Here is a 72,089-nt window from a genome sequence, read left to right as displayed (position 1 = left end):
TATTAATATAATGGAAAACATATTTAGTTAAAATTATTTTTATTATTATTTGAATCTGGGAACTAAGAGGTTTAATTTTGTTGGAAGGGCTCCATAAGTAGCCTGCCTTTCTCACAGTATAACAAAGCAAATTCAGTCTTTCAAATAACAATGGGATAGTCCAAGATTTCAAAGCCAAAAATACTGGCTCAAACCAACTGTTGACCCAACTGTGACATCCATAAAGCCAGCTAATAAATGAGAATTCAGTTGCAGTTTAGCTTCTGCCATTCTTCCAGCACAGTAGCAAAGACATGGCCTTCATCCTAAAATACCCACCTCTGTCTTCCGGATCTATTCCACACGGAGCAGCTTGGCAGAAGATACATTCTAGGCAAGATCTGAATTATGTGGAAGATTGGAAAGCCAGGTCCTCAACATTCCAGTCTCATGCACAGTAAGGCACATGACAGTGACCAATTAGCAGTGTCTATTGCATAAATGTTTTTAAATTGCTTCTTTTGGCTTTTATGCCTATATGCAGTAGTCTGCAACTAATTCTGGAATTAAGCCTAAATGTTAAAAATGTCACAGTTTCAGCATCCACACAATACCTTAGTTATAACAGTCCATAATTTATTCAAAATTTCTTTAAACAGTATGCTAAAAACCTGACTTGTATTTATTAATTTTGAACATTAAAAATATCTGGAGCTAAACAAAGAAAATGTTCAGTTATTATTCTAATGGTTAGTGATAGCCCAGATTTTGTCACTAAGGAGCTTAATCCAGCTCCTTGTTAGCTTTTACAAAGTAGCATACATTATGTATTTTTTAATCTCTCATATTAAAAAGCTACTTATTTCTGTATTTATTTAAAACATGGAGAGAGACAGAGAGAGGGTGAGAGAGCCCCCATCTGCTGATTCACTCCTCAAACGCGAAAGCCAGCAGCTGTACTGAACACATTGCAGTTCTCACTCATGGGTGACAGGAGTTCCACAACTTCAGCCTTATTGCTGCCTGCCTCCTGGGATCCGCACTGGCAGGAAGCTGGACTCAGAAGTCAGAGGCAGGAATTGCACTCACTCACTCTAATACTCTGATATGGGATTCAGGTATCACATCTGCTAGCCTAAATATTCACTCCACACTTTTTTTTTTTTAATTGTATTTATTTTAAAGACAGAGTTAAGAGAGAGGTAGAGACAGAGGGAGAAAGTCTTCCAAATGTCAGTTCACTCCCCGGATGGCCACAACGGCCAGAGCTGAGCCGATCTGAAGCCAGGAGCCAGGAGCTTCTGCCGGGTCTCCCATGTGGGTGCAGGTACACAAGGACTTGGGCCACCCTCTGCTGCTTTCCCAGGTGCATTAGTGGGGAGCTGGATAGGAATTGGAGCAGCGGGGTCTCGAATTGTTGCCCATATTAGATGCCAGCATTGTAGTCTGGGGCTTTAACCTTCTCTGCCACAGTCCTGGGCCTCACTCTTAACATTGGTATCTTGTTTTATGTACTTGGTCTTCAGAGCAAAATGTAATGGAAAGGCTAGTTTTAATAGAAATGATTCTGTGTCAGAGGATTCAACGTTGAACTCACCACTTCGTAGTGCTATACTTATAGCACTTAGCAATGACACTACTATTAGCACTATAAGAGCTACTTGAGTTATGCTAAGCATTTTTAAGGCCTTATACTTCAAGTCAAACTTACAAGAGGTAATATTTTTAATATCCTGATTTTCTTTATAAATAAATGCATATAAAAATTAAATATCTTTGACAAAATCATAGGTTGGTAGTAAAAGGAAGTGATTTAACCAAATTCCTGTTAGAGCATGTGTTAATTCTCTTTTGCAGAATGACAAGTTATACAAACTGAATGATTTAAGACAATACACTATTTTTTAATAGATTTATTTATTTATTTGAAAGTCAGAGTTACACAGAGAGAGGAAGAGACACCCAGAGGGAGATCTATTCCCTGGTCACCCCCCAATGTGACCACAATAGTCAGGACGGGCCAGGCTGAACCCAGGTCAGGAGCTTCTACCAGGGGTTCAGGGGCCCAAGTGCTTGGGCCATCTTCTGCTGTTTTCCCAGACACATTAGAAGGAAGCTAGATCAGTAGTGGAGCAAACGAGTCTTGAGCAGGCACTTTTATGGGATCCTGGTATCACAGGCAGTGGTTTTACCCACTATCCCACGATACCAGCCTGACAATACACCTTTATGATCTCAAAACTTTTGTTGTTGGAATCTAGTCAAGGATGAGTTAACGTTCAGAATTTCCAATGGCCACATTCAAGGTAACTGCTATAATGCAGTTTTATCTTCAAGCTTGACTAAAAGTAACAGCTACTATTAATAAAGCTAATTTCCTTGGGAGAGCCACTGTTTGTAACTTTTGGGGTATGATATTGAGAAAATTTTGTTTCTATACTCCATCAGAAACTTCTGTGCCTGGGCTTTACTGATAATATGCTTTATCTGATTTTGAGTACCTGAATCATAGTAATGTCACAAGTGAGAAATGGTCTTTCATACAGCATTTCAAAGAGTCTAAGTTTTAAGGTAGCCTTAGATGCCTTTCTCATCTTGAAGGCAATGGACAATAGCTTAAGCCATAATTCCTAGGTCCTTTGGCAAAGCTTAGCCAGATTCTTTTGAAGGCTATGATTAGCTTTTTTCAACTTTGAATTATCACTGAAATCTTCAAGAGGCACTGAGATGATAGGGACCCCTTGAGCAGTGGCTATCTGTTGAGTAACTTTAGAAAGAAAAAAGAATCCATTGTTATTTTCTAGTGAACTTAGGAGGCCAAACAGAAGAATTATTTATTATAGCAGGACTTTAGAGACTTCTTACACCTTTTCTGTTTGAGTTGGAAAACGTCTACCTAGCCTGTGACAGTATCAATGAAGACTAATAGATAGTTGTAATTTTTTCCTGGGAACAAGTTAGTGAAGTCCATTTGCCTGTCTTCACCTGAGTATGGTTCTCTTCTTTATACAGGGATGAATAAGGGGATGGCCTTATGTGATCAGTAGGGTTATTGGTAAACAGAGGAGAGAGGACCAAGTTACTTCCCTTATAACAGTATGTAGTCCTTTTCTTCCAAATACCCAAGAAACTATTTGCATTAGGACTCCTTAGAGTCATGTATTTACTTAATAATGTTCCACTGAATGGCATTGGGAGCATGACACTATGACTTAAAGGTCATCAATCATTCACAAATTTGGTCTGACCTAATTGCTCAACCTATTCTAGTTCAGGCTTAGTGTAGTAAAGGTTTTTTGTTGCCTCCACAGGGTGAGGTATCAGAGCCAATTTTAAAACTTCACGTGCAGTGGCATGTTTTGCCACCTTATCTGCTAGTACATCTACTTGACTGTCATGGTTCCCTTCTGTGTAGTGTCCCCTGTAGTATATGACAAGCCACTTCTAGTTGTTTCGGTACTGATTGAAGGAGAGCTAACATCGTGTCCAGATTTTTTGTCTGGATTTAATGGGAGAATTCTTTGCAGTCAATGAGTCTCTTTCTCTCCAAATTGCTGGATGTGCGTGCACCACACAAAAAACATACCTGGAGTCTGCCTAAATAGTAACTTTTTGTCCTTTTACTAATTGTAAGGTCCTAACCAAAGCAGTAAGTTCAATCTTTTGATTTGAAGTGCTATATGGCAATATCTGTGTTTCTATTCCATGAATAAAATCCACTAAGGCATAAACTGCCTTTCTAACTACTTCCTTCATGAAACTAGTGTCATTAGTATTTGCATGTGAATTTCCAGGAGGTTCAACTTGAAGGTCAACTCTGATAGAATAGACTTGTTCTATAGTTTCTACACAGGAGTGAGCTAATTCTGCAGTACATTCAGATGACAAGAGAGTGGCCAGATTGAGGACTTGGCTTACCTTGAGAGCTACCTATGGTGAGCCTAACAAAAAAAATCTGATGTTTTGCAAGGCATTTTCCTGCTAACCACTTTATAATTTCTAGAATTCCCTCACTTGGTGTGAAATTTGGACTTCAGTGACCTAACGTCAGTTTGATGATTTCCTCCACCAATAGCATCATAGCAGCAACTATCCTTAAGCATGCACCATCTTTCAGCCACTGAATCTAATTGATTAGAAAAGTATGAAACCAGTCATCAAAGTGGACCTGGTTTCTGAATGAGTATATTCAGAGCTATGCCTTGATTCTCTGCACCAAACAGAATGGTTGGCTTGTCCAAGTTAAGGGACCCTAATGCCTGAAAATCTGTTAATAGTTGTTTTTTTTTTTATCATTTGGAAAATTTCCTGTTGTTCTCATATGCAGTGAAGTAGGTCTGTATCAGGACCCTTCAAGGACAAATGTAAAGTTTGGTTACCAACCCAAGCCCTGGAATACATATTCTACAAATCTGCCATCCCCAGGATTGTCCTTAGCTGTTGCTTTGCCTGTGGTGGTCCTATACATATTATAGTTTCTTTTCTTCTGATTAGGAAAATTTGTATCCTCACTTCACTAAGAAGTTTAAGACTTGGATTATATTTTCATCTGAATCCTCTTTGGAGGGAGAGAAAATAAGAATATCATTTACTTATTATAGAATGGCTCAATGAGTCTTTAATTGGAGATCCCAAATTCCATTCCAAGAGCATTGACAAAAAGTGAGGCCTATCTATAAAGTTTTGAAGAACTGTCCATGTATAATCACAGGTAGACTGTTAGGGAAGTAGGACTCCATCTTTGAGAAACATCACCAGTGGGTTGTAGTACCCATCTAGCTTCCAGTTTGTTGGGGGTACGAATGCCAATGAGGAAATGTAGTTCTGTCCTTAAAGAGGGCATAGCCCATTCAGGTATTCCCTGATCCTATAATAAGTATCAATTCTTTTCTTACGTTAGGAATATTACTCAGGCCAGGATCTGACTCAGAGCTTACTAACATCATAACATCATAACAAATTCCTTTTTAAAAAAATATTTATTTGAAAAGCAGAGTTGCACAGAGAGAGGAGAGATACACAGGGTGGGAGAGAGATATATTCTCCATGCACTGGTTAACTTGCCGAAAGATCACAATGGCCAGAGCAGGGCTGGTCAAAAACCAGGGGCCAGGAGCTTCCTCTGGGTCCTCAACGTGAGTGCAGGGGCCCAAGCACTTGGGCCATCTTCTACTGCTTCCCCAGACCATTCACAGGGAGCTGGATCAGAAGTGGAACAGCCAGGACATAAACCAGCACCCATTTAGAATGCTGGCATCTCAGGCAGCTGCTTAACCCACTACAACACAAAGCCAGCCCAACAAATTAATTATATTGGGGAGCAATTAACCTGAAAGAAGCACCAGGGAAAGATAGTAACTCCTATGCAAGAAAAGGAATTGAATGATGTCTGATGATGTCTCTCCAACACACATCAGAAAGATTCTTCACTGAGATCAAGTGGAATTTATCCCAGGAAATGCAGGAATGGTTCAGCATTAGCAATTCAATAAATGTTATACATCACATTAACTGAAGAACAAAAAACTATTTGATTATTTCAATAGATGAGAGAAAGCATTTGATAAAATACAACATCCTTACATGATAAAATTTTAAGCAAGCTGGATATAGAAGAACATTCCACAAGACAATCTAGGCAATTTATGACAAACCCACTGCCAGCATCTTATTAAATGGGAAAAATTAGAAACATTCACATTGAAATCCAGAACCAGATAAGGATGCCCATTCTCACCAATGCTTTTCAATATAGTGCTAGAAATTTTATCCAGAGTCATTAGGCAAGAAAAAAGAAATCAAAGGGATACAAATTAGAAGGAGGAAGTCAAGCTATCCCTATTTGCAGATGACATGATTTTATATGTAAATTATCTAAAAGACTCCCAGAAAGACTATTGGAACTCATAAAAGTGTTTGGCAAAATGGCAGTATATAAGGTTAACACACAAAAAATAAATAGCCTTTATATACACGGAAAATTTCATGGCTGAGAAAGAACTTCAAAGATCAATACCATTCACAATAGACACAAAAAATTAAATACCTTGGAATAAATTTAACCAAGGAAGTCAAAGATCTCTATGATGAAAATTAAAAAAACATTAAAGACAGAAATAGAAGGAGACTCAAAAAATGAAAAAAGAACTGCCATGTTCATGGATTAGAAGAATCAGGTAATCAAAATGTCCACACTACTAAAAGCAATTTAGATTCAATGTAATCCCAATCAAAATATCAACCACATTCTTCTCAGATCTAGGAAAAAATAATGCTAAAATTCACATTGTGTTTAAGAGACCCTGCATAGCTCAAGTAATTTTATACAACAAAAACAAAGCTATAGGCATCACAGTACACATTTCAAGACATTCTAGGGGTAGTTAATCAAGAGAGCCTGGTATGAGCCAAAAACAGACATGTAGACCATTGGAACAAAAGGAAATTCAAGAAAGCAGTCCATGTGCATACAACAAATTTATCTTTGACAAAGGAGCTAAATTCAATCTCTGGAGCCAGGGCAATCTCTTCAACAAATGGCACATGCCAAAGTATAAACACTCAACTTACACACACAAAAATTAATCTATGACCCAACACAATCAAATGGCTAGAGGACATTGGAAAAACACTACAACACATTGGTATAGGAAAGACTTCTTGGAAAAGACCCTAGAGGCCCAGGCAATCAGTGCCAAATTGACAAATGGTATTACATAAAGCTGAGAAGCTTTTGAACTGCAAAAGAAACACTCAGCATAATGAAAAGGCACTGACAGAATGGGAGACAATGTTTCAAACTTCATAACTCATAAAGAACTAATATCTGAAATCTATAAAGAGCTCAAGAAACTCAGCAACAACAACAACAACAAAAAAATCCAATTAAGAAATGGACAGAGGAATTGAAAAGAGATTTTTCAAAAGAGGAAATTCAATGATATCACAAAGATATATGTTCAGTCAATTTTATACTCATAAGATTAACTCTACATGAATTAAAGAGTCCAATAAATAGTATTAAGAAAAAACAACCAACCAACCAAAAACACTTTTTCTCAGCAGTTGAGACAAAGGTTAGAAGAATCAGGTAATCAAAATATCCACACTACTAAAAGCAATTTACAGATTCAATGTAATCCCAATCAAAATATCAAGCGCATTCTTCTCAGATCTAGGAAAACATGCTCAGGATCACTAGCCATCAGGGAAATGAGAATCAAAACCACAATGAAGTTTCACGTCACACCAGTTAGAATGGATGTCATACAGAAATCAAGAAACCACAATTGTGATGAGGATGTGGAGGAAAAGTTACTCCAATCCATTGTTGCTGGGGATATATGTATATTGGTGAGCCACTGTGGAAAACAGTATGGAGATACCTAAGAAATCTGAATATAGACCTACCATATGACAGTCATCCCACTCATGAGAATTTACACAAACGAATAGAAATCAGCATGTGAAGAGTGATTTTTATTGCATTTCAATTAGCTAAGACATGGAACCAGATGTCCATCAACTGAAGACTGAATAAAGAATTTATGGTTTACATACATGATGGGATACTACATAGTCATAAAAATATGAAATCTTGTTGTTTGAAACAAAATGATGCAACTGGAAAATATTATACTTACTAAAATAAGCCAGTCCCAAAAGATAAATACCATACGTTCTATCTGATCTCTGGTAACTAATAGAGTACTTAAAAGGTAATCTAAAGAAGTGAAATTGACACTTTGAGATGCAATGATTTTGGAAAACCTTTGTCTCAACTGCTGAGAAAAAGTGTTTTTGGTTGTTTGTTTTTTCTTAATACTATTTATTGGACTGTTTAATTCATGCAGAGTTAATCTTATGAGTATAAAATTAACTGAACATATATCTTTATGAAGAATAAGAATAGGAATAGGAGAGGGAGGAAGATCAAGCTTGAGAGTTTGAACAGTTAGAAGGAAACAATGGAAAGTATTCCTGCATCTGCGTATATGAAATCCGTGAAATTTGTATACTTTAAATAAAATATATATTAAGTTCCAGAAAAAGGGATTTGGATATTGAGACATTATCAAAAACTGGTGAGAAATAAGAACATCTAGCATTTCAAAAACTAAAAGCAAATTAAACCTTTGAAATCAAGGTTTAATATCAACTTCCATAATTAAACAACTTTTTTGCAGATAGTGGTCCTGCATATGATGTTAGTATAGAGTAAGTGGCTCTAGTGTCAACTGAATATTAACACCTTTACATTGATTTCAGTAATCACATTGGGCTCCTGCCATAGCATGCCTATGTTATGGAATCCTCCAGAATCCTCATGCCCCTCTAATATTCAGATAAGGTCAAGAGAGAAGTCAGAGTCCTAGCTTTCCTCTGGAGCTGAGGCCAATTCCCCTTCTGAAGACAATTTCTCTGACAGACATTTCCTTCACAGATGGATATTATTTATGTCTGTGTCTTAGCTTTTCACAGCTGACATGCACTCCTGTGGGTTTTTAAGCTAAACCATATGCCTCTTGGCTATCTCTGAGATTGAGGTCACTGGGCAATGTTTAGATCAGCTACTTCCCTATGAGCCTGATGGCTGGACTGGTTCCCAAGTTAGAAAACACCTTTCTCAGCTCTGTCTCTATTTTTAAAGACTGGAAATTCTATGTCTATCATCTTGCTCTTGGGAGTCTTGGGTCTCATGGCCTTTTTCTGAAATTGTTACCCAAAGCTGAAAGTCTCCGTGTAACCTTGGAAGACAAAAGGTAGAGGTGGATCTCTGTAAGCAAAGCTGTGCTCAAGAAAGTGACTTGAACCTCTTGTATTAGATAAGATCTAGCGTCCTAAGATTGCCTTTTTGTACCCCCAGACAATGGTCCCAACTGCAGCCCTTTTTGGAACATATTAAATCTCGTTCTAGACCTGGAGTCCCCCCAAATAAAAAGCAAAACAAAACAGTTGTGATGTGTGCTTAATATTTTCAAGGCCTTTTTCACCATGCCTAGGATACCTAGCATCTACAAGGTACCTCTGTGCCTAAGATTCCAGCAAACCAGTAGAGACATTTGACACTTGCCTGAGATGCATATCTCAAGAACTTTTTCCAGGCATCATAGATATATTTATGGTATTGTATCTAGGATTTTCAAACTCTAGGAGGCCATAAACTCAACCTATAGCCTATGCTTCAAGGTATGGACAGAATCAAAATATGTTCAAATGTTGGAGCTGAGAAATCTTAGTGATTGGATTTCTTAGAGCTGATCCCGTAGTGATACATTTAGGACTTGACTAGAATATTAAGCCCCAGCTGACTAGCAAAAGCCATATCCACATGCTGGGAACAGAAGCCACCTCACACTTTAAACCTGCCTTCCTTGCCACTTCTGGTCATTCCAGAGCAGAGAACTTGGAGTGGCTATCAAACTTCAGGCAGACAATGTGTAGGCTGACTGCTGCCCAAATATGATAGATATTGACCTAGTGTTCTGCACCCCAAGCATGAGTTTAATTCCTACTATAGGCCCTGGTGGCCGGATATAGCTACTTCCACCTCAGTAGGAAGTACTACCTCTGGTGACCAGAGGTAGCTACTAGATAACAGAAAATGCTCCTACACTTCCATTAAGCAAAATGGAAGAGTTAAGAAGCCACACACCAAGCTGAAGACAATATGGAGGACATAGTTGAGTCATCTATGTGTAGCCCATCAGTTATCATCAATGCTAAAAACAAGCCTGTGTCATAATAAACACTAGCTCTAGAGACACATGACCACCAGACAGTTGGTATTCATGTGCTACAAGTGGGTGGTCAAGGGCTTATATTTCATTTCCACATGTTCTGCATATGCCTTCCTATGCATTGTCACCAACCTTAAGGCTTCCAGCCTGTGGATAATCTCCAACAATTACTAAGACAAAAAAATCCACAGTAGCCAGGCTTGCATCCCAAAGGTCCACCCAAGACCTCCCCCAGTCAAAGAAAATTACTTTTAAACTAACAAGGTGTTTCTCCAAAATAATAAAAGATTGAAACTGAGGGGGAGATGGGAGTTAGTTTTTTTTTTTTTTTTGTGGTAAATCTTATTTTTAAACTTTTATTTAATGAATATAAATTTCCAAAGTACAGCTTATGGATTACAATGGCTCCCCCCCCATAACGTCCCTCCCACCCGCAACCCTCCCCTTCCTCACTCCATCTCCCCTTCCATTCACATCAAGATTCATTTTCGTTTCTCATTATATACAGAAGATCAGTTTAGCATACATTAAGTAAAGATTTCAACAGTTTGCTCCCACACAGAAGCATAAAGTGAAAAATTTTTTGAGTACTAGTTATAGCATTAAATCTCAATGTACAGCACACTAAGAACAAAGATCCTACATGAGGAGTAAGTGCACAGTGACTCCTGTTGTTGACTTAACAAATTGACACTCTTGTTTATGGCATCAGTAATCACTCTAGGCTCTTGTCAAGAGCTGCCAAGGCTATGGAAGCCCCCTGAGTTCACTAACTCTGATCATATTTAGACAAGGCTATGGTCAAAGTGGAAGTTCTCTCCTCCCTTCAGAGCAAGGTACCTCCTTCTTTGATGACCCGTTCTTTCCACTGGGATCTCACTCGCAGAGATCTTCCATTAAGTTTTCTTTTTTTTTTTTTTTTTTTTTTTTTTCTAGAGTGTCTCAGCTTTCCATGCCTGAAATTCTCTCATGGGCTTGTCAGCCAGATCCACATGCCTTAAGGGCTGATTCTGAGGCCAGAGTGCTGTGTAGGACATCTGCCATTCTATGGGTCTGCTGTGTATCTCACTTCCCATGTTGGATCACTCTCTCCCTCTTTTATTCTACCAGCTAGTATTTGCAGACACTATTCTTGTTTATGTGATCCCTTTGGTTCTTAGTCCTATTATTATGATCAATTGTTAACAGAAATTGATCACTGGGACTAGTGGGATGGCATTGGTACATGCCACCTTGATGGGATTTGAATTAGAATCCCCTGGTATGTTTCTAACTCTACCGTTTGAGGTAAGTGAGCTTGAGCATGTCCCGAATTGCACATCTCTTCCCTCTCTCATTCCCACTCTTATATTTAACAGTGATCACTTTTCAGTTAAGTTTCAGCACTTAAGAATAATTGTGTATTGATTACAGTATTCAACCAAAAGTATTTAGTAGAACAAACCAAAAAATACTAAGAGAGATAACATATTAAGTTGCTCATCAACAGTCAGGGTGAGGGCTGATCAAGTCACCATTTCTCATAGTGTTCATTTCACTTTAACAGGTTTCCTTTTTGGTGCTCAGTTAGTTGTCACCTATCAAGGAGAACAAGTGGTATTTGTCCCTTTGTGATTGGCTTATTTCACTCAGCATAATGTTTTCCAAATTCCTAACAGGGATCACTTTTCAGTTAAAACTTAAACACCTAAGAACAATTGTGTGTTAATTACAGAGTTAGTTTTTTTTTTTTTTTTAATGTATTTGATGGAAGGGGAGAGGGATTGGGAAAGGGGAGGGTTGCGGGTGGGAGGGACGTTATTGGGGGGGAAGCCATTGTAATCCATAAGCTGTACTTTGGAAATTTACATTCATTAAATAAAAGTTTAAAAAAATGTATTTGAAATGTAGAGTTACATAGAGATAGGGGAGAGAGAGAGATAGAGAGAGAGAGAAAGAGAGAAAGAGAGAGAATTTTCCATCTTTTCATCTGTTGGTTCACTCCCCAAATGACTGCAATAGACAGGGCTGTGCCAGGCCAAAGCCAAGAGCCTGGAGCTTCTTCCAGGTCTCCCACATGGGTGCAGGGGATCTATCACTTGGGACATCTTTCACTGCCTTCCTAGGTATACTATCAGGGAGATAAATGGGAAGTGGGGCAGCACTACCTCAAATAGATGTCCATATGGGATGCTGGAATTGCAGGAGGCAGCTTAACCCACAGTACCACAATTCTGGCCCAGAGATTGGGGTTATTCATTTTACTTTCATTTTAGGGATTACTGCAGGTTCAAGTCTTTTAAACTGCTAACTGATGGCTCACTAATTATGATGCTGGCCCCGACTGTATTTCCAATTCCATTTCCTGTCTCTTGCAGGGATTGAAATCCTAAGTGGAGACCACTGTCCCTCAATAGGAACAGTATTCATTTAACAGTGAGAGCATAAATTTACATTCACACCCTGAATGTGGACCACTCCACATAGAGAAGTACCCATCATAGTTGGACCAAGGTTTGCCCATTAATAAGAGATAGAGAATGAACGCAATACCTCTAAATGAATTTTAGGTTGGTATGTTTGAGAACAAATATACAAATGGGATAGCGTCTTAACATACGCCCTTGTCCCAGATGCAAAAAGAGCATTCTGGGGATGAAAGCATATCAAACCACCAAAAGACAGCATTATTTTGCAGGTATACAAGAATTTCAGCTCACCTAAACTTTAGCTAGATGTACCATATCACATAATTGTGTAAATTGATTGATCAAAGTCTCTCTCTGAATGTGTGTGTGTGTAAGCAGAACCCTATGTGCACTCTTTTTATAAAGCATCATAATTTAATCACAGTGACTCCATTCTTGCAACAAAATTGATCTGATCACTTACCAAGGTCCCACCTTCAGACAACATAATTGGATTAAGTCCCATTCTTATTCTGTTAACACAAGACCCCAGGTATCAAGCCTTTAACACACAGTCTGTGAGACTCGCCTAAACTATCATCCAAATTATAAGGGATTACTACTTGTTTATACCAAAATATAGTTTAAATCCATTTTCCCACAGACTTTTTTTAAAAAGATTTATTTGTCATTTGAAAGGCAGAATAACATACATGGAGATAAAGATTTGTGTCTGCTGGTTTACTTCCCAAATGCTTGGAACAGCCAGGTCTAGGCTAGGCTGAAAGCAGGAGTCAGAACTTCGGGGTCCCACATTGGTGTCAGGAACTCATGAACTTCAGCCACTGTTTAGTGCCCCCAAAATGGATTATAGCAAGTATTTGGACTGGAAGCAGGGAGTAGCCATGGCTTAAGCCAGTCATTGTGATGTGGGATGTGGGCATCCTGAGAGGTATCTTAACCTGCTATGCTACACATCTTCCCCATCACAAACATATTGAAATACCCTTGTGTGTTTGTTTGTGTGTATCCTATTACATTTCTCGAAAGAACCTTGACTAATATATCATGTAATTAATATAAAATATTGAATTATTTTAAATTTTAATATTGCCATCAAAATACTGTATATGTTTAAAACTTACAATACATCTCTATTAAAAGTGACTACATTTTCAGCATTTGATAACCACATAAGATTTATAATGGGTACTGAAACAAATGGAACAGGTCTGCGTTATTTGGAGTTTGTGCCTTTCCCTCTTTGTTTCTCCTCAATATGTTGTAATTATTTCTTTACATTAACAAGTGCTCATGAAAACATTATCTTCGTATCTCCTAGTATTCCATCATATGAATGTAGCATAATTTATTTTTAATTTTTTCTTTTCATTATTTAAAATGATTATCACATTTGAGTTGCAAATACTTTTTGCCATCAAAATGTTATGTAAACTGTTATACTGATTGATTTTTTGAAATATAGCTTTATTGATAAGGATCACCCTCATTTCAATGCTATAAATAACTGTAGGAAATGGACCTCAATGGCCATATTCTTGTTACTTTACTTTAGAATGAGGTGATTGTAAAATACCATATTTTTATAATAATTTTTATTAGAGTTCTTTAAAAAATGTTTGGAAAAATTAACTTGTAAAAGTTTAGGGGAGTAACTAGAATATTTTTCTCTAGTTAGCCCAGACTTGAGTGTACATAATTGTACCCTGGAGATATAGATCCAAGTCCCTGACGTTCACAAACCAGATGAAAGGAAAGCTCAAGGAACCGAAGGTCTGATAAGCCTGTGTTGCATTTAAGAGAACCTAATGCTTTCCCAAACTAATAAGTGGAAGTCAATTTTCATTTTTCTGTGTCAAGAAATGTTGCCTATTCAGCCATAATTTTTTTGGAGATGAAACACTGATGTTTATTTTATTTTTCTAATTTTTCTTTTCAGGAAACTTAAAATGAAGTCATGAAAATTGCAATCTATCACTTAAATAAACATGATAATTAGAGAGTATAAAAATCAAATGATGACATTTATTAATTGCTCCTGATTTTTTTAAAGATGTATTTATTTATTTGATTTTCAGAGTCACAGAGAAAGAATTAGAGGGGGAGGGAGTGAGGGAAGAAGGGAGAGAGGGAGAGAGGGAGAAGGAGAGAAAGAGACAGACAGATCTTGGAGGTGTGGGCAATCTTACATCCCACTAGTTCACCAAGTGGCTATAATGGCCAGGACTGTGCTACACTGAAGCCAAGAGCATGGAGCTTCCTCCAGATCTCCTACAAGGGTGCCAGTGGCCCAAACAGGTGGGTTATTCTCCACTGCTTTTCCCATTGGGGAGTTGGATCAGAAGTGGAGCAGCCAGGACACAAACTGTGGCAGGACACAAAGTGGCAGCTTTACCCATTATGCCACAAATCCAGCTCTTGCTTCTGAGTCTTATCACCGTGAAAACTGTTTATTTTTTTTAGAGTTAAAATATGCAAGAAAAAGACAAAATGAAAATGTCTTGTTGATCACAAGACAGTTTTCCAAAACAAGGCAAATCATTCAATAGCTTAGACTACAGAAATAATTAGCAAGAAGAAACTTAAACACATGTTATTCAGTTATTTTTTATTATTTAATATCAAGGTCATTGATTTTTTTACTATTAAAAAGAATGTCAAATTTAAAAAATCAGAATTTTTAAAAACTGAATAATTTTGGATGTATGCTACATGACAAACTTTCAAGCAAAACCACTATTCCCCAAGATCCTTAGGATCCATTGACCACTGACTGTTTTTATAGGTCACTTGTTTCACTTTCCAAGTACTTTTATGATGAACAACAAGTGTGGCTATCAAGTATATTTTATTCTCAATATTTCGCTACAGAGAGGCACTTTACAGCCTGGCTAAAATCATTCAGAATCTCCAGCAAAATTCTTGGGTTATCTTTTATCTGGAATTTTCTTTTTAGATAGGTTTATCTTCCTCAGTTCCTCATGCATCATTCTAGTTTTATTATCAATTCAACTATTTCTTCTGTACCAATTAGTACCACCTGGATGCTCTATTTGATGGTTGTTTACTGAAAACAGTGTTTACATAGAGCAACATTCACCAATAAGAAGTGGGGAGGAATTCTGATTATAAAAGCATTACAGCAATTTTGACTGAAGAAACAAGACATTCAACCATTCTGTGTAAAGTTTATTTTGCAGCGTGTGGTTGTAAAGTATTGTTGATTCAGGGCAGTTAAAGGAACATGGTCTCAGAAGATTGTACAAAACCATATAGCCTCTCAGTTACAGATGTTTTCTCAAGCTTAGAGCATGCTAAATATTTAAGTACACACCAAAAGTTTTTCTAGTTTCAAAACACAGGCAGAGTGGACAGTGAGAGAGAGAGACAGAGAGAAAGGTCTTCCTTTTCCGTTGGTTCACCCCCCAAGTGGCAGCTATGGCTGGTGTGTTGCGGCCTGCGCTGCGCTGATCCAAAGCCAGGAGCCAGGTGCTTCCTCCTGGTCTCCCATGCGGGTGCAGGGCCCAAGGACCTGGGCCATCCTCCAGTGCACTCCCAGGCCACAACACAGAGCTGGACTGGAAGAGGAGCAATCTGGACAGAATCCAGCGCCTGTACTGGGACTAGAACATGGGGTGCTGGCGCCGCAGGCGGAGGATTAGCCTAGTGAGTTGTGGCACTGGCCCAAAGACATGCTTTCAATTTACTCTGTAATCACAGACTTATTTCAACAATTATCATAATATTCAACAAATAATAAGTAGGAAGACCACAGTTCCATAAGAGTATAAACAAGCGCTAAAAATAACAATTATAACAGAAGATGTCTATTTTATTTCTACACTTTTTTTTGATTCTATGTTAACTGTCACATAACGCAAAAAATATGATTTTTTGGGGGGGGGACTGGCTCATTTCACTAAGCATAACGTTTTCCAATTGCCACTTTGGTGCATAAAACATTATTTCATTCTTTTTTATGGCTGTGTAGCATTCTATAGTGTAAATATACCACATTTTCTTTATCCATACATCAGTTGATGTACATCTGGATTGATTTCATATCTGAACTATTGTGAATATATATACAAATATATATTAGTATACAAATAACGCTTTCAGATACTTATTTCATTTCCTTTGAGTAAATTTCCAGGAATAAGATGGCTAGGTCAAATGGTAGATTTCATAGGAATCTGCCTACTGTTTTCCATACTAATTTTACTAGTTTATGTTCCCACCAACAGTGTATTAGTGTACCCTTTTACCATATTACCACATGATTTTTGGAGAAGAACCATTCTGACTGGGGTGAAATATAGCCTCATGATTTTTATTTGCATTTCCTTGATCGCTTGTGAACCTGAGCATTTTTCTTGCATCTCTGAGCCATTTAAAATTTTGTTTGAAAAATGCCTGTTCATGTCCTTTGCCTGTTTCTTAAGTGGATTATTTGTTTTGCTGTTGCTGTTGAATTTCATGAGTTCTTTATAGATCCTGGACATTAATCCTCATCGGTTGAATAGTTTAGTTTGAAATATTTTCTCCCATTCTGATGATTGACTCTTCATGTTGTTGAGTGTTTCCTTTGCAGTGCAGAAGCATCTTAGCTTGTGGTAATCCCGTTGATCTATTTTACTTTGATTGCCTTGATTCTGTGATCTATTTGCCTATGCAAATGTCTTGCAAAGAATCTCTTGAAATTTCGTGGTATCAAATCATAGATATAGAGTTGAATTTTGTATAAGGTAGGGGTCTTGTTTCATACTTCTGCAAGCATAGATCCAATAGACTTCAACACAAAAATTGTTAAAAGACACAAAGAAGGACCTTATAATGATTAATGGACGAATTCAACAGGAAGATGTGACTAGTCAATACTTATGCACCTAATACCAGGGCACCATTCTATTTAAAACTGATGTAGGGGCTGGCGCCATGGCTCACTTGGTTAATCCTCTACCTGCAGCACCAGCATCCCAAATGGGCAGCGGGTTCTAGTCCCAGTTGCTCCTCTTCCAGTCCAGCTCTGTGCTGTGGCCCGGGAAAGCAGTGGAGGATAGCACAAGTGCTTGGGCACCTGCATCCGTGTCAAAGACCAGGAAGAAGCACCTGGCTCCTGGCTTCAGATCTGCATAGCTCCGGCCGTGTCGGCCATTTGGGGGGTGAACCAATGGAAGGAATACCTTTCACTCTCTCTCTCTCTCTCTCTCTCTCACTGTCCAACTCTATCTGTCAAAAATTAAAATTAGAAAAAAAAACTGATGTAAATTTATCTAAAGGGAACCATAAATTTTAATGCAATAATAATGGGAGACTTTGACACCCCACTTTCATCAATGGAATCATGCACTTTCAGATCATTTAGTTGTTGTCCTTCCAATTTCTTGATGTAGGCACTAAAAGCTATAAATTTCCCTCTTAACACTGCTTTTACTGTATCCCATAAGTTTCATATGTTATTCTGTAATCTTCATTCCTTTCAAAAATTTTTTTATTTCAATTTTGATTTCTTCAATGATACACTGTCCATTCAGGACATGTCCTTCAGTCTCCATGTGTTTTCATTTACATATTTTCTAGAGTTTCTTGTTAATCCTCAGCATCATTCCATTGTGGTCAGAAAAGATACATGATATGACTTCAAATTTTTAAGAATTTTCTGAGACTTTCTTTGTGATTTAGCATATGATATACTCTAGAAAAATTTTCATGCAATTATTAAAAGAATGCATCTTCTGCAACTGTGGTTTGAAATGTTCTGAAGATAGCACTTAAATCCACTTGGTACATAGTTTAGATTAGCTCTGTTGTTTCTTTTTGTGAGTGTGTGTGTTTGTATGTGTGTATGTAGCTGTTCTCTTCCTTCATGACTGTGGTTTGTCGAAGTTCCCCATTATAATTGAATTGGAGTCTTATTTCTTCTATTAGATACATTGACATTTGTTTTAACTAGGCTAGTCCCTTGGCATTGGGTGCATATACATTTACTGTAGTCACATCTTTCTGTTAAATTTACCCTTGATCTTTATATACTTCTTTGAGTCTTTTAACAGTTTTTGTCTTAATGTCTATTTTGTCTGATATCAGGATGGCTACTCCTTTTTTATTCTTTTACATTAGCATTGAATATCTTTTTCCATCCTTTAACTTTCAGTCTGCATATATCTTTGTTGGTGAAATGTGTTTCCTGTAGATAGTAAATATGGGTCTTGTTTTTTTTATTCATTCATTCATTCCATCTATATCTTTTAATCGGAGAATTTATGTCATTTACATTCAAGGTTATTATTGATAAGTATTTACTTCGTCTTGCTATTTTTTCCACAAATATTCCTATTGTTTGCTTAGCATTTCCTTTGTACTTTTGTAGGAAATATTTCTGCCTTCTACTGCTTTCATAATGAGGACTCTGTTTCTGTGTGTAGCACATCAGCAAGTATCATTAAGAAGGCTGGAAAAGTGGTGAAAAATTATTTAAATTTCTGTTTGTCTCTGAGGTCTTTTTTAGCCTTCATTTATAAATGAGAGTTTGCAGGGTATGGGATTCTTGATTGGCAGGGATTTCTTGTTTTGTTTTGTTTTAGAACTTGAATTGTGTCTCTGCACTCTGTCCTAGCCTATGGGATTTTTTATGAGAAAACAGCTGTAAGTCTAATTGGAGATCCTCTGAAAACCATTTGAAACTTCTGTTGTGCTATTTTAGAATATTTTCTTTATGTTTTACTGTTGAAAGTTTGAATATAATGTGTCATGATGAAGACTTTTTCTGGTCATGTCTATTGGGAGTTCTATGTGCTTCCTATACATGAATGTCCTCATATTTCTCCAAATTAGGGAAGTTTTATGTTATTATTTCACTGAAAGGGCTTCTATTCCTTTCCCTCTTTCTGCACTTTCAGGAAATCCTAAGACCTGCATGTTAAGTTATTTGATAGTGCCCCATAAATCTCAAATACTATTTTCAGTTTTTCTCATTCCTCCTCCTCCTTCTTCCTTTTGTTGAGATATTTATAAAGCTTTTTCTTCTAGCTCAGATAGTCTCTTTTCTGTTCTGTAAATCTGTTGTTATGGCTTTCTGTAGTATTTTTTATTTGACATACTGAAGTTTTCCTTTCTAATATTTCAGTTGATTTCTCTTCATTATCTCTTTCTCCTGGCAAAATTCTTCATCCATGTAGTGCAATGGATTTCTTTAACTCATGAATTCGCTTCTTATTGCTTTTGAGTAATCTCATGATCATTCTTTAACCTCTTCATCTTCACATTCTAATATTGAAATGTTGTTGTGTTTCTTTTTGGTGACCCCCATTGTCTCTTTGTTCAAGGTTCTTGCATTGCTAATTTTTTTGGCATTTATGAAACCACATGTTCATTTTCTCCTCTGATTTCTTTTATCTTTGAAATGTGTCCCTGTGGCTTAGAGAGAGGAGTGTCTGTTCCTTCAGTGTTTTTTTTATAGGCATGTACTGTGTGGGACCAGGAAATTCTAGTTAATGCCCAGGGTGTGATGCAAGTGTCTGAAGTGACCCCCATACATGTCCTCTACGGTCATCAGGGTGGATGGTATGACTATGTTGGCTGGCAGGATCACTGCCTCACTTCCTCTCTGCCAAAGTGATCAGTCCCCAGGGTGAGCCCATAGCTGCTACACACCAAACCCATGCTGGTGTATAAAATACACAAAGGATGTGGGCAATCCTCGGTGTGAGAACAGCATCGGCAATGACCCATCACAGGCACTTAGGTAACTCGGAGCCTCTGCAGCCAGACCCAGTGATTGTCCAGAATTGCCACAGTTATAGCATGCGGGGCTCCCAGAATCAGGGGAGCAGGGGGATCTACTGTCAGTCCCATGAACCTTATCCATCAACAGAGAGAGCTGAGACATTCCCAGACACAGATTCTTGTCAGTGTACAAACTTGGAAGTTTGAGTATAGGTGCCAGTGATAGAGTGAAGTGAGGGGAGCACCTTACAGTCCTGAGTGGGCACCCCACCCCCTACCAGGCCAGACTCAAAGGCAGTGGGGACAGTGGATTTACCCCTCACGTAGCATCCCCTAGTTGCATGGACATGAGATTCAACAGTCTGTACTCATTTTTTTTTTTTTTTATTTGACAGGCAAAGATATAGACAGTGTGAGAGAGAGACAGAGAGAAAGGTCCTCCTTCCATTGGTTCACTCCCCAAATGGCTGCCATGACCGGTGACACACCAATCCAAAGCCAGGAGCCAGGTACCTCCTCCTGGTCTCCTATGTGGGTGCTCGGGTCATCCTTCACTGCCCTCCCGGGTCACAGCAGAGAGCTGGACTGGAAGAGGAGCAACCAGGACAGAATCTGGTGCCCATATGGGATGCCAGCGCCACAGGCAGAGGATTAACCAAGTGAGCCACAGTGCCGGCCCCTTGTACTCAATTTTTTAAGATGGAGTTTTCTCACTGCTAGTCACAAGGACCCCTTGTTTTGGGAATGGGAAACAGACAACATACTCTCCCTCAATGGGGTTAGGTGGGCACCCTGCCCCTTGATATCAAGTCATGAGGAGAAGCCAACTTTTTAGACAGAAATGAGAAAACTTTGTAGCAAGAAATGTTAGAGTTGGTATTGCCTGAGGGAGACCTTGCAGACCATATTGACTTAATGTCACTGGTGCTGGTAGCAGCAGAACAGAAGCACATTGCCCTTCATTTTACTGTCAAGTATGTCAATCTGTGGGAGTGGGGGAGGAGAAAAGCAAGATGGCGCCTCTGCTCCAGCCCGAAGTAAAAATCAGTGCGTTACTGTAGAATTCCCTCGTAGCTAAAATCCGAGTGTGTGGTACTTAGCAATTGCTTCCTCCCTTGAGGTGGTATGATGGCGGCACACAGCTGACAGCTGGATGCATGATGTGGCTTGCTGCAGCAGTGTCTGCCTTCTCCCATCTTGTCCCGCGGTGTTTTTTACTTCTTTACCAAACATTTCCATCAGTCACATAATGGGAAATGCAGTCTCTCCTTTGTTCTTTCCACATCCTAGAGCAGCTGAAGTTAGTGTGGCTACACCCTATTCAGCCATCTTGGATTTCCCTAAATGTTTAATATCTGACCTGATAGCAATCACTTTTCTTTTCTTCTTGTGACTGTATGAGGCATTCGTAAAAGCCCAGAATTCTGTGTTGCTCTTGTTCAAGAGCATTATGAATTCTTTTTGTTATTTACCACTGAAAAATGACATGAATTTCAGATTTAAACCCACATTTGTAATTATTTCTACATGTTTATTGGAAGGCTATACCACAAAAGTTTTATGTTATTTTTATATAAAAGAAAAAGCATTATTACCATATTTATATTTATATTCAGAAAATATTTACACTAAATTATTTTTTCTAAATCATTTCAAAAACTTCAGGGACTCAGTAATCCTCTCAGGGGATTAGCCTACATTTTAAAGCTCCAGTGATCCAGATAATCTCTTTGGGGAATTCAGCCCACTATTTAGTGTTTCAATGATAACACAACATTTCCCTTAGAAAATAAGATTTTATACAAAAAAAGCCTTATAAAAATAAACACTATGCCAGCTTCAAAATTAGTACTTTAAGACTATACTTCAATAATATTATAAACATACTGTCTTTATTCCAAATATATCTTTATGTTTATTTTTATGTTTAATACATAAGCCCATGGGTTCACCAGTTATGTAAATATGACAGAGATTTAGGACATTGTATGTTATTCTTTGTAAAGTACTCAGAAATGAATTCATGAGAATGAAAACCTCTAGGGGCTTAAAGACTGACAGTGATTATTTTCCTAGAAAAAAAGTATGGAGAGAACGTGTATATAATGAAATGCCAAAGACTGTATTTGAATTTTACTTTTGTTCTCCTGAACACAAACCTAGAGAACCTGTCCTGGAATATTTAAAATTCTAAATGAAGCATCAGAGAATAAATCATCCCCTACTGAGTTCCACACTGGTTTCCAAATACCAGTGTATAGATAATACATGGGTTCATAGAAAAAAGACTGCAGATGATGGTGGGATGAACCAGTAATAGGGTGTTATACAAAACCAGGTACCTTTCTCTGAAAGGAGGAGAGAACACCTACTTTGATTATGGCGTTGTCTTAGTAAGGTCAGAGTTTGTGAACTCAAGAGGCTTCCATAGCTTTGGCAGCTCATGACAAGAGCCTCGGGTGATTACTTATGTCATAAATAAGAGTGTCAATTTTTAAATCAACAGGAGTCTGCACCTGCTCCCCATGTTGGACCTCTGTCCTTAATGTCTTGTACTATGCAAATTAACGATAAAACTACTACTCAAACAGTACTCTATACTTTGTGTGTCTATGTGGGTGCAGTCTGTTGAAATCTTAGTATGTACTAAGTTGATCTTCTGTATATAAAGATAATTAAAAATTAACCTTAATGAAGAATGAGATGGGAGAGGAATAGGAGATGGGATGGTTTGTGGGCGGGAGGGTGGTTATGGGGAGAAAGACTGCTATTATCCAAAAATTATACTTTTGAAATTTATATTTATTAAATAGACATTTTCTTAAAAAAAAAACCAAAACCTTCCATACATATTCAAACACCAACAAGTGCAATTAAACATTTTTTTGAAATCTGCGAATTTGGCATTATTTAAAAAATTACTGTGCTATGACTAATATCTGTGAATTATTTGCTTTCTATTAAAACTTCTAAATTATTAAAATTGTGTATTACCAAATTTTGTTGAATGAATTAGTTCAAAGAGAAAATAAGTTCCAGCTATGACAATTTTTATTTAGGTTAGACCCCCTAGATAAAGGAAACTGAGATAAACAACTGGAAATATCAAGGGCAATACTCTCAGGAATAACATCTTCAAAGGAGTGAGGAGTGTGGAATTGTAATGCCATCTCCCTTTTATGGAGAGTTTTGGACATGCAGTACATTTTCAAGGTGTCTCAACTTGAAGCAAGGATATGAGCCTTAAAACCATGCATGGACTTAACATTGGATGTGGGCTGCTCCACTGTGATGATGAAAGGACATTGGCTATGTGAGTATTCTCAACAGAAACAATGCTCAGAAAGTGAACTCTGACATTCAGTGAATAACACGCCTGGCAAATGAAGGCAGGAGAATCTCCACCATGAAAGGAGATCGGATTTGGGCACTGCAGCATCCACTCCAGTCTTCCCCTAGAAGTGCTCAAATGCATTTCTTCTAATAATGAGTTGTGAAAAATGTTTCCCCAGGACACTGGAGAAGCTCACTCTGGGAACTTTAGGAAAAATGAGATAAGTTGAAGAAACTACCTTTGAATTATCAATGCAGCTATTCTGAAGATGACAATCAACATCTGTCATCTTTCTGCTCTATCCATTGGAGACATTGCTAATCCTTGGCTAGCACTTCTGTGGCACAGAGCTGCAGTAACAAATAACCACAAATTTATTGGCTTAAAACACAAGAGTTTTATTCTTTCTCAGTTGTAGAGGCCACAGTCTGAAATTAAGGTGTTGGCCAAGCCTGGATCCCTCTAAAGGAACTAAGGAAGAATTTTCCTTTATCTCCCCTGGATCTGAAGGACTTTTAATCTCCTTGGCTTGTAGTAGCATAACTTCAGCATTTGACTGACTTGGCCTTCTTCACCTTTATTTTGTTCTTCCTATCCTGTAGACAAATATAATCAATGAATTTAGTTTAAGGGACACCCTAATGTAATATGGTCTATCATATTTCTTATCTTAATTGCACCTGTAAAATCCTTATTTCCAAATATGGCCTGATTCTGAGGTTAAGTTAGACATGAATTTTGGAGGAATGTTATTCAACACACTGCAATCTCCTGTCTGCCTCAATCCTGATTCATACTCCTTTCACATGAAAAATGTATTCATGCCATCCACAATTCCTAAAAATCTCACAAATCTTGGTATTGGCTCCAATTTGTAAAGTAAACCCCTAAAGTTCCAGATCTCATCATCTATACCATGTCAATTTTATACAAATGATTGTCTGCATATGGGACATCATGGGAAAATTTCTCCTCTGTGGATCTGTGAGATCAAAACAGGAGTTGTCTTCTCCAAAATACAGTAGTGGTACAGGCATAAGATAGGCAGTTCTGTTCTTAAAGACAGAAATCAAATGAAATAAAGAGATCATCTGTATTTCAGCAATTCCAAAAGCAAAAAAAAAAAATGGTGGTGAGCTCACACTCCTTTGTGTATTAAGTGTGTCTTTTGAGTTGCATCTATTTTTATTTACAAAAAGATCATATTTGACACATTTCTATGCCAAGTACATGTCTGTAACAGTACTCCAGAAGGTCCTCTTGTTGAGTACATCATGGAACTGTCTAAATCCCAGGTCACCTCATGTCCATTTTCTATCAACATTGGATAAAAACATCATCAAGGGTTTCCCCAGTGGATCAACTGTGTGCTGTGTGTATGGTTCTCTGCCAAATGTTTAATAACAGTTCTAGAACCTCCTGCAAATCAGACTTAATGATGTCTTCCAGGAAGAGAACTCTGCTCTTTGCCTGATACTTTTGGTCAACAGGCTCCAGAATGACTGGATATCAGTAGTAGTCGAAAGGTCAGTAGTGGTTGGTTAAAAGTGTGCTCTCAAGTAGAATTATTTCCAGCAAAGAACTATCAACTGTGGAGCTCTGAGTTGTGAGAACTTGGAACACATTTCCACACCTCAGTCACTGGGACAGAGGAAAGTTATACCAGTCATAAATGAACTGTGTTCCTGGAGACATTCAACAAATATGGCTCCATATAAAGCTCATTTGTTTCAGATGAACAGCATATACTTGACAAAGATATGCCAGCTTCACTGACTATCTGCCAGCCAGACTGTTAAATGAACCTTCAAAAGGCCATTCCATCTCTCTAGCAGGCCAGAAGTTTCTGCATGGTCTGTGACATTATAAAATCAGTTATCCTCTGTTCATGTACTCCCTGCAGCAACTCATTTTTGTTGAGTTCTTTGGTCTGTAATTTTCTCTCTGGGATTCTATGCTACTGGACTAAACATTGCATGAGTCTTCAGAGAGTGATGCTCATTGAGACACTGTTGACAGAAAAGCAAATCAGTATTCCAGATACTTGTCATTCACAGTCAAGATAAATCATTGTCCCTTTCACACTGAAAGAATCAATATAAACAACTTGTCACCAAGTGACTCCTAAAATTTTTGATAGATGGTGTCACATTGAGGGCTCAGCATTTGTCTCTGTTGACTGAAAGTAGGACAATGTGCAGTCTCAGCAGTTAGATTACCCTTGAATGAGAGTTGATGTTCCTTGGACTAGAAATATTCCCCATCCATCTCACTATGGCCACTCTGTTTATGCACACACTATGCCAGCTCTGTGGGGGTTGAAGACAAGGGCTGCTTATGACTTAACAATCCAAGACATTATATTTACTTGGACATTTTCTCTAGTCTGTGTTACATGATGGATGTTAATGGTGATATAAAGATGATACAACCTTGAAGTTTGGGATAATGTTTTCTCCTTGAATAAGAACCAACCTTGCTTTAGAGAAGGTGTGTTATCCAAAGTCAGTATTTCTTGGTTCCAAGTTATGCACAGTGCATGTTTAATCTTTTTTATTTTCAGTCACTCTAGGACTTGGTAGGATAAGAAGCATCCATGCTAATGTGAATCTCATGTATCCTTCTGTGCTATAAAATGCCCTTGGTCACTGTGTCAAGACTCTCATATCTTCAGGCAGCATCAATAAAACAGAAACAAGTTAACACATAAAGTTGTAGTTAGTTTAAATTCCAGATCCCTGTCATTTGTTAATGCAAATATATTTGCCCTTTTCTCGGCTTATGATTAATCTGCTGGACACTATGTCTATTCCATACAATTTGTTGATGGGTTCAGCCATCTTTATGATTTGTTAGTCTGCATCATCAATCTTTTGATAGGCACTCTGGTTACATTATTTGCCACAATCAAGTGCTCTGCCTTGAACAGAACCTAATAAAATTCCAGGTGGTGTTAAAGATTTTATATGATTTGCATAGGTAATTTTGACTTATTTCAAAACCTAAAGGATAATGAATATATGTTATGAAAGTGTATATTCAAGTATACTGATGTATCTATATTTATATGGTCTATATCTCTGCTTATAAAAGGAATGAACTGAACACATTATAATGGTAAACTCTTCAGTATTGTGTTGATCAGCATTCTAGAAATCTCAGGAGACTTTCCTGATTCATTAGGATATCCAGAAACTAACAAGTTTTGGAATTAAAGAATCTTAACTGCAGAAATTTTAATAGATAGTATCTAGGGATCCCCTGATTAATATGCATATCTAAACTCAAGCAGAGCCATTTATGAATTCATCTTATAATAAAGAAAATTCATTTGCCATTTCATTAGTATAAGGAAAAATGGAAACAAAATGGAAAAAAAAATCTACCCAGTGGTATAAGGGGTATATTATTTCTTTTTTTTCCTAATTATCTCTCTACTTTTGCTTCCAATCTTCTATATTATCTAATATATAATATGCTTTTGATTCTTAATTTATTAATCACAATTTCAAGATAAGAAATACTAGAATTTATATTATTACTATTAGAAGGAAAATCATTGTAAGAAGAAAATTAAGAAAATGGTAAGAAAACACCATAGAACTTCTAGTAATAAATGAACAGGGAGTAGAGAACCCATGGTTTGTAATCACATTCTTATTTGAGAATACAAAGCTTTCAAAAAGTCAACAAATATGTAACAGCGGACACTAGAGACACTAGGTCAATGGTTGCTTGGAAGTGCGAGAGAAAAAAGAAATAGAAGCAGGAAATATGCTGAAGATCATGTGTATGTTCCATCTTCTGACTATACTTGTAGTTTCACAAATATATCTGCTTCTGTATATATATATATATATATGTATATGCCCATATCAATATATTATTACCAAATATGAACAATTTATTTTTGTAACATAATCATTATGATTATAAATTTTCAAAAAATATAACTTAAGGAATCTTAAACTTTTTCTTAACTGGACCCTTTTTTGTTTTTCTTTCAGAAACTACTTATTAACAATTAACAAGAATGGCATGGATAAATGATATCTTGGTACTGAAGTGGAAAGAGAAGTACTTGTCATTGAGACAATAAGATCAACCTCAACCCAGATGCTACACAAAGATCTATGGGAGCATATCTCAAGACATTTGATAGATATATTACACAGTGTAGACACTTTTGGATAGAGACAAGACATAGCAACATTCTACCTGAAAATGTTGAGTAATGAATTGGCGATAGACTTTGAGTCACTCAATACAAAATTTGAATAAGCTGTTTGTGGTAATGTAGATGTGCAAAATGATGAAGGAAGTGCAAATGCATAAATGATCAGTATTTTAATTTATTTCATAAATGTTTTGTTTATTTCATATTAGGTAAGCTGAATGAAAACAAAATCTATGATTTTATGGAACTTGAATAGTTGCATCATCTTAATTTTTCAACTAATAAGTGATAAATATTTTACTAACATAATCTTTACATTTCTTAAATATGTTTATATTTTACCTGTGCAAATAATTTGTGAATTGGAGATAAATATGTACAATAAATAGTCAATGACTATTAGACAACATAATATGACATAAATATGACTTTGGTGCCTGAGACGATTCCAGATGAGTCTTTAAGAAAGTAACTATGCAGTAACACTAAGTGCTGTTTGAGGAAGATCTCACTTATGACTTCTATGTCCTGCAACTCATGAAAGTAATTGCTTTTGGAATTAGTTGCATGATCAAGTGATTGTGATACTGCATACCAGTGTAGTGTCTTTTATAACATAAGAAGGAACAGTCATTTTGGCCTATCTGATCCACTTATTTTTTTCACAACCTTTGTATTTTGTTAATTACATCTCTATTATCTCATGTCATCCCTCTGACTTATATTTCATATTGTATTTAGCAAGCAAATAGATAATAGCTCTTAAGTAAAAAAAATATACAAAATAATGTCCTAATGCTGATATATTCACTTTTATGGATTGAAACATACTGTCTTGTGCCAATATGATATGTTCTATTTTCTACAACATTGAGAAAAAATGTATTTATTTGCATTTTTATGTGCATAAATAGATTCTCACCTATTATTAGTTTATTTCATCATCCTTTTTACAAATATTATACAGGAATGCGTATATATATATACACACATGTGTATAGATGTATATATTTATATAATTTCTGCTAATGTTTTTAGAACTTATAACCAAGGGAGAAACCTGGTACATATTTTCTCATAATGATTAGTTCACTTCTCAACTTTCTCTTGTGTTATGCTTAGAATAAAGTTATAGTATCCATCCTGTAGTTGTAAATATAATCTACTTTGAAAAAGTAATAACACCCTAACTACATGGTCAATTATTTTCAGATATTCTATAAATAAATATTTCCTGGGCATTTTATTGTTTGGAAATAGATTTTTGAAAATTTATTTATTTATTTGAAAAATTTAGAGAGAGAGAGAGAGTTGGGGGTGGGGATATGGCAGTAGGGGGCTTCCATCTTCCACAAATAGTCTCAAATGGCCAGACCAAAGCTGGGATCCTGGAACTCCATCTGGGTCTCATTTATGGGTGGCAGGATTCCAAGGATTTTTTCCATAGTTTGTTACTTTCCCTGGCACATTAGCAGGGAGCTGGGTCAGAAGTGCAGCAACCAGGACTCAAACCAGTGCTCACACGGCATGCTAGTGGTACAGTATATGACCAGCTATGCTATAATCCTGGTGTAGAAAGAGATTTTAAATTTAAATATAAATCTTCTGAGCATTACGTATAATTCATTAGATTGAGAATTTTTGCATAGGCAATGGTTAAGAATATTAGTTGTTCATCCTCTATCTCTATGTTGATCACTTGGAATTCACTGTGGGCTACAATGAGTCAATGCCAGCTGGCATTATCCACAATTCTATATGAAAAACATTAACATGTTTGGCTTAGCTACTGGGAAACAAATATGTGATAATTTTTCACTTTCTTTTCAATACAAATCGATAATAATATACTTTCTGATGTAATTAGGAAATTAGAAAATATGCAAAGAACTTGAAACAGAACAACATGCTCCTTAACGGACATTGTATCATAGATGAATTCAAAAGAAAAAAAAAATTCCTGGAAACAAATGAAGATGACAACACAGCATATTAAAACTTATAGGATACAGCAAATATTGTTAAGAGGGAAATGTATTGAAATTAATGTCTACATCAAAAAATTAGAGAGGCATCAAATAATTGATCTGACATTGTATCTCAAGGACCAATAGAAACAAGAACAAATGGAACCATAAATTAGTAGTTGAAAAGACAAAATTAGTGAAGAAATAAACAAAATCAAAACAAACAAAACAATGCAAAAGATCAGTGAAAGAAAGAGCTTGCTTTTTTAAAAAATGACAAAATAGATATACAATTGGTCCAATTAACCATAAAATGTGGGGAATGCAAAACCAACAAAATCAGAGATGAAAAAGGTGGAGTTACAATGGATACCACAGAAATAAAAAAAAATGAGACATACTACATGGCAGTTATAAAGAAAACAGCCTGGTACCAGTAGAAAAACAGACACATGGGCAATAGAACACAGTAGAAACATCAGAAATTGATCCACACATCGATAACCAACTCATCATTGAACATGAGGTAAAAATCAGTTACTGAAGGGAGAACAGCCTCTTCAACAAAGATGCTTGGAGAATTCTATCCATGCATGTAGACCTGTGAAACAAGACCCCTCCATTCCACCTTTTAGAGAAATCAACTAAACGTGGATGAAGGATATAAATCTATGTCCTGACACCATAAAATTTCTAAAATAAAACACTGGGGAAACTCTGAATGACATTATTACTTGTCGAAGATTAGTGGGAAAAAAAATGGAAGCGTAGGCTATGAAAGCCAAAATAGACAAATGGGGTTGCATCAATCTAAGAAGCTTCTGCACTGCAAAGAAAACCCTCAACAAAGTAAAGAGAAAGCAAAAACAATGGGAGAAAACATTCTCAAGTGTGCAATTGATAAAAGAATTGGTTGACCAGAGTTCTGGCATAGTAGATTAAGCCTATGCCTTCAGAACTGACAACCTATATGAGCACCCATAGAATTCCCAACTGCTCCACTTCCAAGCCAGCTCCATGGTAATGGTCTGGGAAAGTAATGGAAGATGGTCCAAGTGCTTGGACCTCTGCACCCATGTGTGAGACCTGGAAGAATTTCCTGGCTCCTGTCTTCAGATTGGCCTAGCTATGGCCATTGCTAGCCACTTAGGGAGTGAACCATCATATGGAAGAAGTCTCTCTCTCTCATCTCCATCTCTCTTTCTGTGATTCTGGCACCCAAATAAATAAATAAATAGATAGATAAATAAATATTTTTGGCCTGGGCTGTGGCTTAGTGAATGAAGCCACCCCCTGCAGTGCTGGCATCCCATGTGGGCACCAGTTCAAATACTGACAGCTCCACTTCTGATCCAGCTCTCTGCTATGGCCTGGGGAAGCACTAGAAGATGACTCAAGTCCTTTGGCCCCTGCATCCACATGGGAGACCTGTAAGAAACTCCAGACTCCTTTCTGTGGATTGGCCCAACTCTGGCCATTGCGGCCATTTGGGGACTGAACCAGCAGTTGAAGACCTATCACTGCCTCTGCCTCTCTATAGCTCATCCTTTTGAATAAATATTTAAAACATCTTTTTTAAAAAAGGAATTGATGTGAAAGCTCTATAAAGAACTCAAGAAACTCAATAACAACAACACCCAAACACTCCATTTAAAAATGGGCAAAGGAAACATTTTTCAATGAATGAAATTCAAATCATCCAAAAACACAAGAAAAAAAATGCTCAGGATTACTAGCCATCAAACAAAAACCACAATGAGTTTTCACCTTACCCCAGTTAGACTGTTTCTCATACAGAAATAAAAACAGCAACAATAACAAGAAAACACAATAAATGCTGGTGGGGATGTGGGGAAAAGGTACTCTAATCCACTGTGGGTGGGAAGGTAAACTAGTAGAACCATCATGGAAGACATTATGGATATTCCTCAGAAATCTAAGAATAAATCTACCATATGGCCTAGTCATCCTACTTCTGGGATAAATTCTGGGAATTTATCCAAAGAAATAAAATCAGTATATGTATGAGCTATCTGTACCCCCATATTTATTTCAGCACAATTTATAATAGATAAGATATGGAATCAACCCAGATGTGAATCAATGGATGACTGGATAAAAAAATGTGGTATAAATAACCTAGGGATAAAAATCAGCTGGAAAAATGAATGACATACTGTCTTTTGCACAAAATTAATGCAACTGGGATTCATTATGCTTAATGAAATATGTGAGTCTCCCCAAAAGTAAATATGGTCTCCTGGATTTTTAGTAACTACTATACAGAGTACAAAAATGTAATACATTTGAGGCAAATTGACATTTTGACTTTAGAGTATTGTTTGTATCTCCTTTTTATACTCTTGAGGAACATTGTTTTTTTTTTTTTTTCTACTTACTACTTGTTAAATTCATTATTTAGTGTATGATTAAGCTTCACATTATAAAATAAACTGAAGATATGTCATTGTAAAAGTTAAAAGACAAATTGAGACAGAGGGAGGATGGAGGGTGGGTGTATGGGTGGGAAGGAAGGAAGGGTAGGAAGCATCATTATGCTCTAAAATCTGAATATATGAAATACACCAAGTATGTTCACTTTATATAAATAAAAAAAATTTAAGTAGAAAAAAAGTAAAGGTTTCTGAATATATTGACTTGCATTGAGGCAGAATTACTCACTGAATATGTAACTTGATCAAACTAATATCTTAGGCACTAAATTCTAATATACATTATTTTGGAGAGTATAATCAGTAGTGAATATTAAAAATGTTAACCTATGTAAATGATTAGTAGAATGTCTTGTACAAAGATATGAAGCCATCTTATGTTTTGCATGCTATCAGGTTACAAAGTATCATGTAGATAAACCACCAAGTTGTTGTAATCCTGGAATGATACTCTATGATTACAAAAGTTATGCAAATGCTTGAAAAGAACTCAGAATAATTCAATATATCTAAACTCATGTTTATTTTTTCTAGGAAATAACATTATTATTTAACAATATATTTTTGCAAAAAATTAAAATGTCCTTGCCATGCAAAGTAATTTTATATCAGAGAAACATAACAACCACACAGTTATGGAGACAAAGTGTGAAATGATAAAATTGGGCTACATTTTTATTTAATCATATAAGAAAAGAACCACTGGTGTATTTTCATAGGACTTAGCTTACAGTTATTGCTGTCATGAAACTAGGCTTCAGTAGCACCTGGGATAGAGTTACAGAAACGCCAAAATAGGTTATTACTAAACTGACTTCACACACCTTGCACTTTGCCTGTTCTTGTAACCAACTCCCCCAACTATGTCTGTAATCAGTAGCTACAGGACCCCTTTATTACGAGTTCCTTGTTTCAGACTAAAACTGTAGCTGTCAAAAGCTCTGTCCTGGGTATCATGCTCACTACAAGTCCCCTCTCTTTGTTGTCTCTTCTCCTAACCCAAACCAGGCCCCTCCCTCCCTTTTCCTATCACCCAACAACTGGTCTGAGTACCCACACCCCTATTATCCTGCCCCATCTTAGGTGTTCCCTGGGTTTAGATTTTATCTCCCAAAACGCACAGTTAATGAAGAGCTGGGGAAGGGACCTCTGAGTGGTATAAAAAGAACTGAGTTTCTGTGGGGGGTGCCTGCTTCCACCTGCTGATCACTGCTCTCCAGAATCAATAAATGCCTCACTTTCTGCTTTCTACATGTTTCTGAGTCCATCCTTTGGTGCGTAGGCTGTCTCAGCTGGGCTTGTCTCCCTCAATCAGGAGCCAAAGAAAAACATTTCAAATGCCTGTGGCTGAGAGCGTGAAAACTCTTCATTTTTCCCCAATTCAGTTTTTTTAGAGAGAATGCACACTGTTGACAACCCTGTTCGTTGTGAATGTCTTTGAATTATAGAGTTATAGTTCATTGGGAATAATTCATGATGTGTGTAAACATACAGCCCACTTTACATGAAAATAAACACTAGAGGCAAGATCTTAATTTTCATTTATTTTCCAATTATTGGTGCAGAAATAAAACCATTTTCAATTGAAAATGTGTAATACAGAAAAATTCTCTTTTTAATCTACCAATTGTGACTGAACTGGCCAAAGGAAATACAAACATACTCATGCTATGAAAACATCATCTTAGCAATTTCTCTGGAATCAGGTGGAATGAATCTGAGCCTCAGCTGCTGCCCCCTAATCGGTCTGTTTAGTAGAACTTATCTGTTTAATCCTTCATGATGGATCATGACACAATAAGCACCTTGACATGAACTCAACTTGACATTTGCCAAATTAATTTCTGATTTTCTCTCCAGAAACAAGAAACGTTGTTAATTTGCAACATATTCACAGCGTACACCAACATTTATCTAATTATAAAACATATGGCAAATGGTAAAATGGTCCATAGGAAATTGTAGTCAAAATTATCTCTAATTCACGTAGGAGGTAGATATCCATACTGGCTAAACACCATATATGTTTCTAGTAAAATATTTGCTGTTGGATACATTTACTGTTGTTATTCTGGTTCTTTATTTTATTAATTCCTTATCAGTCAAGATAGATTATTTAATTTATCAGTTTTAACACAAAATTAATATATTTTCATTTAAGATAAAGGTATAAAATAAAACAACAAATAATAATAAAATATTCTACGGAAATTGTTTCTATTTTGGTTTTATGTTGAAAGTATGTTAGTAGAAAAGAAGTACGAAATATATAGGTATGAGACTTTTCAATTATGTTCTTTTGAAAGATAATTCTGATACAAAAGTGACTTAAATTGACAATGTATAAAAACACACTAAAATTTCTATCTCCACATTTTTTCAAGAAGATAATATATTCAACTTGTGCTTTAAAAACTCAATTCTTAGTAGGTTAATAGTAGAAAAATAAATAGGTATGGGAGCAGAGAAACCAGTAAGAAAGTTGTTGGGTAAATGCAAGTGGATGAAGATGATGATTTTTACCAGGATGATTATGGTAGGAAGAATGAACAAAATTTATAGATTTGAGTAGAAAATATTTAGGAAAACATACTGACTTAAGTTTTAAATATATTGATTCTCAAATTCATAAATTTGAATTTAGAAAGCTAGAAGAGCAATCTTGTCAAGTTGATATGAAGCTTAAAGAAAAAATACCTCCCTCTGTAACTTTGTCTTTCAAATAAATAAAACAATTCTTTAAAAAATAGATAATCGGTATTGGAAAAAACATTCAACATCACTAATAATCAGGAAATTGCAAATCAAAACCGCATTGAGATATCACCTCACTCCAGTAAGGTTGGCACTGTTCAAGAAGGCAAAAGATAACAAGAGTTGACAAAGAAATGGAGAAAAGGACATCCTTGCATATTGTTAATTTGAGTGTAAATTACTAGACCCATTGTAGAAAACAGTATGTTGGTTTCTCAGAAAATTAAAAAAAAAATAGAACTACCATTTAATACAGAAATCCCTCTTCTGGGTATATATTGAAAGAAAATTAAATCCAGCTGCTGAACTGTTATCTGCAGTTCCGCAGTATGATACATATTATAAGACAATGGAAATAAAGCATATACGTATAGCTCATAATCAGTAGAGTAATTAAAATGCAATACCATTCAATTTTTAAATTCATAACTGATGATTGAAAATTGTACATATTTTGAAATATCATGCCATGTTTTGTTACATGTATACATTTCACAGTATCCAATTAGTGTAAAAATGTCTACTTCCTCAAATATTTCACATGTACTTATGGAAAAACTCATCAAATGCAGCAGGGCTTCCTATTTTTCTCTAACTACAGCTTAGAAACTATTAATCAGTCTTTCCCCTTTCCTTGTTCTCCTTACACTCCTTTGCCTCTGGTGATTACCTCTCTACTCTTAACTTCTATGAGATCAAGGATTTTAGATTCTACCTATGACAGAGATCAAACTGTACTAGTCTCTCTCCGCTTGACTTATTTCACATATTTCATACAATCACCTGTAGTTCTATGTTCTTGCAAATGACAAGATTTCCTTCCCTTTGTGGCTAAATTGCATTCCATTATTTATTTGTACAACCCACAAAGAGTGCTGCATAAACATTGCAGTGCAGATATCTCTTCAACAGACTAATTTCATTCTCTTTGGATTATCCAGAAGTGGTATTTCTGGATCTTGCGATAGCCCTATTTTTAGTTTTTGATTCATCTCCACACTTTTTTTTTGCACAACTGCTGTACTAATTTAAATTGAAATAAATAATCTGCAAGAGTCTGCATTCCTCTAGATCCTTGTCAACTTTCTGATTGTATTCATGCCTTCTAGTAGTTTTCTAGTGGAGTCTTTGGTTTTCTATATTTAAGATCATGACATCTGCAAATGGTGACAATTTGTCTTCCGTCTTTCCAATTTCGGTGTCCTTCATTTGTTTCTTTTGCCTAATTGATCTGGCCAGAACTCACAGTATTAGTTTGAGTGAAAGTGGGCACCCTTGTCTTGTTGTAGTTCATAGAGAAAAAATTCACCTTTTTGCTATTCAGTGTGATGTTAAAGATTGATTTGCTAAAAGAGCCTTAATTTTGTTCAGTTATATGCATTTTATATTTAATCTGTCCAGAGTTTTCATCATGAAGCGGGTTGCTCAATTTTATGAGATGCCTTTTCTGTGTCTTCTGAGGTCATGATATTAACCCTTCATTAATTTCATGTGCTGTATGACATTTATTTATTTGCATCCCTGGAATTTAACTTACTTTGTCAGGGTGAATTATCTTTCTAATATGCTATTGAATTCTGCTTGCTAGTGCTTTCTTGTGGATTATTATATCTATGTTCATCAAGATACTGACCTACAGTTTTCTGTACGTGGTGTGTGTGTCTGTGTGTGTGTGTCTGTGTGTGTTTGTATGTTTGTGGGGTGCATACATGGCTTTGACTGGTTTTGGTGTTAAGTTAATGCCACCTCATAGAATGAATTTCTCTTTTTTTTGGAGTAATTTAAAAATGATTGGTAATGATTCTTCTTTAAACATTTGAAAGAGTGCAAGAGTGAAGATATCCGGTCCTGGGATTTTCTTTGATGGAAGACTTTTTACTGCTCATTTGATCTCACACTTATTATTGCCCAGTTTACGCATTTTATTTCATCGTAATTCATCCTTGAAAAGGTGTATGTGTTCAAGAACTTGCCCATAACTTTTAGGTGGTCAAATTTGTTGCTCTATAGTTAGTTGTTTCTATGAGTTCTAACACACCTTTGTATTTCTTTGGTGTCAGTTGTAATGCCTTCTTTTTCATCCTTGATTTCACTTATTTTGATTTTCTTGCCATTTTGCCTAGTCTAATGATGGTTTGTCAATCTTCTTTTTCTTTTCAAATGACTAAATCTTCATTTTATTTATTTATTTATTTTTGCATTTCTTGTCTCTTTCATTTACTTCTTTGTGAAGCACCTTTTTCTTCTTCATCTAATTTTACGTTGAATTTATTTTTGGTTTTCTAGTTCTTTGGGTGTAGTGATAATTTATATATTTGAATTTTTTTTCCTTTGATATATAAATTTATTTATTTAATCTTCTGTCAGAATTGCATTTAATATGTTCATAAGATTCAATATATTTAGTTTTCATTTTCATTTGCCTCAGGAAAAGTTTAATTTCCTCCTTAATTTCTCCATTGATCCATAGGTTTCAGAAGTTGTGGAAATTCTATGTTATCATATATTTTCCAAAGTTTTTCATGTTACTGATTCTAGTTTTATTGCACTGTGGTATAAATGAGACAATATGATTTGCATTTTTTAAAAAAAATTGATGAGATTTGGTTTATACATACCATATGGTCTATCTTGGAGACTCCTCATGTGTTGTAGAGAAGAAAGCATATTCTGTAGCTATTAAATGGAATGAAATATAGATATCTGTTATGTGCAATATATGTATTTAATGCTGTTGCTTCGTTGTTGTTTTCATCTCCAGGTGATATTTGCATGTCTGAAAGTGAGGTGTCAACATTTCCTGCTGTTCCTCTAAGGGAGTCTATCTCTGACTTTATATCTATTCATATTTGCTTTATGGTTTTGGAATCTGATACTGAGTGAATATGTGTTTATAATTGTTATTTCCTCTTCATAGATTAAACATTTTACTTACGAAAATATATTTTTGCCTTTTTAAAACTACTTTTGACTTAATAATTGATGTAAGAATGACCACTCCTATTTCTTTTGGGTTTCATTTTCACAGAATATCCTATTGAATCATTTCACTTTCAGTCTGTGTATTCTTAAAGGAAAAGTGAGTTTCTTTTTAGAAGCATGATGTTGGCTCAGCATTTCAATGCAATGATTCTGTCTTTTAATGGGAGATTTAATACATTTATATTTAAATTAATTATTGATAGGTTAGGGCCTTTTATTGCCAATCTGATGCTTATTTTCTAGTTTTATTATAGTTTTTTCTTCCTTATTCTATTATAATATTGACTTCTGGTTAAATTATTACTCTGTAGTCAGGTGTTTTGATTTCTTATTTATTATTCTTGATTAGTAAATCACAGACTTTTTGTTTTGTGATTATCATGAAATTACAATATCATATTTTGCTTATAACAAGCTCTTTTGTAATGAAAACATTGTAACATTGATAATAAAGATATGAAAAGAATAATTGTGTGTTAATTACAGAGTTCAACCAAGAGTATTAACACACAATTATTCTTAGGTGTTTAAATTTAACTGAAAAGTGATCTCTGTTTAATATAAGAGTGGGAATAAGAGAGGGTGGCGATGCACAAATTGAGACATGCTCAAGCTGACTTGCCCCAAATGGTAGAGTTAGAAATGTGCCAGGGGATTCCAATTCAATCCCATCAAGGTGGCATGTACCAATGCCATCTCACTAGTCAAAGTGATCAATTTCTGTTCACAATTGATCACACTGATAGGTCTAAAGGTCAAAGGGATCACATAAACAAGATTAGTGTCTGCTAATACTAACTGATAGAATCAAAAAGGGAGAGAACTATCCAACATGCGAAGTGGGATACACAGCAGACTCATAGAATGGCAGATGTCCTAAACAGCACTCTGGCCTCAGATTAAGCCCTTAAGGCATTCAGATCTGGCTGAAGAACCCATGAGAGTATTTTAGGCATGGAAAGCCAAAGTCAAGACACTTTGGCAAAAAGAAAAAAAAAAAAAAAGCCTAAATGAAAGATCTCTGTGAGTGAGATCCCAGTGGAAAGAATGGGCCATCAAAGAAGGAGGTACCTTTCTCTGAAGGGAGGAGAGAACTTCCACTTTGACCATGGCCTTGTCTAAATATGATCAGAGTCGGTGAACTCAGGGGGCTTCCATAGCCTTGGCAACTCATGACAAGAGCCTAGGGAGATTACTGAGGCCATAAACAAGAGTGTCAATTTGTTAAGTCAACAACAGGAGTCACTGTGCACTTACTCCTCATGTAGGATCTCTGTCCTTAATGTGTTGTTCAATGTGAATTAATGCTATAACTAGTACTCAAACAGTATTTTACACTTTGTGTTTCTGTGTGGGTTGCAAACTGTTGAAATCTTTACTTAATGTATGCTAAACTGATCTTCTGTATATAAAGAGAATCGAAAATGAATCTTGATGTGAATGGAATGGGAGAAGGAGAGGGAGTTGGGAGGGTTGTAGGTGGGAGGGAAGTTATGGGGGGGGGAATCCATTGTAATCCTTAAGCTGTACTTTGGAAATTTATATTTACTAAATAAAAGTTTAAAAAAAGGTAAAGAAATAAAAAGATATGAAAAGAAACACAAAGGGTGATAACAAATACCAATAAAAAATTCTACCCTGGCCGGTGCTGCAGCTCACTAGGCTAATCCTCCACCTGTGGCACTGGCACTGCAGGTTCTAGTCCTGGTCGGCGTGCCGGATATTGTCCCAGTTGTTCCCCTTCCAGTCCAGCTCTCTGCTGTGGCCTGGGAATGCAGTGGGGGATGGCCCAGTTCCATGGGCCCTGCACCCGCATGGAAGACCAGGAGAAGCGCCTGGCTCCTGGCTTCGGATCAGTGCAGTGCGCCAGCCACAACGCACTGGCCGCAACAGCCATTGTGGGGTGAACCAATGGGAAAAAGGAAGACATTTCTCTCTGTCTCTCTCTCTCACTGTCCACTCTGCCTGTCAAAAAAAAAAAATAAAATAAAAAAATAAAAGAATTCTACCCTTAAACTTCTTACATTTTCAAGCTTTCTAATTATATATTTATGTCTTTGTTTTTTTTTTTTTCACTTAATTTTAGAACAGAGAAAGAGAGAGACAGAGAGAGAGAGAGAGAGAGAGAGAGAGAGAGAGAGATCCTATCCACACTTGTACACTTGTACATTTCAAAAATGTTTGCAACAGCTTGGTCTGGGCTGGGCCAATTCAAGAAACAGAAAACCCAATCCAGGTCTCCTATGTGGGTGACAGGGTCCAAACTATGTGATCTACCACCCTCACTTTGAGGGTGAAAGTGCAGTCAATGAGGCAGGCATTGGGCTGAACAGGATAAACCACCACATGCAACATCCACATAAAATATTGGAGTGCTTGGAATTGAGTTCCACATTCACTTTCTAGCCAGTTTCCTGTTAATTCACTGGGGAGGCATAAGATTATTGCTACCAACTTGAGTTCATGCCACCCACGTGAAAGATACAGATAGAGTTCGAGCCTGCCACACTTTAGCCTTCTGTCCAGCCCTGGCTGCTGCAGTCTTTTGGTGAATGACCCAGAGGAGGAATGTTCTCTCTCTCTCTCTCTCTCTCTCTCTCTCTCTCTCTTTATATGTATGCCTTCTCCTCTGTCAGACTGCCTTTCAAAGAAATAAATAAATCTTCAAAGAAAGAGTGGGGCTAGTATTGGATGTAGGTATTCCAACCTAGAATCTTAAATGCTGGGTCAAATGCCTGCTCCAACAGTATTTGATTTCCCCAGCGTAGCAATGAGTTTGAAGACACAGCGTTATGGTTCTTTGTTGTCCGCCCAAGGCAAATGAAAAGTAACATTCTGTTACACCTAAATTTATTCCTATAAATATTTCACTCATTAGAATTGATGGGGGCCGGCGCCGCGGCTCAGTAGGCTAATCATCCCCCTTGCGGTGCCGGCACACCAGGTTCTAGTCCTGGTCGGGGCGCCGGATTCTGTCCCAGTTGCCCCTCTTCCAGGCCAGCTCTCTGCTGTGGCCAGGGAGTGCAGTGGAGGATGGCCCAGGTGCTTGGGCCCTGCACCCCATGGGAGACCAGGAGAAGCACCTGGCTCCTGCCATCCGATCAGTGCGGTGCACTGGCCGCAGTGCGCCGGCCGCGGCAGCCATTGGAGGGTTAACCAATGGCAAAGGAAGACCTTTCTCTCTGTTTCTCTCTCTCACAATCCACTCTGCCTGTCAAAAAAATAAAAAATTAACAACAACTAAAAAAGAATTGATAGGAGGCCAGGAGGAAGCACCTGGCTCCTGGCTTCAGATTGGCACAGCGTGCTGGCCGTAGCAGCCATTTGGGGGTGAACCAACGGAAGGAAGAATTTCTCTCTGTCTCTCTCTCTCACTGTCTAACTCTGCCTGTCAAAAAAAATGTTTTATTTCTTGCTAAAATTGTTTTTTCACTCTATCAAAAGACATAGAAATAAGAATTACATTTTTTAATTTGGCTCGCTAAACATATTAAAGCCATTTTAAACATACTTTTTAAAATATTTGAATGCTTATTTTATTATCTGAAACCTTGAAATATATAGGGAGATGCTACTATACACACATTGTAGGTCAATTTTTAAAATTTTTACACAATATATGTATGCCACCTGTAGATGAAAGGATGATTATCCTGGATTTCTTTAAAAAATATTATTTAGTCTAGTGACCTTTAGTGAAATGTAACAAATCAATGTAGAATGATATAAAACAACAGCACCAAAAACAGTTACTAATATCTTACTGGTATTTGGAATTTTTTAGAAATCATAAAATACATGGGCCGGTGCTGTGGCTCTGGTTAATCCTGGGCCTGTGGCGCTGGCATCACATATGAAACCGGGTTCTAGTCCCGGTTGCTCCTCTTCTAGTCCAGCTCTCTGCTGTGGGCTGGGAGGACAGTGGAGGATGGCCCAAGTCCTTGGGCCCTGCACCCACATGGGAGAGCAGGAGGAAGCACCTGGCTCCTGGCTTCAGATCGGCACAGCACCGGCCATAGCAGCTATTTGGGGAGTGAACCAACAGAGGGAAGATCTTTCTCTCTGTCTCTTTCACTGTCTATAACTCTAGCTGTCAAATAAATAAAAAAAGAAAAACAATAATCGTAAAATATAGCAAATGTAATGATGACTTGAATTTAGTAGATGAAACAGATTACGTTTCATAATGATTTGATCCAGAATACTTATTGTCATTATAAATAAGAGACTTTATATTTTTTATTTAACTTGTTTTAGAATATCCTTTTAACAGTTTTACTCCTTACTAGGCAAATTTGTAACTGCTATTTAAATTCTTTGGACTATCCATTAAGGAAAGCATAGTCTTTTCTTCAAAAAGCTTTAAAATGGAGTGAAAGCACATCAATAGAAATAAATTCACCTTCTTACCCTAAATGTTTTGATAGAGGCACTACCACATACTTTTGAAGAACTTGTTTCTACATTTAAGATAAAATGAGTTTAAGATGAATAAAATTGTAACTTTAGGTAAAATAAACCATGCAGCAATTAAATGTAAAGCTGGATTTCCCTCAAATATGATAAAATGAACCCACTTCAAGTTAATTTTCACAGTCCTTGGAGTTTGGATTTCAGTAAGTTTTATTGAACATTTTTTACATCTTTGCTTAATAGACTTTGTTTCGAATCTTACTTAATAATATTGCCTGAAGCAATGTAACTTTAAAGCCTTATTGCAACAAGAAGTATTTAGTTTTCAGGATCTGAAGGAAGAAAACAAGCTGTTTGCTTGGAGGCAAAAACTTTCAAAGGGCCTAATTAGGAGAACTGAAACTAAGGTTTTAGCTTCATAACAAACAGGGTATTAAATTATTAGCTTAGAGGTGGAAAACTTCAAATGAACTCTAGAATTCATCTATATAAAACATGTAGAAAGATTAAATATTAATCACTCTATGTCTTATACACATATAAAATGTTTTCCACACACATAGATGTGCTTACATGCATAAAGTATATTTTTTCATTTTATATCATATTCAAGATTATATTGGATTTTCGTAATCATCAGGTCTTGGAATCACTAACACTCTCTTGCAAGTCAATGAAGTTACAGTTACTGTTAGGGATCCACTCTCGAAGGAATGAAACTATGTAACCGTGTTATTATGACTATAGGATCTGGGAGGGCGGCATTACTATGACTATGGAGCCTGGGAGGTCGGCACATGGCGGGGTTGACCTTTAAAAACTGTGTATAAGTAGACACTGTAAAGCAGAGGTTGCTCAGCCTCTCTCCCCGGTGCGTAGCACCTTGTGCCCATGGGGAAAGCTCCTGGTCCATAGTGCCTTTGGCCCGCAGGAGTTGGCTTGAGCGATCTCTCCTCCTAGTTGCCTAGAATATCAATACAGTGTGTTTAGCTTGACTTTCCTCAGTCTCCTCTAATCTTCCTTCGTGGCAACCCGGCCAGTTCCAGGAGGGGGAGATCCTGACAGTTACTGTGAGGTTTCCTCTCATCTCCATGTCCTCCCAAAGTTAAGGAGGAATTATGCATTGCTTCTCGGCCTTTTGGCTAAGATCAAGTGTAGAGGAATTATGCATCATGGTTGATCTAGAGAGTCTGGTTCTTGCTTATTATGCAAAACTGGAGTACTATTACTAAACTAAATGTACCCTGTCCTCCTGTCACATCGCTTCTTTAAAGAGGGATTTGAGAACAGAGCCAGAAAACATAGGTAACTAAGAGATATACTCCAGGCCTATACTCTATCTGTGAATGCAGAATCATGCAATATGACATTTGGCAGTTCAGGAGGAGTAACTACTCTGAAGGGCTCTTTACCTAGTCCTGATACAGGTGTATTTCCATTTTTTTTTTTTTAATCTGAGGACAAGATTAAATAATCAAGGATATAAAATGTAACAGAGCCTCTGAGTGGCTCACTATATCCATTTTGCCCTTATGATGTCTGTGCCTGCCAGTCTGATTTCTCACTGCCAGCACCTGACTCTCACCATCACAAGTCATTCTTAACTGTGCTTAATGAGGCCAGGAGTCTGGAATTCATCGGCTCTTAAACGCCATGGAGGCAGTGCAGTAGCTGCCTCCTAAGTACTAGCTGCAGTACCTACTATGCTAAGGAGTCATGGACTTTCAGGGTGCAGGTAGGATGACTCTGAGGTAATTGCTTTAAATTGTTGCCATTGCCCTATGAAGTAGTACTAGCTACCTACAGCGGCAACTTGATGATCACAAACTTATTTTAATGTCTTTTCATTTCTGGTCTCAATTACCACATACCTCCCCCTGCACATACTGGAATCATTTTCTAAGTCCTGTACCTCCTAGTAGAAGGGTATTTATATTCATCTTGGGATAGTGGAATTCCTGACTTGAATTCTTGGACCTGTACCTATAGAATGCATAAAATCTTTTCATTTTATATTAATAAATATTTTAAAAGAATTCCTTTTTAAAAAGATTTATTTATTTTATTTGAAAGTCAGAGTTACACAGAAAGAGAAGGAGAGGCAGATGCAGACAGAGAGAGTGGTCTCCCATCCACTAGTTCACTCCCCAGATGGCCGCAAAGGCCGCAGCTGCACTGATCTGAAGCCAGGAGCCAGAAGCTTCTTCCGGGTCTCTCACATGAGCACAGGGGCGGAAGGACTTGGACCATCTTCTACTGCTTTCTCAGGCCACAGGAGAGAGCTGGATTAGAAGTGGAGCATCTGGGACTTAAATCTTTCGTCCATTTGCGATGGGCATATGTGGGCAGAGGCTCTGACGCTATGCCGCGCACCGGCCCCCAGGAAATCTTTTATTACCTGATATTCTATGTGAATTTTACTTCCTCATCTTCATCAAACAACTGCATTATGTTTTCAGATTTTCTTGATATGGTGTGATTTTGCCAATGATAAATGGGTATACATGACTTGTCCCATCTAGGGCATGGTTTTTATGGGGATCATTTCCTTATATCCAAGTCTCAACAATAATGTTTTTATTTGAAGTGTTCTTTATTTAAAGCATGCTTCATCCATGTGTTTAGAACACATTGGACAACAGAGATTTAGATTGGTAATGACATATTTTTAACAATGGTATTTCAAATAGGCCTAGGAAAAATATTGTTATTTTTAACAATATATTTTCAAGCATAAATTTCAAATGAACAAATTTATTTTTATACATTTAAATGTATATGTTTGACTTTGTTTGAAGGTATTCAGCGTTTGTTTCAATAAACTATGGTAAAGTATGTAGACACAGCAGTGATCATCATGAAAGAGTAAGATTTTATGCGTAGTTTATTGCAAACAAGAGGCGTGAGAAGCTATCCAGGGCCATATGGAGTCGTGGCGATAGCACCAGCTCCAGTGTGAAAGAACATTAATGGCGGTTTATAAGAAACAAATAGATACAGCAGATCAAGTTTATTTGAGATAGACTGACTTGAATTTCAACAGACTATTGGGTATAGTAGCTCTACTTAATTGTCGATTACCTGTGTTGGCATGATTGGGGCAGATGGATATTGTCTCTGAGGCTAACAGCCTGATAAAGGAGGTTATTGGGTGCATAGACTCTGCATTGCTTAGTTTTCCTATGAAAGGTGCATTCCCAGGTGAGTTGTCGGCTATCACCAAGAGCTGGCTAGCCTGGGAAGGTATGTTTTCCAACTTGAGCAAGGTCTCAAGATGTCAAGATACTAGACTATAGAAAATATAGTTAATACTTTTGTCATTATATATATAATAAACAGTGAGAAATTATACACTGTGTTATCCTTTTTGTTTTAAAATATATTTTCAGGTATTATTTTTTTAAAAAGGAAATAAGTTATACTACTGAAGCTACTAGAAATGGATAAAACTATTTATGTTGGAAAGCAGTGCAATCTGAAGAGTGGAATGCTGACTACTGTGGCCTAAGTCATAGTTAATCACATCTGTGCAGTGAGGACACCCTGGAGTCAGTCCCACAGGTTCAGCCTGAATTCTCTAGAAATGCTCCTCATGACCCAGGAAACATTCCTGTGCCTTGACATTATAGTCCTAGGACATTATAGCTAACATGATTAGCCACTCCATTGTTTTAAGGATTAACAATCCTGTTGTTTGTCTCTCTCTGCATGTATTTAACATCAAAATGTAGAAATGTACACCTCCTTAATTAATCACCAACTTATTTAATTGGTACAATTTGATTTTTAATATAATTGATGATGTTGACATAAATATGTCTCAGTTAAAGTGGACTACTTGGAACCAAATAGAAGCATGCAAAGCAGCCAGTTTACACTGCTTCTGTGTTTAAATTTCACTTTCAAAAGCTTATTAAACTCTCCACCCACACTGATTATTTTATTGAACCACAATGTAGCATTACGAGAACATTTAAAATGTGTTTTATGCATCTCAATCTCTATTTTCAGATATAAAAGACATACAAGACATAGACAAGACATATCACACCCTATATAGGAAGTTATCACATCATATATGGGAAGTTAAATTACTGCAAACAATTAAGTAATAAGGCAAAATATGAGTTACTGATACAATTGACCAACATGGACATTGAGAAAATGAACTATGACAGCTTCGTTAAAGGGAATTAGTGGAGTGGGTGTGAGATACTGACATGGGTAGGACTCCACTCAGATGCAGATCTCCTGTTTTGGAGTGCCTGGGATTGAGCACTACCTCCTTTCATTGATTCAGGTTCCTATTAATGTGCACGTTGGGAGGCAGAAGATCTATGCTTAAGTATGTGGGTCTCTGCCACCTATGTGGGATATCTAGATTAAGTTCTGACATCCTATCTCCAGCCTGGCTTAGCCTTGTCTGTACTGGAGATTTGGAGAGTGAACCAATGGATGGAAGATATTTTTTGTCTGTCTCTAACTCTCAATCCATCAGACTTTCAAAGAAAATTAAATAAAAATATTAAATAATTCATTCTTTTTTAAAAAAGGATATGCCAGAAATGAGTGAGAAAATATAAACAACATGAAAATACTTTTGCAGTTTTCAAGCATAGTGAAAAATATGTTTTAATGGATAAACATGCATATGTAAAAGCATAAAATATCTTGGAAATATTTATAGTATAATTGAAGTTAATTATGTTTTATATAGAATATAAAGAAAAGGGAGGGAAAGAAAGCTCCATGATACTCAGAATAACTATAATGATTTTACTAGTTTTAGTAAAAAGAAAGTAAAACATATAAAACCATAACATTTATGATCAAATATTACTAGTTAGTAAAATATGGTAAAATATTTAGCTTTTCACTATGCCATGATCTTTCTTTAAATATTCAGAGTAAAACATATGCATATGATATAAATTGGGTGAAGACCAAGATAAAACATATAATTCATTTTTTGAAGAAAAGGGTTAAATAGAGGTACACATTTGTAATCTATACTGTTTAAGGGAATGATGCAGCAATATAAAAGGTGGAAGAAATCAAAATGTATAGAAATAATTATTTATTTGCACATTTTATGTGATTACAAACTAATAACAAATGAAAGGAAACTGAAGTTTTTTTCTTAAATTTAGCTCTGAGAAAAAGTTATCACATAGAATTTGTATAAATAACCAAACTCTATATTTTTAATGGAGAATATATATGTCCTTACAGTCAGTTAAAAGGTCTTGCAGTAGAAGGCAATTTTATATCAATGTTGATTCTGATATAATGTAAAAGTTTATTATTTTACTTTGACTTTTTTATTAATACAAAAAGAACAAATTTATTTATTTATTTATTTATTTTTGCCATGGTGTTTTGGCTTTCCATGCCTGAAATATTCTCATGGGCTTTTTAGCCAGATCCAACATGCCTTAAGGGCTGATTCTGAGGCCAGAGTGCTGTTTAGGACATCTGCCATTCTATGGGTCTGCTGTGTATCTCGCTTCCCATGTTGGATGGTTCTCTCCCTTTTTTATTCTATCAGCTAGTATTTGCAGACTCTATTCTTGTTTATGTAATGCCTTTGGTTCTTAGTCCTATCATTACGATCAATTGTGAACAGAAATTGATCACTGGGACTAGTGAGATGGCATTAGTACATGCCACCTTGATGGGATTGAATTGGAATCCCCTGGTATGTTTCTAACTCTACCGTTTGAGGTAAGTCATCTTGAGCATGTCCCGAATTGCACATCTCTTCCCTCTCTTATTCCCACTCTTATGTTTAACAGCGATAACTTTTCAGTTAAGTTTCAACACTTGAGAATAACTGTGTATTGATTACAGTATTCAACCAAAAGTATTAAGTAGAACAAACAAAAAAAAAATACTAAGAGGGATAACGTATTAAGTTGTTCATCAACATTCAGGGCAAGGGCTGATCAAGTCACTGTTTCTGATAGTGTTCATTTCGCTTTAACAGGTTTCCTTTTTGGTGCTCAGTTCGTTGTCACCATTCAGGGAGAACATATGGTATTTGTCCCTTTGGGACTGGCTTATTTCACTCAGCATAATGCTTTCCAAATTCCTAACAGGGATCACTTTTCAGTTAAAATTTAAACACCTAAGAATAACTGTGTTAATTACAGAGTTCAACCAATAGTACTACAACAAAAAAAATACTAAAATGGATAAAGTATTACATTGTGCATCAACCATCAGGACAAGAGCTGAACAAGTCACTGTTTCTCATAGTGTCCATTTCACTTTAACAAGTGAAATTCTCACTGATCAGGGAGAACATATGATATTTGTCCCTTTGGGACTGGCTTAATTCACTCAGCATGACCTTGTATAAAAAAAGATTGAAGTTGGTGAACTCAAAAGGCTTCCATAGCCTTGGCAACTCATGACAAGAGCCTAGGGAGATTACTGATGCCATAAACAAGAGTGCCAATTTGTTAAGTCAACAACAGGAGTCACTGTGCACTTACTCCTCATGTAGGATCTCTGTCCTTAGTGTGCTGTACATTGTGATTTAATGCTATAACTAGTACTCAAACAGTATTTTTCACTTTGTGTTTCTATGTGGGTTCAAACTGTGAAATCTTTACTTAATATATGCTAAACTGATCTTCGGTATATAAAGAGAATTGAAAATGAATCTTGATGTGAATGGAAGGGGAGAGGGAGTGGAAAAGGGGAGGGTTGCGGGTGGGAGGGAAGTTATGGGGGGGGAAGCCATTGTAATCCATAAGCTGTACTTTGGAAATTTATATTCATTAAATAAAAGTTAAAAAAAACCAAAAGAATAAATTTCATTAATTTTGCAATTACATTTCTAAGAGGATATATTCCTTCCATACTTTCTTTCTTCCCTCTTCTCCTTCAACCACCCTCCTGCCTTCCTTTTTTATTTAATTTCTACAAAACATAATTTCAATCCACTCTATAATCACAGCCAAAATGTAGAAGGAGTATGATTAAGGCTAAGCACCATAATCAGGGGCCTGCACTGTGGCGTGGTAGGTTAGGCCTCCACCTGTGGTGCCAGAATCCATAAAGGCTCAGGCTCGTGTCCCAGCTGCTCCTCTTCACATCCAGCTCTTTGCTATGGCCTGAGGAAGCTGTAGAACATGGCCCAGGTTCTTGGGCTCCTTCAACCACATGGGAAACCGGGAAGAAGCTCCAGGCTCCTGGCTTTAGATTGGCCCATCTCCAGCTATTGTGGCCATTTGTGGAGTGAACCAGAGGATGGAATACCATTTTTTATGTCTCTCCCTATCTTTCTGTTACTCTGTCTCTCCAAGGCATAAATAAATCTTTAAAAAATATAAAAAGTAAAAAACAAAACCCAATAATCAATCACAAGATGTCTGCTTCATTCCTCTACCTCTTTTCTTTTTGTGTTTTATAGGATAAAATTTTAAAACAAACTGTCTTGGGGAAACACTCAAATTTGAACATTTTAGAGATTTTTTTCCCATTTATACCTTTATTAGTGTTTCTTAAAAAATAACAACTTGGTTATTTATATTTAATCTGGCATATGTAGGAAGCCAAATGACTGAAGATTCTGAAATTATAATTATACTTTCTCGACAATCAACTGTGATCTCCACATGTCAAAGGAACATTAAAGTTGGAAATTAAATATTAAAAATAAGAAATGTAAATGAAACACTAAAATCAGGACTAAAACACATTAAAAATAACACTTTAAAAGTTGAAAAGATACAACTGTAATTTTTCAGTGCCAAATAATAGGAAGATTCACCATAATATAAAGTTAGGCAAAAATATTAAGAAGCAAGACTACAACTGACATAATACCAACATTCTCTAACAATAACAGAAATAATATTTTTAATGTGTTAACAGATGTGTCTTAAGTAAGGATAAGTGAATGATTTAAAGGGGTTAGGAATATGCTAAACATTCTAAAGGCATTGCTCTGCTCTTCCAGTGGGAGTCACTGGCTTTCGGTCACCCAGTTGCAGAGTTGAGAACTGTAGAGCACCAAGCCTTCATCATGCTGTGTTCACTTCAGATACTAGTTTTTAGAAAACATATTGTACTTCACCAAACATCCTCCCAAAAGTGCTGGCAAAAATAGTTACTGTTGGCCAAATGTTTATCATAGTTAGTTGGACAGGCACTGTAGTAACACAGATGCTACCAATGTTCATTACCAACTGAAGGACTAAGTAAATACAAGCTAGACATGTTTTTGATACAATTAATTTTCTAAAGATAATGTCTGTAATAAATTTAGTATACTTAAATGTCAATTGGAAATAAATCAGAATAACAGTGAGTAGTATTTTAATCATATCATTCACATTTGATCTTCTAGAAAATATTTTTGCTTTTTGCTATTATAATTTACTGATAGCATTTTAAAATTGAGCTACTTTGAGGATTTAAATTATGTGATAAATATCTACTATACAGTAAATTTATTACATAAGTTATTTATAAATCTGGCTTCTTGTTTCTTCTTTTTTAACTTTTATTTAATGAATATAAATTTCCAAAGTACAGTTTATGGATTACAATGGCTTCCCCCGCCATAACTTCCCTCCCACCCACAACTTTTAAAATATGTAGATATGAAATATCAAGTTGAGAGTATAGATAACTTCATGAAGAGCTACAAGTATGTTAAGAATTCTTTCCCTTAAACAAATGCCTGGAAAACCCGAGAGATAAAATATATGGAACATTCATAGCTTGATAAACATAAATGTTTAGACAGTTCAAGTAACTTGTGATTATTTATTTTAAGTATTGTCCCAAATTCACTGCCTGTTATCTCCTTCAGTCTAAACCTTGCTGTCAACTTGCCTCAAGATAGTCACTTTTTTTCAATTTCAACTATAAAGTTCAAAACCAAATATTATATCCATTCCAATAGTCATTTGAGAAATAGTGGCAGAAAGACTGTGTTTTGAAAAAAAATGAAATTAAGAAAACTAGCCGTCAGGGCCTGGGATTTTCTATGACAGAGGAACTCTATTTTCTGCTCCAATCTCAATGCTCTTTAAGGATCTGTTTAGATTTTCTCTATCTTCTTGATTTAATTGTGATAGGTTATGTATACAAGAATTCATCAATTTCCCTGAAACTTTCCAATTTGTAAGCATATTTTCCTTCCTAGTAGTTTCTTATGATCCTTTGTATTTCAGTGGAATCATTCTGATGTTGCCTTTTTCATATCCAATTTTATTTATTTAACTTTTTTCTCTTTCTTCCCTTGGTTGGGTTGGGTAAAGTTTTTATATATTTGTTTATCTTCTCAAAAATAGGTGTTAATTTTATTGATATTTTATGTTGTTTTTTCTTTGTTTTTCTTAGTTTTAATTTCATTAATTTCCATTCTGATCCTTATTATTTCCTGGTACCTGTTAATTTTTTTTTTTATTTTCTAACTCTTTGAGATGAATCATTATATCATTTATTCAAGACCTTGCTCTTTTTAATGTAAACACTTAGTGCTAGAAAATTTCTTCTTAATACTTTTAATTCTGCTTTTGCTGTATCCCAAAGATTTATGCATGTTGTGTTTTCCTTTTGTTTTCTTTCAAGAAAACTTTTTATTTCTTTTTTAATTTCTCCAAGACCAATAGGTCATTCAGTAGCACGTTGTCCAATGTGCACTTATTTCCAAATGTTCTGTTGTTCCCCTGTGGTTGCTTTCTACCATTTTTCCCTTTGTGGTCTAAGAAGATACATGGCATGATTTCAATTGTTTTAGATGTACTAAGACATGGTTTGTGTCCTAATATGTGGTGCATCCTAGAACATGTTCCATGTCCTGAAGAGAAGAAGTGCATTCAGTAGTCTTTGGATGAACTATTCTCTAAATGTTAAGTCCATTGCTCAATAGTATGGCTCATCTCTGATCTCTGATATATCTGTGTTGATTTTGTCTGGACAATCTGTACTTTGATGATAGTGAGATGCTGAAATCTCCCACTATTGTTTTATCGGAGTCTGTCTCTCCTTTTATGTCTAATGCTACTTTCTTACTGGAAATATCTTGGTGGTCTTGTGTTGACTGCATATATATTTATTTTTATTATGTATTCTTGCTGAACCAACCATTTAATCAATATATAATGCTATTTTGTCTCTTTTTACAGTTTCTGATTTAATTCTGCTTTATCTCTTATGAGTATAACTACTCGTGCTTGTTTTTATTTGTTTTCATGTTCTGGTGTATTTATTTGAGCCCTTTGATTTCAGTCTATGTGTATCTTTACTTGTGAAGTGAGTTTTCTATAGGTGGCATATAGTCAAGTCCTAGTTTTTTAGCCATTCAGTCGATCTAATACTTTTGGCTGGAAAAATTCAATAATCTACATTCAAGGTGATTATTGATAGCAAGGAACTAATACCTCAGTTATCTTTTTGTTATTGGTTACTGATTGTATTTGATCTGTTAATGAATTTGGTAGTGTCATGTGTTTCATGATGTTTATTTGAAAGATCCAATTCTCTTCAAAATTTTCTGTAAGGCTATTTTTATACATTCAGTTTTTGCTTATCCAGGAAAACTTTATTTCTTTCTCACTTTAAAATACTGGAAATAATATTCTTAGGTGGAAGCTTTTATTTTTTTCTTTAAATCTTGAATATATTATCCCACTCTCTTCTGGCCTGATTTCTGTTGAGAAGTCTGGTGTTAGTCTAGTTTTCCTTCACACAAAACTTAACACTTTTCTTTTACTGTCTTTAGGATTCTCTCTTTTTCCTTGATCTTGAGGTTTTGACTACAACATGCTTTGGAGAAGATCTATTATGTTGAATCTCCTTGGAGTCTATGAGCTTCCTTTGTCTTGATGGCAATTTCTCTTTCATTTAGTAGATTATCAATGCCATTTTTATTCTTTTCTTCAGGAATATATATAGTGCAAATATTTAGTTGCTTAATGATATCCCATAGTTCACTTAGGCAACTAAATGATATCCCATAATTCATTTAGGCAATGGTCATTCATTTAAGTTCTTTTTCTCTTTATTTTTGTATAATTTGATTATTTAATAAGCATTCTCCAGCTGATTAGAAACTTTTTCCTTACTTGGTCTATTCTGTTGAGATGTTTATCAACTTTTTCTTTTATAAAATTGCTGTGTTCATCTCTAAATTATTTCTTGAACATGACACACAGCACCAAAGGAAACTCAAATAGATAACTGAATTTCACCCAAATTACTACATGTGTAAAAAATTTCTTAAAAGATACTACCAATTAAGTGAAAAATTCAACACACAGAATAAGAGAACCTATTTCCAAATTATGTATCTCATAAGGTATTAGTGTCTAGACTATAGAAAGAACTTTTAGAACTCAAAAATAAAAACACATGATCCAACAATAAATGTAAAAGATTTGAATTAAGATTGCTACAAAAAATACAAATGGTGGCCGGTGCCATGGCTCACTAGGCTAATCCTCCACCTGTGGTGCCAGCACCCCGGGTTCTAGTCCTGGTTGGGGCAGTGGATTCTGTCCTGGTTGCTCCTCTTCCAGCCCAGCTCTCTGCTGTGGCCTGGGAGTGCAGTGGAGAATGGCCCAAGTGCTTGGGCCCTGCACCCACATGGGAGACCAGGAGGAAGCACCTGGCTCCTGGCTTCGAATCGGTGCAGTGCACCAGCCACAACGTGCCAGCCGTGGCAGCCACTTGGGGGGTAAACCAACGGAAAAAGGGAGACCTTTCTCTATGTCTCTCTCTCTCACTGTCTATCACTGCCTGTCCAAAAACAAACAAACAAACAAACAAACAAAAAACAAATGGTGAATAAACACAACAATATATGCAGTAGCATTTATAACTGGAAAATTAAAATTAAAAACACAGTGACAAGTTATCTCAGAGTATGGATTTGTTTGCTAAAAAAGAATGGACGATAACAACTGTCAGTGAAGATGTACAGAAATTCGAACCCTCATGTTTCTAAAGAAAGGTAAAATAGTACCACTGCTTTGAAAAATGTTTGGCAGTTCCTCAAAAAGCTAGACATAGTATTTCCTTATGTCTTTAGATTATTCCCCTATGTATGTGCCCAAGCAAACAAAATTATACATATATAAAATCTTGTGCATGGCTCTTTAATATTAACAGCAGCATTACTAATAATAGTCAAAAATTGGAAACAATTCAAATGTTCATTTACTATGTGATAGTCAATTGATGCAACTCAGCCATGAAAAGGATACTAATGGGTACACTGTACATTATCAGTGAACCTTGAAGGCATTATGATGAGAAAGAAAACAATACTAAATATACATATTGGATGATTGTATGCATATGAAATATTTAGAATAGGTAAACTTTGAAGACTAAAAGTGATTTCCAGGGACTGAAGGGGGAAATTAGGAATGGCTCCTAATTAGTAAGATAAAGGAAATGACCTATCCTTAGATTTTGATAACTGTTAGGGAACCATTCATGGAGAAAGTAATTGTAGCGCCGTTTGAAACAAAGTAACTGTAGTGCCCTTTGAAAGAAATTAACTGCGGAGTCGCAGATACCTGCAGCTTGAAGGAAAAGTAGCCACCCTAGCTGGTAAGATTTGAAAAGGAATGGCCTAACTAGAAGGCCTAACCACAAACTGTCCTTGCCATGATGACGGGACCCTGGGGGTAGGAATGTGGGTGGGGCTAGCCTCTAGAAACTGTATATAAGGGGACCCTCAGACGCTGTAAACCAGAGGTTGCTCAGCTTCTCTCCCGAGTCCGTAGTGCCTAGTGCCTGCAGGAGTAGGCTTGAACGATCTCTCCTCCTAGTCACCTAGAGTATCAATAAAGTGTGTTTAGCTTGACCTTCCTCAGTCTCCTCACTCTTCCTTCGCGGTAACCTGGCCAGTTCCCGAAGGGGGGAGATCCTGACAATAACGGTTGCACAAACTCACGTATCTACTATAAATCAATGAATTGTACATTTTAAAAGGATGGGTTTTATGATATAGAACTGAACCTCACAAAATAAAAGGAAAAGTGAGTAGCATATTAATATCTGACACTTTTATTATAAAATATGATTACATATAAATATTTTTCCACTAAATAATGATTACATGCAAGATTTCTGAAGTAAATAATTGTTTTTGAAAATGAGACTATAATGAAAAAATGTCTAGGACACTAGTTGCTCTTCATAACTTGAAATTGTCTTCCATGATACATGAACCTAATGTGTGTGTTATTAAAATTTGAAATTCAGTCATATAAATATTAAAATAAGTTAAAACAATTAACAGAATAGTATAGGCATCCTTTTCAGAAATTTTACTAGTTAATATAAAAGTTCAACAAATAAATGTAAAAGATGCAGTGAAATATAAGCATCGCTAACATGGAGAAAACAAATTATGGTGTAGAAGAACAAACAAGTGGTACCTGTATGAGTTTTTATGAATGTGATAATAAAGTATTATAAACTAATTGGCTTAAAACAACACACATCTTTTACTTTCACCATTCCGGAAGCTAAGTATAGAATCAATGTGCTTCCTAGGCCACGCTCTCTCTGAAGTCTCTAGGGGAATATCATTGCCTGCTTTTTCCTAGCTTTGGGTGGAGCGGGCATTCCTTGGCTTGTCAAAACAAAACTTATCATTTCTGAATCTTCATATGTCTGTCTTCTCCCTATCAGTCTCTGTCTTGACATTGCAATGTGTTTGTAAAATTGAATTAGGAGACAGTTCTAATATTATGATAGTTATGTGTCAACTTGACTAGATAATGAAATGTCTACGTATCTCATTAAGTATTATTTCTAGGTGTGTCTATGAGGGTGTTTCCAAAGATTAGCATTTGAATCTGTGGTCTTATTTAGAGCATATGATCCCAAAATAAATGCCTCCTCCAATCCATCAAAGGCACAACAACAACCAAAACAAGGCAGAACAAAACCATGAAGGAAGATACAATGGTTTTGCCTGACTTTTGAGATGTGATAGCAATCTCATCTTGACCTCTGTGATCCTAACCATCAGAAAATTTGACCCTGTCTAAAATATACACCATTGTTTCCCCACTATATCACCACCTTTCCTGGGGCTCTTGCAAATCATGGAACTTCTCAGCAACAATAATGGCATGAGCTAATATGATATAATGAGGTTATCAATCTGTATACGATATAAATCCAATAGAACAATTTAGTTCTCACTTAGCTTCTAGTGATTCATAAATTTTACATATATATATAAGCAATTTGAAAATGTATAAATGGAAATTAAATTTCTGCAAATAATTCAAAGATCTATTGATATATTAAATAGTGAAATGAATAACCTTAATGCTAACTCCACAACATGATCCCAAAACAATATCTGGATTGCTTCTCAAAATTTAAAATAGGTTTCTGACTTACTTGTAATCTCACCTACAACACTCAATACTACCTAAGCTTGTTTTGAGACTAACAATATGGTAAATTAACATTTTTATGTGTTTAAAAATTACTTATCTTAATTCTACAATAAATATATTGTTTTATGATAAAATTCAGTGGTGGGGAACAGTTTCACCACCAAGAGTCTTTTGGATATTTATAACATTATCCACAGGCCATGGAAGATTATCCACTTAAAAACTAGCCTGCTATGAAGTTATGGAATTATGAGTCTTGCCTGCAGTTCCTGTTGCAACACCAGAACAATTGATTTTATAGGACTTGTTTAGCCCATGGGGCAAATATTCCCTTCCCCAAAAGTCAAATTTCCAAAACTCCCTTTTCTTAATTTAAATTGCACAAATAATTAAAATTTCAATGACAATAAATATTATTAATATTTTTAGAATTGATATGGTAAAAGTCTTTTAGTGTAGTATTCTTAAGGAAATTTTAAAATTCATATAGGATACTTTTTCTACATGAATGAATGAGGTAAGAGGTAAATATATGACTAGTAGCACTTAAGAAATTTGATAATGGATCTAAGAAATATTAATTATGAATCCTAAAATATGTTTTCCAGAGCTAGTATTTGATTTTTTGTACTTATTAAGGAATTTATTAATACATTAGATTATGAGAGTCACAGCAATTTCACAATAATTACAACATACTTCTAAACAATTTTTGTGTTAATGTGATATTAATGCAAGAGAAGAGATTCAGTATAGTTCATAGATACAATTCTAAGAATATGAGACCTCCTTTTCTCCCTCCTTTTTCCTTCCATCCTTCCTCCCTCCATTAATTCCTTCTTTCTTTCTTACAATTTGATAACATATTTTTAATTTTCATTATAGTCAAAGGCTTAATGTTCCATTAAATAAAAAAAAATTCAACACATAAAAAGTAAAGAGGCCATAGTTAAGCAAGCATATAGGTAAAAGACATACACAATAATCAAATGAAAAGATATACATTTTACTCATATAATGTAGATTTTGAAATAATCACATATCATTAAAACTGTAAAATACTATATTTCTTTTGCTACATCTCTATATGTATATCTATAATCTCTCTATCTATATCTATCTATGTATCTAGAAGCATAAATAAGAGAATTTTTTTTCTTTTTAGGTCTGACTTAGTTCACTTAGCATAATTATATCCAGTTTTATCTGATGTGTTGAAAAATTCATTTTTGTAATTGAATAATATTCCATTCATAATTTTCTTTATTCAGTCATCTGTTGATGGTCATCTATGTTGATCTAATATCTTGGCTTTTTTAAATTGAACTACTGTAAATTTGGTATGGGATTGCATAAATAATTTATATGCTTATTTTAATTATTTGGATATATTTCCAGTAGTAGGATAGCTGTGTCATATCATATGTTAGATCTATTTTTAGTTTTCTGGGGAATCTCTATACTGTCTTCTATAATGGCTGTAGCAGCGTAAATTCTTACCAACAGAAGTTTGGGGTACTTTTTATACACATCATAGTCATAATTTGTTATTTTATTTTTGGATGATATTCATTATAACTAGGATTTGATGATACTTCATTGCAATTTTTATTTCCATTTACTTGATGGCTAGCGAATCTAGGAGTTTTTCATTTGTCTGCTGGACATTTGTTTTTCCTCATTTGAAAAATGCCTGTTCATATCAATTGTCCATGTCTTAACTGGATATTTTGTTGTTGTTGAATATCTTGAGCTCCTTTTATACTATGAATAGTAATGTTTTATCAGGTGAATAGTTTGCAAATATTTTCTCCCATTCTGTTGGCTGCCTCTACTTTGTTGAATGTTCTCTTTACTGTGCATAACCTTCTTAGCTTGATGTAATTCCCTCCTGCCCTTTTTTTATCACCTGTGCTTCTGAGGTCTTACCCAACAAGTCTTTGCTAATTCCAATGTCATGCAGCATTTCCCCTACATTTTTCTTTAGTAATTTGGTGGTTTATGGTCTTTGGATTAGATTCTTGAGCCACTGTGAGGTGATTACAGTATAAGGTGTGAGTTATAAGGTACAAAGTAGGCATCTTATTTCAAACTTCTGAATGTGGAAACTTAATTTTCCCATCCTTATTTGTTAGACAATGTTTTTTTTTTTTTTTTTATCAAAAGAGTGATTTTAGATCATTTGTCAAAAATTAATTGGCTGTAGATGCATGGAATAATTTCCGGGGTTTCTATTCTATTCCATTGGTCTACATGTCTATTATTGTGCCATTACAAGGCTGCTTTGACTTCGAAATCTTGTACGTCTTGAAATCTGGTATTGTGATGCTTCCAGCTTATTTCTTCCTGTTTAATATTGCTTTGCTTCTTCTGAGTCTTAGGTGTTTCCAAACACATCTGTGAAGAATGTCCTTGGTATTTTGATAGGGCTCCTATTTGTAAGTTTCTTTGGGTAGTTTGGGCATTTTGATTGTATTAATTCTTTAAATACATGAGCATGAAAGATTTTTCCATTTTTGTGTTTTTTTCTATTGCTTTCATTAATATATTGTAATTTTCATGGTAGAGGTCTTTCACATCCTTGGCTTAATGTATCCCAAGATATTTAAATTTTTGGTAGCTATTATGAATGGGACTAATCTTTTTTTTTAAGCCAGAGCATAGCTTGTACATAAAAATGCTATTGATTTTATGTACTGATTTTTGTATCCTGCAACTTTATTGAACTTTCCTATGACTTCAGTAATCCCTTAGTGGAATAGTCCAGTTCCTCTATATAAAGAATCATGTCACCTGCAAACATGGAAATTTGACTTGCTTTTTTCTAAATACAGCTTTTATAATTTCTTGTCCTTGTTTAAATGCTGGCTAAAACTTCCAGACGATATTGAATAATAACGATGAGACTAAACATTTTTCTCTGGTTCTGGGTCTTGGTTGAAATGCTTCTACCTTTTTCCCATTTAATTTCATGATGGCTGTTGATTCGTCATTTATTTCCTTGCTTGTGTTGATGTATATCCAACCAGGGCTTATTGGCCTATAGTTTTCTTTTTTGTTGTATTTTTCTCTAATTTTGGAATTAAGTGTAGTGCTATCTTCGCAGAATGAGTTTTAAATGGTTTACTCTCTTTCAATTGTTTTGAATAGTTTGAGAATTTGCAGGCACTTTGTTATGGACTCAATTTCAGGCTTGTTTATTGGTCTGTTCAGGGTTTCAGTTTTCAGAACTCAACTTTGTAAATTATATGTGTTCAGAAATCTGTACATTTCTTTCAGATTTTATAACTAGTTTGCAAATAGCTATTTGTTATTATTCCAAATTATTCTTTGTTTTTTTCTGTGGTATAAGCTGTTAACATCGCTTTTATCAGCTCTGGCTTTTTTAATTCCTTATTTTCTGTTTTCTTTGGTTATTTGGGCCAGTGGTTTATTAACTTTGTTTCTGTATTTCACACTAATGTCTTTGTTTAACTATTCTTTAGTATAATATTTTTATTTTGCTTACCTCTTCTCTAAATATTATAACTTGCTTTCTCCAAGCAACTCAGAATTTGGTTTGTTCTTGTATTTCTGTGTCCTTGAGATACATTGTTGGATAATTTATTTGATACCTTTCCATTGGTTTTTATTCAGGCACTTATTGTTATAAACTTCCCTCTTACTATTACTTTTGTTGTATCCCATCAGTTTTTATGTCATGTTTTCATGTTCATTCATTTCAATTTTTTTTTATTTCTATGACCACTTCACTCATAGCATGCTGTTCTATCTCCAGTGTTTGTGTATTTTCTGTACTTTCTTTTGTTGTTAATATTCAGATTCATTTCATTGCAGTCAACATCATGAAAGAATGTGGATACAGAAAATCTCCTAGAAAAGGAGTAAAGGAGATTCAGAGAAAACAATAGAAATGCTTGTGGAAGAACGGGAAAACCAAATCATTACTTACCAGTAACAATCTTGAAGGCAAATGGACTACATTCTTTAATTAAAAAATATAAACTAGGTGAATGGACTAAAAATACCCACTTATGTTCTGCCTTAAAAAAAACTTCACTAACATACATATAAATGGGCTACAAAAAAATGATGGGACATCATATTCTATGCACATGGAAGTCAAAGATAAGCAGAGGTAATTTTATTCATATCAAACAACTTAGACGACAGACAGAAACTGTCAAACGAGACAAACATGGTCGTTATGAAATGATTAAGGAATTAATTTAAGAAGAAGATGTGATTATAGTAAATGTATGTGCACCCAAGTCCATGGCATGCATTTTTATAAACAAATATTAATGGATATAAAGGAAGATGTGAAGTCCAATACAGTAATAATGGTAGACTTCAACATGCTATTTGCTTCAACAGGCAAATCAGTCAGACAAAAAAAAAAGCAATAAAGAAACAAAAAAACTAATATGTTATAGAGAAAATATACATAATAGTATCTATAATTACATCCCATAGCTGTAGAATACAGCTATAGAATAGAGATGCCTTTTGATGCATAAATACATGCTCAGACATAAAATCATTCACAAATCTTGACAAATGGAAATAATTATTAAGACACTAATAATGAAAGTTAATAATGATGTACAAGTGTACAATTGCTAATTACTTTATTAATACTAATTCCACTCAATTAGGTATATAAAGGCCTAGAGGAGTACTCATTGAAATTATTTTTTGACAGGTGATTGAATGGGATAAAAAGCAGTAAGAAAAGCATGAAATGAAAAGCAAATTAATAATCTGTCAGCAATGGCAGTAGTTGTAAAAACATCTGGTTAACATCATTTTATTGATCTGTTCTTTGGTCAAGACAAACATGCAGCATAATGAAAATGTTACCTCCACTCTTATTTCAACCAGTTGTATGTCGTAAAGCTTATTAAATACCTCAATATACTTAAATGTTAGTTTCTTTAAAATATGTGTATTCTACTTTCTTTAAAAGTATGACAAACTAATGAGTATGATAATTGGCTTTCTCAGAGTCAATAAAATATTTATCAACTACAAAAATCTCTGCTAATGATATATAAACAATCTTAATTAGGCCATTCAATAATAATGAGGGATTTCAATCTAGATTATGCTATAATACAGTAAGAAACAAATCCAGTGTGTTAAGGTAATTGAAGATTACATTTACTTATGTATAATGCTCATTATGGGTCGGCTGTGACGGTAACCAAAGTTTCTTTTTTTCACATGACTCATTGTGACCAAGCCTCTTGCTTCTTGACAAACAGTGAAAAGACGTTCTGTAAATCATAAAGAATAAAAATGAAGGATTAACAGTAGGTATATGTGGTAGTTTTAAATGAATGCTGAAGAGCATTTTGATTTTCCAAGTAATGATTCGCTGTTACACAAGATGTGTCTGTTTTGTTAGCAGCAGCCATTGTGGTCCATGCTCATGCTATGCAGTGATTTAAAGGGCAAGTGCTCCCAGAGGTAGAACCTCAGAAAGATGCATTTGGAGGCCACATAACACACTTGACAGTAGTTAGAAGAGAATTTAAATTTAAACCCATGGGAATATCTGATCATACAATATTCCTTGGCATTCTGAAGTGGTCAGTTTAGCAATAGACTAACTATTACACATTACACTGGTAACTCAGGTGAGTTCAAATATTTAGGAGTTGTCAATATATATTGGTTTCTTGGCCATAAGCAGAATACAACATTGACAAAAGCAGGTACAGTATCTTTCTTTCTTCTCTTGCTTTGATAGGGCTGCTTTTGCAACAATATTGTATATAGCAAATTGGCTGTGCTTGCTTTTATTGTTTACAGGCTGAACTAAGTGAATGAAAAATATGTAACTTCAACGATATCCTAATTCGGTGAGAAATGCCTCTGAATTTCAATTGGTCCCATAAAATCATATCTATATGTGTTAAACGTGCATGTCTCACAATTCTGTAAGCAATGGTTAACTATGTTTCATATTTTATGTGTTTTTGAGACAGGTGAGTGGATAGTTTAAAATTATATACCTAATTTCCTTAAGTAGGGAGTGCATACAAGTGTCACAAACTGCAAAGCTATCTGAATGTTATAGAATAGAAAGAAGACTGTCAAATTTCTATATTATTATCCAAAAAGAGGTAACTACTGCTACATTGTTCCCATATATTCTCCTGGAGAAATCTTGGGCTTCTGTCTTTATATGATTTTGTACGTTTGTTGTCCTTTTTTATAACATTTCCTTATAAGAGATTTTATTTCTTCTTTGTTATATGTGGATCCACTAAATTATTTTGAATTTATGCAAACATTTTCATTATCTGGGAGATTCTTTTTTTTCTTCTTTTTTTTTTTTTACTTTTATTTAATGAATATAAATGTCCAAAGTACAGCTTATGGTTTACAATGGCTTCCCCCCCCATAACTTCATTCCCACATGCAACCCTTCCCTTTCCCACTCCCTCTCCCCTTCCATTCACATCAAGATTTATTTCCGATTCTCTTTATATACCGAAGATGAGTTTAGCATACATTAAGCAAAGATTTCAACAGTTTGCTCCCACACAGAAACATAAAGTGAAAAATACTGTTTGAGTACTAGTTATAGCATTAAATCTCAATGTACAGCACACTAAGGACAGAGATCCTACATGAGGAGTAAGTGCACAGTGACTCCTGTTGTAGACTTAACAAATTGACACTCTTGTTTATGGCATCAGTAATCACCCTAGGCTCTTGTTATGAGCTGCCAAGGCTGTGGAAGCCCCCTGAGTTCACCGACTCTGACCATATTTAGACAAGGCCATGGTCAAAGTGGAAGTTCTCTTCTCCCTTCAGAGAAAGGTACCTCCTTTTGTGATGACCTGTTCTTTCCACTGGGATCTCACTCGCGGAAATCTTTCATTTAGTTGTTGTTTTTTTTTGTTTGTTTGTTTTTTTTTTTTTTTTCCAGAGTGTCTTGGCTTTCCATGCCTGAAATTCTCTCATGGACTTTTCAGCCAGATCTGCATGCCTTAAGGGCTGATTCTGAGGCCAGAGTGCTGTTTAGGACATCTGCCATTCTATGGGTCTGCGTTGTATCTCACTTCCCATGTTGGATCCTTCTCTCCCTTTTTGATTATATCAGCTAGTATTTGCAGACACTATTCTTGTTTATGTGATCCCTTTGGTTCTTAGTCCTGTCATTATGATCAGTTGTGAACAGAAATTGATCACTTGGACTAGTGAGATGGCATTGGTACATGCCACCTTGATGGGATTTGAATTGGAATCCCCTGGTATGTTTCTAACTCTACCGTTTGAGGTAAGTCAGCTTGAGCATGTCCTGAATTGCACATCTCTTCCCTCTCTTATTCCCACTCTTATATTTAACAGCGATCACTTTTCAGTTAAGTTTCAGCACTTAAGAATAACTGTGTATTGATTACAGTATTCAACCAAAAGTATTAAGTAGAACAAACAAAAAAAATACGAAGAGGGATAACATATTAAGTTGTTCATCAACTTAGTTCATCAACTAAGTTTCTCATAGTGTTCATTTCACTTTAACAGGTTTCCTTTTTGGTTCTCAGTTGTCACCTATCAGGGATAACATGTGGTATTTGTCCCTTTGGAATTGGCTTATTTCACTCAGCATAATGTTTTCCAAATTCCTAACAGGGATCACTTTTCAGTTAAAATTTAAACACCTAAGAATAACTGTGTGTTAATTACAGAGTTCAACCAATGGTACTAAAACAAAAAAAAAAATACTAAAATGGATAAAGTATTACATTGTACATAAACCGTCAGGACAAGAGCTGATCAAGTCACTGTTTCTCATAGCGTCCATTTCACTTCAACAAGTTTCCCCTTTGGTGCTCAATTAGTCATCGCAGATCAGGGAGAACATACGATATTGGGACTGGCTTAATTCACTCAGAATGATGTGTTCCAGATTCCTCCATCTTGTTGCAAATGACCGGGTTTTGTTTTTTTTGACTGCTGTATAGTATTCGATAGAGTACATGTCCCATAATTTCTTTATCCAGTCTACTGTTGATGGGCATTTGGGTTGGTTCCAGGTCTTAGCTATTGTGAATTGAGCTGCAATAAACATTAATGTGCAGACAGCTTGTTTGTTTGCCAATTTCATTTCCTTTGGGTAAATTCCAAGGAGTGGGATGGCTGGGCTGAATGGTAGGGTTATATTCAGGTTTCTGAGGAATCTCCAGACTGACTTCCATAGTGGCTTAACCAGTTTGCATTCCCACCAACAGTGGGTTAGTGTCCCTTTTTCCCCACATCCTCTCCAGAATCTATTGTTGGTAGATTTCTGAACATGAGCCATTCTAACTGGGGTGAGGTGAAACCTCATTGTGGTTTTGATTTGCATTTCCCTGATTGCTAGTGATCTTGAACATTTTTTCATGTGCCTGTTGGCCATTTGGATTTCCTCTTTTGAAAACTGTCTATTGAGGTCCTTGGCCCATCTCTTATGTGGGTTGTTTGTTTTGATGTTGTGGAGTTTCTTGATTTCTTAGTAGATTCTGGTTATCAACCCTTTATCAGTTGCATAGCTTGCAAATATATTTTCCCATTCTTTTGGTTGCCTCTTCACTTTCCTGACTGTTTCTTTTGCAGTGCAGAAACTTCTAAATTTGATGCACTCCCAAATGTTAATTTTGGCTTTGACTGCCTGTGCTTCTGGGGTGTTTTCCAAGAAGTCATTGCCAGTACCTATATCTTGCAGGGTTTATCCAATGCTCTCTGTGGGGAGCAACTCGGACTAGACTAAGTTACTGGAATTAAGACTTATTCTATGCATCTGCTCTCCCACAGAATGGCGCTGGGAGAGGAGGAAAACAGCTTCTGCACAGCTGCCTCCAGTTCAACCAATAAACTGTAGGACCTGCTCCTGATTGCAGGAGAGCAGCGCGCTCAGCGTGTGGGTAGCAGAGTTGGGATTGGTGGAAGAGGACTATAAAGGAGGAGAGAGACAACATGCACCAGGAACATCTAAGGGGAACACCTGTGCAGCCCCCGAGAGAGCCGGCCGGCGGTGTGCCGCTCCCCTGCGGAAGTGGGGAATGTGGCAGGGGGAACCGCCCTTCCACGGAGGTGGAAGGGACGGTAGCCAACCCGGGAAGGACCAGCAGCCAACCCAGGAAGGACCAGCAGCCAACCCGGGAAGAACCAGCAGCAAACCCAGGAAGGGCCGAGCAGACGAAAGAACAGCGCAGGGTCCTGTGTCGTTCCTCCACGAAGATGGGGAGCGACACTCTCTAATAATTTGATGGTGTCAGGTCATAGATTTAAGTCTTTAATCCATGTTGAGTGAATTTTTGTGTAAGGTGAAAGGTAGGAGTCTTGCTTCATGATTCTGCAAGTGGAAATCCAATTTTCCCAGCACCATTTATTGAATAGAATGTCCTTAACTCCAGGGGTTGGTTTTGGATCCTTGATCAAATATGAGTTGGCTGTAGATGTTTGAATTGATTTCTGGTGTTTCAATTCTGTTCCATTGGTCTATCCATGTTTCAGTACCAGTACCAAGCTCTTTTGATTACAACTGCCCTGTAGTATGTCCTGAAATCTGGTATTGTGATGCCTCCGGCTTTGTTTTTGTTGTACAAGATTGCTTTAGCTATTCGAGGTCTCCTGTGTCTCCATATGAATTTCAGCATCATTTTTTCCAGATCTGAGAAGAAGGTCTTCGGTATCTTGATTGGTATCACATTGAATGTATAAATTGCTTTTGGGAAAATGGACATTTTGATGATATTGATTCTTCCAATCCATGAGCATGGAAGATTTTTCCATTTCTTGGTATCCTCTTCTATTTCTTTCTTTAAGGTTTTGTAATTTTCATTGTAGAGATCCTTAACGTCCTTGGTTAAGCTTATTCCAAGGTATTTGATTGTTTTTGTAGCTATTGTGAATGGGATTGATCTTAGAAGTTCTTTCTCAGCCATGGCATTGCCTGTGTATACAAAGGCTGTTGATTTTTGTGTATTGATTTTACACCCTGCTACTTTGCCAAACTCTTCTATGAGTTCCAATAGTCTCTTAGTAGAGTTCTTTGGGTCCCCTAAATAAAGAATTATATCATCTGCAAAGAGGGATAGTTTGAGTTCTTCCTTCCCAATTTGTATCCCTTTAATTTCTTTTTCTTGCCTAATAGCTCTGGCTAAAACTTCCAGAACTATATTGAATAGCAGTGGTGAGAGTGGGCATCCCTGTCTGGTACCAGATCTCAGTGGAAATGCTTCCCACATTTCTCCATTCAATAGGATGTTGGCCTTGGGTTTTTCATAGATTGCTTTGATAGTATTGAGGAATGTTCCTTCCAAACCCAGTTTGCTTAGAGTTTTCATCATGAAAGGGTGTTGTATTTTATCAAATGCTTTCTCGGCGTCTATTGAGATAATCATATGGTTTGTCTTCTGCAGTCTGTTAATGTGGTGTATCACATTGTTTGTTTTGCAAACATTTAACCATCCCTGCATACCAGGGATAAATCCCACTTGGTCTGGATGGTTGATCTTTCTGATGTGTTGTTGTTTTCTATTGGCCAGAATTTTATTGAGGATTTTTGCATCTGTGTTCATCAGGGATATTGGTCTGTAATTCTCTTTCAGTGCTGCATCTTTTTCCAGCTTAGGAATTAAGGTGATGCTGGCTTCATAGAAAGAATTTGGGAGGACTCCCTCTTTTTCGATTGTTCTGAATAGTTTGAGAAGAATTGGAGTTAGTTCTTCTTTAAATGTCTGGTATAATTCAGCAGTGAATCCATCTGGTCCTGGGCTTTTCTTTATTGGGAGGGCTTTTATTACTGTTTCAATTTCTATCTCAGTTATGGGTCTGTTTAGGTTTCCTTTGTCTTCCTGGTTCAATTTAGGTAGATTGCATGTGTCCAGGAATATATCCATTTCTGATAGGTTTCCCTGTTTGCTGGCATACAGGTCCTTGTAGTAATTTCTGATGATTCTTTTTATTTCTGTGGTGTCTGTTGTTACGTTTCCTTTTTCATCTCTGATTTTGTTGATTTGGGTCTTTTCTCTTTTTTTAGTTAGTTGGGCCAATGGGGTGTCAATTTTGTTTACTTTTTTTGCATCAAAATAGATTTTAATTCCATTTGTCCACATATTTTTTTAACTTTTATTTAATGAATATAAATTTCCAAAGTAGGGCTTATGGATTATAATGGCTTCCCCCCCGTAACGTCCCTCCCACCCGCAACCCTTCCCTTTCCCACTCCCTCTCCCCTTCCATTCACATGAGGATTCATTTTCAATTCTCTTTATATACAGAAGATCAGTTTAGCATACATTAAGTAAAGATTTCAACAGTTTGCTCCCACACAGAAAAATAAAGTGAAAAATAATAGATGATTTTTTAAATTATTTTTTCAAAAGACCAGCTCCTCGTTTGGCTGATTTTTTGTAATTTTTTTTTTTTTTGGATTTAATCCTGTTGATTTCTTCTCTGATTTTAATTATTTCTCTTCTACTAGATTTGGGTCTCGTTTGCTGTAGATTTTCTAGATCCTTGAGGTGAATTGAAAGCTCATCTATTTTGTGCCTTTCCAATTTCTTCATGTAGGCACCTAGTGATATAAACTTTCCTCTTAACACTGCTTTTGCTGCGTCCCATAAGTTTTGGTATGTTGTGCTGTTATCCTCATTTACTTCTAGAAAATTTTTGATTTATCTTTTAATTTCTTCTATGACCCATTGTTCATTCAGGAGCATGTTGTTCAATCTCCAAGTGTTTGTGTATGCTCTAGGGATTCCTGAGTTGCTAATTTCCAACTTCATTCCTTTATGGTCTGAGAGGCTGCATGGTATGATTCTAATTCTTTTGAATTTGCTGAGACTTGCTTTATGGCCTAGTATGTGGTCAATCCTAGAGAAGGTTCCATGTACTGCTGAGAAGAATGTAAAATCTTTAGCTGTAGGATTGAAAGTTCTGTATATATCTGTTAGATCCATTTGGGCTATAGTGTCTTTTAAATCTACTGTATCCTTGTTGATCTTCTGCCCTGTTGATCTGTCTATTTCTGAGAGTGTAGTATTGAAATCCCCCAGTACTATTGTATTGGGGTCTAAGTCTCCCTTTAAGTCCCTTAACAAGTCTTTTAAATAAACCAGCGCCCTGTAGTTAGGTGCATATACATTGATAATTGTTATATCTTCCTGTTGAATTGATCCCTTAATCATTATATAGTGTCTCACTTTGTCTCTCTTAATAATATTTGTGGTAAAGTTTATGTTGTCTGATATTAAGATGGCTACACCCGCTCTTTTTTCATTTCTGTTGGCATGGTATATCTTTTTCCAGCCTTTCGCTTTCAGTCTGTATGCATCTTTGTTGGAAAGATGTGTTTCTTGTCAGCAGCAAATAGATGGGTTTTGTTCCTTAAGCCAATCAGCCAATCGGTGTCTTTTAACTGGACAGTTCAGGCCATTAATGTTCAATGTGACTGATGATAAGTGGTAACTTTGCCCTGCCATTTGCCAAAGATAAGTTCTAATATATGCTTTGAATTCCCTGTGGTCTTTTGCTGTGAGGTTTCCTTCTTTACCTTCTTTCATATTGGTGACCGTGTTTCTGTGTTTCTGTGTGCAACACATCTTTAAGCATCTTTTGCAGGGCTGGACGAGTGGCAACAAATTCTTTCAATTTCTGTTTGCTATGAAAAGTCTTTATTTCACCTTCATTCACAAATGAGAGCTTTGCAGGATATAATATTCTGGGCTGGCAGTTTTTCTCTCTTAGTACCTGGGCTATATTTCCCCATTCCCTCCTATCTTGTAAGGTTTCTGATGAGAAGTCAGCTGTGAGTCTGATTGGAGATCCTCTGAGAGTAATCTGATGTTTCTCTCTTGCACATTTTAGGATCTTTTCTTTATGTTTCACTGTGGAGAATTTAATTACAACGTGTCATGGTGAGGATCTCTTTTGGTCGTGTTTATTAGGGGTTCTATGAGCTTCCTGTATTAGGATTTCTCTGCCTTCTCCAAACCTGGGAAATTTTCTGCTAATATCTCACTAAAAAGGCCTTCTAATCCTTTCTCCCTCTCCATGCCTTCAGGAACTCCTAGAACCCGAATGTTGGGTTTTTTAATAGTATCCTGAAGATTCCCAACAATATGTTTTAGATTTCTAATTTCCTCTTCTTTTCTTTGGTCTGACTGTATCCTTTCCTGTTCTCTGTCTTCTAAGTCCGATATTCTCTCTTCTGCTTCACTCATTCTGTTTTTAAGGCTCTCTAATGTTTTTGTCATTTGATCTATTGAATTCTTCATTATGATTTCTCGTCACTATCACAGTTTCCTGTTGTACTAGTTGTTTCATTTCATTTTGATTCCTCCTTAATATTTCATTTTCACGAGAGAGATTTTCTATCTTGTCCATTAAGGATTTCTGTAGTTCAATAATTTGTTTTTGAGAACTTCTTAATGTTCTTATCAATTTTTTGAGATCTGCTTCTTGCATTTCTTCTATCTCATCATCTTCATAATCTTGAATTGGGGTGTCTTTTTCATTTTTCATAGTGACTTCCTTGTTCTTATTACCTCGGTTTTTGCATTTGTTATTTGGCATATTGGAGATATTTGGTTTCTTCACTGTGGTGCCTTTTCTTGTTATACTAGGACTCTAGATTAAGTGGACTGTCTGTTTTTGATGGAGCCTTTGAGGCTTGAGATGGGTATGGCCTGAGAGCTCGGTTTGGTGTCCCAAAGGTGACACTCCCAGGTTAGGCGTGGTAGATCTCTCTCTCGATTCTATTTAGTAAATTAAATATTCTGTGAGTTGATTTTAGCTTGCTTTCCACCTTTTTACTATGACATTCTAAGTAATGTAAAATTCTTAAGCAAGTCAGTATAACTGCAGGATATACACCAGGATTAGAATTTATAAGTGAAAGTGAATGTGCATTCTTACTTTTCATAGTTTTGAATTTCTCCCCAGAAATGCTGTATTAATGCCATTCAACCTGCAATGTATATAATTGGAAGCATTTTAAAATGTTAGCTCCTGGATACATGTATGTAGTTTATATATAAAGACTGACTTGTGTGATGCAACAACAGTTCCTCATTCTAAGTGAAAATATAGTATTCTTAATTAGGACTCAGCACAATGACCTCCCATAATTCCTATTTGCAGACACCCCAGCAAAACCTGAGGGATGTGGTTGCTTGACACCTTAGGAAAGGAGACACACACCACACTGTCCAAAATCATGAAACAAACATTCTCTCAGGAACTTAAATTAAGAGATCACATAGATAAAAGCAATTGCAATATAACATGTGGATGTAATGCTCAATTGGAGAGGACCTGGAGTGCTGTGGTGTAATCCATGCCTATTAGGATTATTTGTCAGTAGAGACCATGAGAACGCAAAGGAATTATTATGAGGATCAAGACTTCAGGGTGAGCTTGAACAACCCTCTCAATGTTGCTAGACTTAGTTCCTTGTGTAGGAATACAACCAGGACAGAAAAAGGTGAGCAGAAAAGCAGGATTTATTGAAAGGCAAAGGGATAATACACATCGAGATCCTGAAATGTGAGTGCAGGCAACCTCAACAGGGCAAATTACTTCCACCCAGGCTGCAGTTGGTTTTCCTTTTGCAGCACGAGGAGTCGTGCTTGGGGCAGGGCTTGATTATATGTTCAAAGGAGGCAGGATTTAATGGGTGGGGGCTGCAGTTCTTCCACTTACCCACAGAAGAGTCATGGTAGATGATGTATGATGGAAGGTGAGGCTTAGCTGCATGAGAGGAAATGGGTGTGTCAAGCCTCCAGCCATGTTCAATCAGCATAGTATGTAATGGTGTGGCTTGAGTGTTGGAAGTCCTTAGCTCCTGCCTGCCCCTCTCAGATCCAAATGACCACAATAACTGGGGCTAGTTTGGGGCAGAAGCCAGAAACTAGAAACTAAATCCAGGTCTACTTGTGGGTGGCAGGAATCCTATTATTTGAACCATCACTGATGCCTCCCAAGTCTTCATTAGAAGATGGCCTGAGTCAGAAGCAAGAGCCAGGGATTAAGCCTAGGTACTCTGATATGAGATGTGGACAGCTTAGTGGGTGTTTCTACCACTAGGCTAAACACGCATCCTATATTTTCGGTTACTTATTTAGTGTTGAGCTTCTCCAATTGCCCCAAAGCTTTAAGATGAAGTACTTTTGTATATGTGCTCTCTGGTACTTTGAGTAGCCATCATAGAGTGAACAAAGCGATAAATTTAATATATATATATATATATACACATATATATATATTATATACACACTAGCTAATTCACATTATTATGTGTCAAATATTGTCCAACAGATTGATCAAATAAGACTTCAAATGTATGTTGTATGACATTAATCTATGGTGTGTGTACTATTATTCCTGTTTATAGAAGCAGAAACAGAGAGAATTAAAATTTTGCCTGAGGTCAGACACCTAAAGAAAAACAGAGCCAGAATCAGAAATAGTTACTCTGGTTTCTGGCGCTGTGCTACTGGCCAGTTCAAAACAAACTTGGTTTCAGTAGTAGCATTTCTTTCTGGAAATGTTAGGCAAGGGGTGTGTCTCAAGACATTGACTTTAACCAACTCAAGATCTCAGGGGAAGGGGGAAGATATAGAAAGATATGTTTACCTTAGAAGGTGTAAGTAAAAAAAAATTACTTTTGTTTTATAACAATGTATGTTTTCCCCCTTTTTTGCTGTTGAACTGAATTCAGAGAGTCTTCCATCCAGTGAAAGGATATTTTATTGTTTGCT

The sequence above is a fragment of the Oryctolagus cuniculus genome, chromosome 8 (genome assembly GCF_964237555.1).
Source record: "Oryctolagus cuniculus chromosome 8, mOryCun1.1, whole genome shotgun sequence".
Classification (NCBI taxonomy): Eukaryota; Metazoa; Chordata; class Mammalia; order Lagomorpha; family Leporidae; genus Oryctolagus; species Oryctolagus cuniculus.
This window is presented reverse-complemented; position numbering follows the sequence as displayed.